Raw genomic sequence first — 72089 nt, 5'->3', positions numbered from 1 at the left:
AATTGACTCCATTAATTATTGCACGACCAGTTGTGGTAGGATCTGCAAAGGGTGGAGGAGAAGGAACACCCAACAGATTCGCTGCAAAAACAATTTGTTAAAAAATGATTAAGCTCTTACTTTCTGACTCTACTAACATTCTAATTTTAATTATTACCAAGGAAGTCAATTAAGGATCTGCCATTAGAGAAACGTCCAGTGGGACCCTTGGAATAGTCAATGCCGTAGGGATAGAAATTAGCCCTTAAAAGAGTCCTGAGGAAGTTATTGTTGCCAACTTCAACCAACGAATCTCCAAAAATAAACAGAGCTGGAATCCTTTGTGACTTCACTTGTGCCACTCCATGCCACCATAACAGCACCACAACTGCCACTGCGGCAGAACTTCTTACACTAGCACCACTGTATTTCCAACTACCACCTCTCACTTCCCTCATTATTGACATATACGAGACCCAGAATAGAGGTGGTTCAGTTATATATATGATTTAAGGTTGATGAAATCATATGCATTGGCTCACATTTTTCTTGGTCCATCTCATAAAAACTAAAGCAATAATACAAGGCGGCAAGTAGTATGCTTTACCCCGCTTTTAGTTGTCTTTATTTATTTATTTATTTTTGACGCTTTCTTCTTCTTATCACGGCAGCATTTGAGTTTTGGTGTATACTTGTAAGTTCCTTAATTTTCATGCATGTTGCCTAACCCCTTGCCAAAAGTTTTGATCTAACGTAAGTAACTGAAGCTATGTGTGAAAGGGCAGAAAGTAAGATCCAGATTAGAGTATCTGCACTAAATTACAAAACACATGTAAGAGTACGTTTTTTTTTGTGATGGAAAAAGAGGTGCAACACATGTAAGAGTACGTTTGATGCAAACTAAGCGTGTTTGTGTTTGGAAGTTTAATGCAATGAATTTGGGAAAAGTTTAGGGACAACAATTTTATCAGCATGTAACCAGTAGAGAAAGGTGAGCTTTGGATGAAATCTCACACCAATCTCACACCATCAAATCATGCTAGTTGATTGCTAACAATCACAAAAATTGCTGGCCCCTAACATTGCTATTGAATTTGGGATATGCCACTATTATTTTTTTTCTTTTTTTTTTGGTTTTTGGTTAAACGTGAAACTAGCATTTCTATTAATTTATCATTTTAATTTTTACATATGTTTAACAATAATAAACATTAAATTAGTTAGGATGATAAATATTTTATATTCTAATTAAAAAATCTTTAAATTTTTAGATTTTTCATTTAATTTAATTTTATTTTCTTCTTTTAGATACATAATAGTTTTAAATGTTAGTTGAAATTCAATTTTATTGAAAAAAAATTCTTTTTACTAATTAATTTAGATATTTTTAAATTTATTAACATCAATTATTATGTATTAATTTTTCAACTGGGCATTAGATTGGACCACAATGTCCTCTTTATGGGCTCACAATGCACAACCATATTTATATGAGATCAACATGAAATTTGATGAGATATTATCCAAAATTTCTCCATCAAACATTATAAATAAAAGGTTGCATATCACATTTTGCTATCTATCTTTTAGACTATTATCAATTTATTAAGTTTCAGAATTTCTATTTACTATAGTCACCAAAAAAAATTTCTATCTACTATAAATATTATAGCATTGTGGAGATGTACACTAACCTAGAATAGTTGTGTCCTGATTTTACATATCTATGTTTTAAGATTATGAGAAATAATTCTAATCTTTCTTTCCTAACATTAATAACTACATATTCTTTGATAAAAAAATTTAAATTTAAAATTTTTTAATGTATATCTAATAGAACAAAGTAATACATGATTAGTCAGACACAAAAAAAAAAGTAATACATGATTTGATTTGTAGACTAAATTTAGACTTGTGAATGTGATGTCATGGAATATATTAAATTTTGGATAGTAACAAGAGAAAGATAGAAAAGATAAAATTTGTGTAATTTTTTTTTAATTTATTCTACTGTGCTGTAATATATACACGCTATTATCTTCTATTAGTTTATTATATCTATAATCATATCTAGCCAATTTTTTTTATCTGTGAAATATTTTAATAGAATGTTAACAGAATAAAATATATATGTTAATTCACATTCTAAAAAAAACAGAAATAAACATGTGATATAATAAAAAATTATAGTTATTGATCATTTTATTTAGATTTGTTTATCTGTGGAGTACTTTTGAGAATACTTTTACATCAAATACTATTTAGATATTTTTACTGTTAATTTAAATAAAAATGCTAAGTCAATTATTCATGTTTTTCACCAAATTTAATCATGTATTTTTATGTGTGTTTTTTTATTTATATTATTCATGTGCTTCATTATAATTTCAGTATTTTTTTAGTTTTTAATTTGATTAAATTTAATTAATAAAAATATTTGTAGATGCGATATCACTGCAGTTTAAATATATATCTTATCGTTTTATATATATATATATATATATATATATATATATTTATCATGATCACTGGTGTACATAACTCTACATCCAAAATATAATAACCATTGTTTAAGGGCAAAAAGACCACGAAAATCACCAATGCAAATTCACTTAATTAAGTTATCAATATCCATGTGGTAATCTTCTGCCATACATGGTGAGTTGACCAAGGTATGTCAGTATATGTGCAGCACGCACACAAGTTTAGCTTAATTAGTATTTTTATTTGTAATAATATAAGAATATAAATTTTTTAAAATTATAATTTATTTTGTTCTGAGAATATAAATTATGCATAGTATAAAAGATTTATAAAATTAAATTATTTTTATAAAATAAGTTGTAAGTTGATAAAAGTCTATGACTAAAAAAATCAAGGTATTTGTAAATAAAAAATCAAATAATAAGATTTTTAGTTATTATTTTTAAATAAAAAATTTAATTTTTATTAATAATTAATTTTAACATTCGTTATCTAAAATGTAAAAGAATTTAACATGTATATTTTTACATTTAATTAGCTGTTAATTGTTAAGTTTATTGCACAAACAAAAATAATTAATTTTTATACTTGCTATTTAAAAATAATATTTTTTCTCTCTATGTATATAAAAATATAATTAGATATTAGCATAAAAAAATTATACTGATAGTTATAAAATTAACTCCAAATTAATTTTTTTAAAAAAATTAAATATTGATTCTAACTTTTAATTATAACATTAGTATTATCTCCAAATTATATGTAATAAATATTTGAAAGAAGATAAATGAAAATATAGATTAGAAAGATAAACGGTAAAAATTTAAAACTAAATAAAAACTAAAAAATTATGTATATAAAATAATAATAATAATATTTTTTATTTAAATTCTATTATTTTGTTAATTTTATTTTCTGTAGAAGAGAAAGATAGAAAAAATAGAGAATGAGAGAAAAGAGAGAGAAAGATAAAGATGAAGAATGAGAGTGAGAGTGAGACTTTGTTAATTTTGGAAGAAAATTTTTTATTTTAATTGTAAAAAAATATCGGATGACATATTTTGATTTGTCAAATTACTAATATAAAATATAAATTATATATAGAGTAAAAATAGTAGAGAGAAATAGAAAAATGAAGAGAGGTAGATGAGAGAATTTAGGAAGAAAATTTATTAATTTTGAAAAAAAAAACATTTTCTCTTAATTTTAATAAGAGAGTGTCATGTGACACATTTAATTATTAAATTAGATAGTAATATATAATACATAATATAGGTATTTTTCAATTTCAATTTTAATATTTCAATTTTAATTTTAATACAATTAAAGAATATCATGTATATTTTGATTGTCAAATTAGTAATTAGTCATTGATATTGATAATGATACATAAAATAGATAGAGTGGTTGAAACTTGAAAGAATGAGAGAAATAGAGAAAGGAAGAGGGAGGAGGGGAGAACTCTTTAATTTTGGAAGAAAAGATTTTATTTCAATTGCAATGAGAAAGTGACATGTGGCACATTTTAGTTGTAAAATTAATAAGGAAGAGGGAAGAACTTTTTAATTTTGGAGGAAAAAAATTAATTTCAATTACAATGAAAGAGTAACATGTAGCACATTTTTATTGTAAAATTAGTAAGGGGAGAGGAGAATTCCTTAATTTTGGAGGAAAAATTTGATTCCAATTACAATGAGAAAGTGACATGTGGCACATTTTGGTTGTAAAATTAGAGATATATAATAGATTATGAATAATTTCAGCATACAAGCGATTAACACTTACAAGTGTTACAAGTCCTTTATCCTCAAACGCGCCTCTTATGGCATGTGTGTTTCACACGCCTCCTTAACATACTTTTAAATCAATTAACACACGAATATATAACTTCCTTTTTTCAAAGGATTTCATTTCCTTTTTCGAATTTCTTGCCTTCTTTGTTCGATCTCGTTCGTGCGTTTCTCTTTGCCTTTTCATTCATCGTTTACGTGTGTTTCTCACTGGTTTCTCCTTCGTCATTTACATGCGTTTCTCTTTCTTTGTCATTTACGTGCATTTCTCTCTCTATTTTCTTGCTTTGTTTTTCTCTATTTTCATGATTTCTGAAATCAAGTTTTGAAATCGTTTTGAAGATAATGGATTATTCAACTTCAGATTGTCAGCTGAACCAGAGTGAAGTAGATTTTGAATTTGAATCGAATGAAGTTCTTGAGGTATAATTTAGTTTCAGTTAATTATTGAATCTGAATTTGATGCAGTTAGTCGTTTATCATTGTCTAGCTGAATAATGCATGAGCATTGATTGTGAAATTAATGCGTGAATATTGACTGTGAATTGAATCTAATGTACTACTTTTGATTAATTTTGTGTATTTTATACTAGACATTCGGGTGTAAATCAGAACTATTTGGGTGTATTTTAGGGAGGTTTGGGTGTATTTACAATTTATGACTTTTCTTATTATTTTAGTTGAATTATTGTCGTTCGGGTGTAGATCAGGAATATTTGGGTGTATTTTTATGATGTGCAGAAACTCTATAGTATATCATTATTTTTAACATGGTGTATTTTTTGGTGTATTTTGCAGCCCCTCTATGTTGTTGATGACCAGTTTGTTCCCAAGGTTAGAATGACTTTTAATACCCTTGAAGATGCTGCAAAATTTTATAAGGACTATGCGAAAACGAAATTAAGAATCAATTGATTACATGTAGCAGAGAGGGAAAATGAAAATCTAAAATATCTCCGACTGAAAAAATGAATTCCACCGCTGGTTTAAATTATCCTGCAAGAATTTATATACACACGTTGAAGGATGTTGGTGGTTGGATCATTTCGAAGGTCGTGTTGCATAATTCACATCCTTGCTGTCCAACTCAAGCAAAGATTCTCAAACAGCACAGGGAACTAAGCATGTCCGTCTGTCGTACAATATAGAATAACGAAAAAGCCGGTATCAGACCAAGAAAACTTACCAATCATTTGTTGCGGCAACTGGGGGTCATCGCGAGTTAAATTTTATCGAAAAAGACGTGAGAAATTACTTCATGAGAAAAGTGCGGAATGTTTCGGAATAAGAAGATGCAAAAGAATTCGGAAAATACTTATTAAGAATGAAAGAGAAGAATCAAAATTTCTTTTTTGAGTTCGAACTCGAGGACGATTAGTCGATTAAGCTTGCTTTTTGGGCCGACGCAAGGAGCAGGGCTACCTTTGAGTATTTCGGAGATGTTATTTCCTGCACACCACCTACAATACAAACAGGTAATATGTTGTTCTTGTTTATGATGCTAAATTAATATTGTTTTATGAATCTACTGCAGAGGTATATATTGAATATTTTTGGGTGTATAAAATTATTATTTGGGTGTATTTAATGATTTGAATTCTGATTTGTGTGTTGTTTTATGAATCTGCTGCAGAGGTGTATATTGGATATTTTTGGGTGTATTAAATCATTATTTGGGTGTATTTAATGATTTGAATTCTGTTTTGTGTGTTGTTTTATGAATCTGTTGTAGAGGTGTATATTGGATGTTTTTGGGTGTATAAAATTATTATTTGGGTGTATGTAATATTTTAATTCTGTTTTCTCGTAATTTGTTTTAGGTATAATTTGGTTTGTGGTTCTTTTGTCGGGGTGAATCACCACGGTCAGTCAACACCTCTTGGATGCAGTTTGATGAAAAATGAAGATATTGAATCATTCAAATGATTATTTTAATATTGGCTTCGTTGCATGGGAGAAAATGCTCCGAAAGGGATTCTCACCTATCAATGCGTGTCAACGAAAAGGACTATAGAGGCTTGTGTGCCTACAATAATTCACCGTTGGTGTATTTGGCACATCACAAAGAAGATTCCAAGCAAATTAAATGGCTACAAGGGACACATAGAAATCGAACAAAAAATGAGCCATGTTGTTTGGAACTCTCATACCAAAGAATCTTTTGATAGGAATTGGAATGATTTTCTACTAAAGTATGGTCTTGTGGACAATAAGTGGCTTTCAGGTAATGATATTTAAAATCTGCAGCAAAGGTGTAAATTGCATGTTTTGGGTGTAATATAGTCTGATTTGGGTGTATTTTGCAGATCTTTACGAAGACTGTCATATATGGGTTTTAATTTATCTGGATCACCACTTCTGCGTCGGGATGAGAAGCACACAAAAGAGCGAGAGCATGTATTCATTTTTTAACAAGTTCATTACCCAGAACAACTCACTTATCCAATTTGTCAAACAATGCAATAATTGCCTCGGAAACATGGAGCAAAGAGAGAGAGAATCCGATGCTGCAGATTTTCACACCATCATACCGTATGCAATAAAATCCTCCATAGAAGCTCAGTTTCAACATTTGTACACTCACCAAAAGTTTAGGAAAGTCCAAGCACAATTCAGAGGGAATGCGAATTGCATCACAAGATTAACGAACTCCTCTCTAGGCTATTCAGTATACGAAGTTGGAGAACAAGTTTCCAGCTCAATATTCAACAAGTTTGCGGTTACTTACAACTCAGTAGCAACCCAAGTGAAATGCCAGTGCTTATTATTCGAGTCAAGCGGGATATTGTGTCGTCACGCCCTAAGCGTGTTAAGCTTTGAACGAGTAACCCAAGTGTCACCGAGATATATATTGGAACAATGGAGCAAGAAGATAAAGAGGCGATACACACACATCAAGAGCAGCCACAACAAGCCACTGTTGGAGCCAAAAAGCAAGAGGTTTGATGAATTGGTGTTTCATTCACAAAATATATGCGAATTTGCATCAGAATCCGTGGAGCTGACTACCATTCTGCACCGTACCTACGATAACGTCATGGTTGAGATGAAAGAACTGAAAGCCAAAAGGAAGGGGACATGTTCGTTATCTCACGAAGATGCCAACTTAGAATCCGTTAACGAGCTTCAAAAGCCCTCCAAGGGTTCGAATAAGAGGACGTCCAAAGAATAGGCTAGGTTCAAAGTTGGATAAACAGATTGCAAATGCCTCAAACAAGAAGAAAACAAAAGTTCTAAGTGAGGCAAAAGTGGTGTTCTTTAAATAGGTGGTGATTGAGTTTAATTTTCTTGTTAATAGTTTTGCTAATATGTGAGTTTATTATTTCCAGTTAAACCTTTTTGATGCTGTATAAATGGTGCAACCAAATTCCAGCCAATATCATGGACATGTTATAAATTATCAGTTCAAGAAACCAACAGCAAGGGATAGTTTTTTGGGTGTATAGTTACAGGATATTGGTGTAACGCTCAATTTTTTGGGTATATTTCTAAATTTTCTTGTGTTTGACATTTTACTTTTATATTTTTCAGATGTTGCTTGATAAACCTATATTTTAATACTGGTGCACGAAATTGCAATCACACTTTTGCAACCCCGCACAACTAACCAGCAAGTGCACTGGGTCGTCCAAGTAATACCTTACGTGAGTAAGGGTCGATCCCACGGAGATTGTCGGCTTGAAGAAAGCTATGATTATCTTGTAAATCTTAGTCAGGATATCAATAATTATCAGGGTTGATTGTGAAAAGTAAAAGAACATGAAATAAGTACTTGTTTTGCAGTAATGGGGAACAGGTTGAGGTTTTGGAGATGCTCCATCTTCTGAATCTTTGCTTTCCTACTGTCTTCTTCTTCAAGCATGCAAGGCTCCTTCCATGGCAAGCTGTATGCAAGGGTTTCACCGTTGTCAGTGGCTACCTCCCATCCTCTCAGTGGAAATGTTCAACGCACCCTGTCACGGCACGGCTATCCATCTGTCAGTTCTCAATCAGGCCGGAATAGAATCCAATGATTCTTTTGCGTCTGTCACTAACGCCCCACCCTCAGGAGTTTGAAGCTCGTCACAGTCATTCAATCATTGAATCCTACTCAGAATACCATAGACAAGGTTTAGACCTTCCGGATTCTCTTGAATGCCGCCATCAGTTCTAGCTTATACCACGAAGATTCTGGTTAAGGAATCCAAGAGATATCTACTCAATCTAAGATAGAACAGAGGTGGTTGTCAGGCACGCGTTCATAGTTGAGAATATGATGAGTGTCACGAATCATCACATTCATCCGGGTTAAGAACAAGTGATATCTTAGAACGGAAGCAAGCATGATTGAATAAGAAACAGTAGTAATTGCATTAATCCATCAAGACACAGCAGAGCTCCTCACCCCCAATCATGGGGTTTAGAGACTCATGCCGTGGAAGGTACACAAAGAAACGTGTAAAGTGTCATGAGGTACCGATACAATGTCAAAAGATCCTATTAATAGTGAACTAGTAAACTAGGGTATACAGAAATGAGTAAATGACGTAAAAATCCACTTCTGGGTCCACTTGGTGTGTGCTTGGGCTGAGCATTGAAGCATTTTCGTGTAGAGACTTTTTCTGGAGTTAAACGCCAGCTTTCATGCCAGTTTGGGCGTTTAACTCCAATTTTTATGCCAGTTCCAGCGTTAAACGTTGGAAATTCTGAGGCTGATTTACAACGCCGGTTTGGGCCAACAAATCTCGGGCAACGTATGGACTATTATACATTGCTAGAAAGCCCAGGATGTCTACTTTCCAACGCCATTGAGAGCGCGCCAATTGGGCTTCTGTAGCTCCAGAAAATCCACTTCGAGTGCAGGGAGGTCAGAATCCAACAGCATCTGCAGTCCTTTTCAGCCTCTGACTCAGATTTTTGCTCAGGACCCTCAATTTCAGCCAGAAAATACCTGAAATCGCAGAAAAACACACAAACTCATAGCAAAGTCCAGAAAAGTGAATTTTAGCTAAAAACTAATAAAAGTATACTAAAAACTAACTAAAATATACTAAAAACATACTGAAAACAATGCCAAAAAGCGTATAAATTATCCGCTCATCACAACACCAAACTTAAATTGTTGCTTGTCCCCAAGCAACTGAAAATCAAAGTAGAATAAAAAGAAGAGAATATACTATAGACTCCAAAATATCAAAGAAACTTAGCTCCAATTAGATGAGCGGGACTAGTAGCTTTTTGCTTCTGGATAGTTTTGGCATCTCACTTTATCCTTTGAAGTTTTAGAATGATTGGCATCCATAGGAACTCAGAACTCAGATAGTGTTATTGATTCCCCTAGTTAAGAATTATGATTCTTGAACATAGCCACTTTATGAGTCTTGGCTGTGGCCCAAAGCACTATGTCTTCCAGTATTACCACCGGATACATACATGCCACAGACACATAATTGGGTGAACCTTTTCAGATTGTGACTCAGCTTTGCTAGAGTCCCCAATTAGAGGTGTCCAGGGTTCTTAAGCACACTCTTTTTGCCTTGGATCACAACTTTATTTCTTTATTTTTCTTTTTCTCTTTCTTTTCTTCTTTTTTTTTTGATTCACTACTTTTTCTTGCTTCAAGAATCAATTTGATGATTTTTCAGATCCTCAATAACAGTTCTCCTTTTCCATCATTCTTTCAAGAGCCAACAATTTTAACATTCTTAAAACAACAAATAGACATATGCACTGTTCAAGCATTCATTCAGAAAACAAAAAGTATTGTCACCACATCAAACTAATTCAACTAGTTTCAAAGATGAATTCAAAATCCTGTACTTCTTGTTCTTTTGTGATTAAAGCATTTTTCATTTAAGAGAGGTGATGGATTCATAGGACATTCATAGCTTTAAGGCATAGACACTAAGATACTAATGATCATGTAATAAGACACAAACATAGATAAACATAAGCATAAAAATTCTAAAACTAGAAAATAAAGAACAAGGAGATTAAAGAACGGGTCCACCTTAGTGATGGCGGCTTGTTCTTCCTCTTGAAGATCTTATGGAATGCTTGAGCTCCTCAATGTCTCTTCCTTGCCTTTGTTGCTCCTCTCCCATGATTCTATGTTCTTCTTTTAATTTCATGGAGGAGGATGGAATGTTCTTGGTGCTCCACCCTTAGTTGTCCCATGTTGGAACTCAATTCTCCTAGGGAGGTATTGATTTGCTCCCAATAGCTTTGTGGAGAAAAGTGCATCCCTTGAGATGAATCTCTCCATCTCCCATGGCTCGGAGGTGGAAGCTTTTGCCTTCCTTTCCTTTTTCTAGAGGTTTCTCCGGTCTTAGGTGCCATAAATGGTTATGGAGAAACAAAAAGCAACGCTTTTACCACACCAAACTTAGAATGCTCGTCCTCGAGCAAAAGAATAAAGAAGAGAGAGAGTGGTGGGATAGGTGGGGATCCTGTGGGGTCCACAGCTCCTGAGGTGTCAAGGATAATTCATCCCTGCACCAAGTGGCGAGCAAAAATGCTCCTTATGCCAATTCTGGCGTTAAACGCCGGGCTGGTGCCCATTTCTGGCGTTTAACGCCAGCTTAGTGCCCATTCCTGGCGTTTAACGCCAGTCTGGTGCCCCTTTCTGGCGTTAAACGCCCAGAATGGTGCCAGACTGGGCGTTAAACGCCCATCTGCTAGCCTCACTGGCGTTTAAACGCCAGCAAGTTCTCCACCAGGGTGTGCTGTTTTTCTTTCTATTTTTCTTTCTGTTTTTGCTTTTTCAATTGATTTTTGTGACTTCTCATGATCATCAACCTATAGAAAACATAAAATAACAAAGGAAAATAGATAAAATATAACATTGGGTTGCCTCCCAACAAGCGCTTCTTTAATGTCAGTAGCTTGACAGTGGGCCCTCATGGAGCCTCACGGATGCTCAGAGCGATGTTGGAACCTCCCAACACCAAACTTAGAGTTTGGTTGTGACCTCCCAACACCAAACTTAGAGTTTGACTGTGGGGGCTCTGTTTGACTCTGTTTTGAGAGAAGCTCTTCATGTTTCCTCTCCATGGTTACAGAAGGAGAACCTTGAGTCTTATAGTTTGCACTGTCTGCAAGCCACGGAGCTTCCTGAATAGCAAACAACTGCTCATCCGGGAAGGTTTCAGAGATCTCAATAGGAGGGAGGGATGCTCCTGCTACTGGTTCTATCCGGGACAGGTGATCAGCTACTTGATTCTCTATCCCTTTTTTGTCTCTTATTTCTATATCAAACTCTTGTAGAAGCAACACCCATCTTATGAGCCTGGGTTTTAAATCCTGCTTTGTGAGTAGATATTTAAGAGCAGCATGGTCAGTGTACACAATCACTTTTGATCCTACTAAATAAGATCTGAAATTGTCAATGGCATAAACCACTGCAAGTAGCTCCTTTTCTGTGGTTGTGTAGTTCTTCTGTGCATCATTTAGAATACGGCTGCCATAATAAATGACGTGCAGAAGCTTCCCATGCCTTTGTCCCAGTACTGCACCAATGGCATGGTCACTGGCATCACACATTAGTTCAAATGGTAATGTCCAGTCTGGTGCAGAGATGACTGGTGCTGTGACCAGCTTAGCTTTCAGGGTCTCAAACGCCTGCAGACACTCATTATCAAAAATAAATGGAGTGTCAGCAGCTAGCAGATTACTCAGAGGTTTGGCAATTTTTGAAAAATCCTTTATAAACCTTCTGTAGAATCCTGCATGCCCCAGAAAGCTTCTGATTGCCTTAACATTGGTAGGTGGTGGTAATTTTTCAATTACTTCAACTTTAGCTTGATCCACCTCTATTCCTTTGTTTGAAATTTTATGCCCAAGGACAATTCCTTCAGTCACCATAAAGTGACATTTTTCCCAGTTTAAAACTAGGTTGGTCTCTTGGCATCTTTTCAGAACAAGTGCTAGATGGTTAAGGCAGGAGCTGAATGAGTCTCCAAATACCGAAAAGTCATCCATGAAGACTTCCAGAAATTTCTCTACCATATCTGAGAAGATAGAGAGCATGCACCTCTGAAAGGTTGCAGGTGCATTGCACAGACCAAAAGGCATCCTTCTGTAGGCAAATACTCCAGAAGGACATGTAAATGCTGTTTTCTCTTGGTCCTGAGGATCTACTGTAATTTGGTTGTAACCTGAGTAGCCGTCCAAAAAGCAGTAGTATTCATGACCTGCTAGTCTCTCTAGCATCTGGTCTATGAATGGTAAAGGAAAATGATCCTTTCTGGTGACTGTATTGAGCCTTCTGTAGTCAATACACATGCGCCACCCTGTAACTGTTCTTGTAGGAACAAGTTCATTCTTTTCATTATGAACCACTGTCATGCCTCCCTTCTTAGGGACAACGTGGACAGGGCTCACCCAGGGGCTATCAGAAATAGGATAAATAATCCCAGCCTCTAGTAACTTAGTGACCTCTTTCTGCACTACCTCCTTCATGGCTGGATTTAGCCGCCTTTGTGGTTGAACCACTGGCTTAGCATCATCCTCCAATAGGATCTTATGCATGCATCTTGCTGGGCTAATGCCCTTAAGATCACTTATGGACCACCCAAGAGCTGTCTTGTGTGTCCTTAGCACTTGAATTAGTGCTTCCTCTTCCTGTGGATTTAAAGCAGAGCTTATAATCACTGGAAAAGTGTCACTCTCTCCCAGAAATGCATACTTCAGGGATGGTGGTAGTGGTTTGAGCTCGGGTTTAGGAGGCTTATCTTCTTCTTGAGAAATTTTCAGAATTTCTTTTATTTCCTTTAGTTCCTCCAGATTAGGCTGAACATCTTTAAAGATGTCATCCAGCTCTGATTCAAGACTTTCAGTCATATTGACCTCCTCCACCAAAGAGTCAATAATATCAGTGCTCATGCAGTCATTTGATGTGTCTGGATGCTGCATAGCTTTGACAACATTCAACTTGAACTCATCCTCATTGACTCTCAGGGTTAATTCCCCTTTTTGGACGTCAATGAGGGTCCGTCCAGTTGCTAGGAAAGGTCTTCCTAGAATGAGAGTTGCACTCTTGTGCTCCTCCATTTCCAGCACTACAAAGTCAGTGGGAAAGACAAATGGCCCAACCTTGACAATCATGTCTTCAATTATGCCTGATGGGTATTTAATGGAGCCATCAGCAAGTTGGAGACATATCCGGGTTGGTTTGACTTCTTCAGTCAACCCAAGCTTTCTGATAGTGGATGCAGGTATTAGATTGATACTTGCTCCAATATCACACAGGGCTGTCTTGGTGCAAGCTCCTTCTAATGTGCATGGTATCATAAAGCTTTCTGGATCTTGAAGCTTTTCTGGTAAACTTTTTAGAATGACTGCACTGTATTCTTCAGTGAGAAATACTTTTTCAGTTTCTCTCCAATCTTTCTTATGAATTAAGATCTCTTTCATGAACTTAGCATAAGAAGGTATTTGCTCAAGTGCCTCTGCAAACGGAATCTTTATTTCAAGAGTCCTTAGATAGTCTGCAAAGCGAGCAAATTGCTTATCCTGTTCCGCTTGGCGGAGTTTCTGAGGATAAGGCATCTTGGCTTTATATTCTTCAACCTTAGTTGCTGCAGGTTTATTCCTTACAGAAGTGGTTGAAGAAGCCTTTTTAGAGGGATTACTGTCAGCACTCTCATGTGTCTGATCCTCCCTTAGCGTCTGAACGCCAGGATTGGGTGAAGATTGGGCGTTTAACGCCAACTTCTCTCCCTTCTCTGGCGTTTGAACGCCAGAACTGGGCAGGGAATGGGCGTTTAACGCCAGCTTTCCTCCCCTTTCTGGCGTTTGAACGCCAAAAGTAATCCTCTCTGGGCTCTTACTGTCCTCAGAGGGATTTTGGACAGTGGTTTGGTTATCCTCTGTCAATTGTTCCTTATTTGGATTTTTGCTACTTTGAGCAGTGTTATTCAATGTCTTCCCACTCCTCAGTTGAACTGCTTGACATTCTTCTGTTATCTGTTTAGATATCTGTTGTTTTGCTTGATTCAACTGCAGTTCTATGTTCTTGTTAGCAACTTTAGTTTCATGGAGCATCTCTTTAAATTTTGCTAACTGTTTTGTCATCAGGAGCAATTGTTGATTAAGCTCAATCATCTGTTTTTGAGGATTAGGATCAGTGGCTACTGCCATGACTTCCTCTTTTGGGGAGAACTCATTGCTAGAGTACAAATATTGATTTCTAGCAACAGTGTCTATAAGCTCTTGAGCCTCTTCAATTGTCTTCCTCATGTGTATAGATCCACCAGCTGAGTGGTCTAAAGACATCTGAGCTTTTTCTGTAAGCCCATAGTAGAAGATGTCTAACTGTACCCACTCTGAAAACATTTCAGAGGGGCATTTTCTTAGCATACCTCTATACCTCTCCCAAGCATTATAAAGGGATTCATTATCCTCTTGTTTAAAGCCTTGGATGTCCAGCCTTAGCTGTGTCATCCTCTTTGGAGGGTAAAAGTGATTCAGGAATTTGTCTGATAACTGTTTTCATGTCTTTATGCTTGCTGTAGGTTGGTTATTCAACCACCTCTTAGCTTGATCTTTTACAGCAAATGGAAACAGTAATAGTTTGTAGACATCCTGATCCACCTCTTTATCACGTACTGTGTCAGCAATTTGTAAGAACTGTGCCAGAAACTCAGTAGGCTCTTCCTGAGGAAGACCGGAATACTGGCAATTTTGCTGCACTATGATAATGAGTTGAGGATTTAGCTCAAAGCTGCTTGCTTTGATGGGAGGTGTACAGATGCTACTCCCATATGCAGCTGTAATGGGGTTAGCATATGACCCCAGAGTCCTTCTGGACTGTTTAATCCCACTTAGGTCCATGATGGATAAAGGGAAATGATATGGATTGCAAGTAGATAAATTTTGTTTTTTTTTGAATTAACCGAAAAAAATAAAATAAAACAAAAGGAAAATAAAATAAAAATTCGAAAATTAAAAGAAAAATAAGATCAAAGCAAATTGAAAACTGAATCAATTAGTTAATTAAAAAGATTTTGAGATTAGCAATTAAAAAGATATGATTGAAAAATTTTATGAAAAAGATTTGATTTTTTGAAATGAGGAAAGAGAAAAACAACAAAATGACACCAAACTTAAAATTTTTAGAAAATCAAACACTAATTTTCAAAAATTTTAAGGGAAAAACACAAAGAGGACACCAAACTTAGAATTTTTACGGATCAAAAGGGACTAAAGACATGCAAATTCGAAAATTAAGAGAAAAACAAAAGCATGCAATTGACACCAAACTTAAAATATGAAGCTAGACTATAAACCAACAAAAATAAAACAGTCCTAATCTAAGCAACAAGATAAGCCGTCAGTTGTCCAAACTCGAACAATCCCCGGCAACGGCGCCAAAAACTTGGTGCACGAAATTGCAATCACACTTTTTCAACCCCGCACAACTAACCAGCAAGTGCACTGGGTCGTCCAAGTAATACCTTACGTGAGTAAGGGTCGATCCCACGGAGATTGTCGGCTTGAAGCAAGCTATGGTTATCTTGTAAATCTTAGTCAGGATATCAATAATTATCAGGGTTGATTGTGAAAAGTAAAAGAACATGAAATAAGTACTTGTTTTGCAGTAATGGGGAACAGGTTGAGGTTTTGGAGATGCTCCATCTTCTGAATCTCTGCTTTCCTACTGTCTTCTTCTTCAAGCATGCAAGGCTCCTTCCATGGCAAGCTGTATGCAAGGGTTTCACCGTTGTCAGTGGCTACCTCCCATCCTCTCAGTGGAAATGTTCAACGCCCCGCCCTCAGGAGTTTGAAGCTCGTCACAGTCATTCAATCATTGAATCCTACTCAGAATACCATAGACAAGGTTTAGACCTTCCGGATTCTCTTGAATGCCGCCATCAGTTCTAGCTTATACCACGAAGATTCTGGTTAAGGAATCCAAGAGATATCTACTCAATCTAAAATAGAACGGAGGTGGTTGTTAGGCACGCGTTCATAGTTGAGAATATGATGAGTGTCACAGATCATCACATTCATCCGGGTTAAGAACAAGTGATATCTTAGAACGGAAGCAAGCATGATTGAATAAGAAACAGTAGTAATTGCATTAATCCATCAAGACACAGCAGAGCTCCTCACCCCCAACCATGAGGTTTAGAGACTCATGCCGTGGAAGGTACACAAAGAAACGTGTAAAGTGTCATGAGGTACCGATACAATGTCAAAAGATCCTATTAATAGTGAACTAGTAACCTAGGGTATACAGAAATGAGTAAATGACGTAAAAATCCACTTCTGGGTCCACTTGGTGTGTGCTTGGGCTGAGCATTGAAGCATTTTCGTGTAGAGACTTTTTCTGGAGTTAAACGCCAGCTTTCATGCCAGTTTGGGCGTTTAACTCCAATTTTTATGCCAGTTCCAGCGTTAAACGCTGGAAATTCTGAGGCTGATTTACAACGCCGGTTTGGGCCATCAAATCTCAGGCAAAGTATGGACTATTATACATTGCTGGAAAGCCCAGAATGTCTACTTTCCAACGCCGTTGAGAGCGCGCCAATTGGGCTTCTGTAGCTCCAGAAAATCTACTTCGAGTGCAGGGAGGTCAGAATCCAACAGCATCTGCAGTCCTTTTCAGCCTCTGACTCAGATTTTTGCTCAGGACCCTCAATTTCAGCCAGAAAATACCTGAAATCGCAGAAAAACACACAAACTCATAGCAAAGTCCAGAAAAGTGAATTTTAGCTAAAAACTAATAAAAGTATACTAAAAACTAACTAAAATATACTAAAAACATACTGAAAACAATGCCAAAAAGCGTATAAATTATCCGCTCATCAAATACCCTTTTACTTAACTCATTTTTCTCATTCTAATTCTCCTTTGCCACTTTGTGTTTCTTTTGACTATTTACCTATTTGTTTTCCTATTTTTATTATATCCTGGTTTTCTGTTTTTCAGGATGTCAGATTCCCAGAGAAAGGGAAAAGGAAAGGCTACCACTGGCAAACGTAAGAGAGGAGATTCTTCTATGTCTGTCATAGATCTTCTGCATGATGCCTTCTTACGGGAAAAACACTTTACCGCCCAGGAGAAGGCTGACCAGCTGCTCCCTGCTACTGATCCCATAAAGTTTGCAAACCGATACTGTGAGCTGAAGTATCCGGTGTTTGCAACCTCCAGGAACCTATACCTGGAGAGAACTCTGAAGATCTCAGGAGAACTCCAGCAATATACCTCTGATCATATCAAAGAAAGAGGCTGGTTCTTCCTGGAGAGAAACTTGGCAGAGGTTAATGCATCTTGGGTAAGGGAATTTTATTGCAATTACTTCATCACTTCCCTGGATGTAGTGAACCTAAGAGGAAAGTAGATACTGGTCACTGAAGAGGCCATTGAGAACATTCTGCAGCTCCCACCCAAGTCTGATCAGCCTGATGGGTACAAACAGGCTGAGGAGGACATGCGTTTCATGAAGTTTGATTGGGATGCTGTCAAGGCCAGGATAGCCCTTGACCTGACTGTTCCGTGGAAAATGGGTCAGGACACCACCATGCCTAAGTGAATCAAGCGGGCTTACTTAAATGATGAGGCTTGGCTATGGCATCAGATCTTGAGCAACTATGTTAGTCCGAGTACCCATGAGACAGAGATACCAGCCGCTATGGTCACCCTCCTTTGGTGTGTGATGGAGGGTAAGGACCTATACCTGCCACGCTTTATTCGGTCCTACATGGCCAGGGTCCACGTCCGAGGCACTCTTCCCATCCCTATTTGGTTACACAGCTGGGCCGTCAAACTGACGTGCCTTGGGAGGATGCTGATGAGAGGCCACCTGCTGCTGAGTGCAGGAAGATTATTCCTCACAGTAGGAACTTTCTGGCTTTGGGCTACAGACCCCCACCCTTCACTGCTACTGATGAGACAGCCACACCTTCCGCTGGTCCTTCTTCCTCCACAGCTACCCCTGCTACCACTACTGCACCTCCACCTGCCTCAGAGCCAGTTTATCACCTCGTGCACCGCTTGTTTCAGCAGCTAGACAGGATGGAGCGCCGCAACCGGCGCCGGTATGAGAGATCTGAGCGTCGCAGCCGGTGACGCTATGAGCACCTGAAGCTGTTCCCCTCCGAGCCTGACACACCATCAGACCCATCTGAGGAGGAGGCGGATGCGCACGAGGAGGAGACCCATCCACCGAGAGAGGCTGCACAAGCAGGCACGGAGCAGGCTGCCCCACAGCAGGAGGTCTCACATCAGATCCTGGCTACAGATCCCGAGATTCCCATTCAGTCAGCACCTCCTCTACAGCAGACAGATCCTCAGACCACCACTACAGAGACTCCAGCTATCCACCCTATCAGTGATGACACCCCTTCACACCCAGCTTGAGTGAGCATCGAGGACGGTGCTTTATTTTAAGTGTGGGGAGGTCGCCATCTCTGGCATACTATGTTGGTGAACCACTACAGACCCTTCTTTTTTTTATTTTGGCTATTTTTCTGTATTTTTCTCTTTATTTTTATTTTTATTTTCTGAGTACTTATACATTGCTACTTTCATGTATTTTTACTCTATTTCTGCATTTTACACTTTAGTTCATATTTTAGCCATTTAGTTTAGTTTGCAGTTCTAACTTATTAGCTATAGAGTAGGTGGATTAATTAGTATAGTTTACCCTGTTGGCATATAATAGTTTAATTTGATCAAAATAAAAGGAGTAGACTAGGAAATTTAAACAAGATCAAAACAATCCATACACTTTGTATATAAAGTATTACATCATGTAGTTAAGTTAACAACATTTCATCAAGGAGGAACACTAAAACTTTAGCCATCCAATATATTTCACATTGAGAATAATGGGAATTTTTAACTAAACCTCCATGACATACATGATTGATATATGATTTTTGAGTTTGAGAACATACAGCCTGTGAGTTTTGAGCTTAATTGTATGGTTACATTTAAACCATAATATTTTATTCCTGTGTGTTCCATCCTTCTTTTTTATTCTGGTGTTCTTTACTTTGTTTTAATCTATATGTCCAATTATAGAATAGAAATACATAGCAAGAGAGTGATTGAGGCCATGGTTTGATTCTAACCCACTTATCCCAAAATTAGCATACTTTTTACATCACCCTTGTTAGCCCCCTTGAGCCTTTAAATCCCTTTTTATTCTAACAGCCACATTACTAGCCTTAAGTAGAAAAATAAAATAAAAAATCCCAAGTTGAATCCTTGGTTAGCTTAAGATAGAAATTGTGTAGTGTTTGAGTGTGGGGAAACCTGTTGGGAACATGGATGATAAAAACAAAAAGGTAGAAAAGTTGAAAAAAATAAAATAACTCAAATAAAAATTTTGGAAAGCATGCTCATGTGAAATCAAAATAATTGAGCTACCATGTGCATTATATATATATATATATATATATATATATATATATATATATATATATATATATATATATATATATATATATTATTTTTCAATAGTTGAATAAAGGGGACACAAAAGAATTCCCCAATTGTGAAATAAAGCAATGCACATGGGATAAAAATAAACATTGAAACATGAGCATGTAACATCAAAAGTGGGAACATATAAGAAAATAGGTAAAGAAGCTTTGCTTTGTAAGGTATGTATGTTAGGTGAGATCTTAAACTAATTAAGGATTCACTTATTAGCTCACTTAGCCTTATACATATACTCTCACCTTTACCTTGGCCCCATTACAACCTTAATTAAAGACCTCATGATTTTTGGTATGTCTATATTTTATAATTGTTGATTGATTAGATGAAGAACAAAGTTATAGAAAGTAAGGATAAAAAGAAGAATAGAGTGATTAACCCAATATACACTGAGTGATTAGAGAGTAAACACAAAATCCAGTGAGGGTTCAATAACTCATCAACATGTATCTATGCTTAATTTGTTAATTGTCTTGCAAGTTTATAAAATATTTTTCTTCCCATCTCAAGTGTAAAAGTGCTTTAACATTATCTAAGGTTGGCTATATATATATATATATATATATATATATATATATATATATATATATATATATATATATATATATATATATATATATGATTCCTTGAGAATGTGAATTGATTTAACTACATGTAAGCTTTATATATGAGTGAATACAATTAGAATTGCATCATGCATTTAGTTAGTTGCATTTAGATTAGAATTGCATTGCATGTCATTCAACCACTTCAACCTTACTTTTTACCTTGGATATAGCATGAGGACATGCTATTGTTTAAGTGTGGGGAGGTTGATAAACCCATATTTTATGATATATTTTGTGCTTAATCTGAGTGATTTATTCAATCCTTCACCCACTTATTCATGTTAATTACATGGTTTTACTTTTCCTTCCTTATTATGTGATGTATATGAAAAACATGTTTCCTATGCTTTAGAATTAATTATTTTAATTACCTTTATTTCCATTCGATGCCATGATTAGTGTGTTGAGTAGTTTCAGATCTTCTAAGGCAGGAATGACTTGAAGGATGGAAAAGGGAGCATACAAAAATGGAAGGAAAGCGTAAAAAGGAGTTTTGAAGAAACTGGCATCCACGCGATCGCATGGACGACGCGACCGCGTGCCAAGAGCGAAGAAGCAGCGACGCGCCCGCATGACTGACGCGACCACGCGCCTAAAGAAGAACACCTATGACGCGGCCGCATGACTGACGCGACCGCGTGACAAAGAAAACCCCAATCGATGCGACCGCGTGACCCACGCGGACGCGTGACAGAGGCCACGCACCAGAAATTGCAGAAAATGCTCATAGCAGATTCTGAAGCCCTTTTTGGCCCAAATTCAACTCCAGAAGGCATAGACCAGAGGTTATGAAGTGAGGAAATGCATCTATTCAAGGAGTCTTGGTATTTTTTTGGTTACTTTCCATGATTTAGGTTAGTTGGAGAGAGATTCTCTCCTCTCTCTTTAGGATTAGGATTTAGGATTCAGGACTTCTCTTAGTTTTAGGAGTGACTCTCAATCCCAGGTTCAAGGTTCTTTTACTTTACATTTATTTCTTATTTTCAGATACTTGAATGCTTATATTAGTTATGTTGCCTATTTAGCTTATGCCACATTCATGATGATTTCCCTATTTAATGATATTTGAGGTATTTTAGTTTAATATTGCTTTCTTTTGTTTATGCTATTGATTATTCCCAATCTGAAGATATTTTATTCCAATAGATTTAATTTCTTTTCTTTTTGGTCTTGGTTAAGAAATCAGTAACTCAGGAGTTATCTTAGCTCAATATAATTGATAACTGTTATCTTGCTAATTGAACTGAACTTCAATAATCCCAACCTTTTCTTAGGAAATAAATAGGATTCGAAGGTCTAACTAATTAGTCCCTTGACTTTCCTTTGCTTTAGCAAAGGTTAACTAAGTGGAATTAAGATTCAACTTTCATTATTAGTGATAAGAATAACTAAGTCTGGACTTCCAATTTCTCATACCTTGCCAAAAGTTTGCTTTACAGTTGTTTATTTATTTTAATTGTCATTTAAATTACTTGTCATACTTCTTCCTTAATTCCAAAATCTCCGATTTTACCTTTTTCATAACCAATAATAAGAACATACTTCCCTGCAATTTCTTGAGAAGATGACCCGAGGTTTAAATACTCGGTTATCAATTTTAAAGGGGTTTGTTACTTGTGACAATCAAAACATTTGCACGAAGGGATTTCTGTTGGTTTAGAATCTATATTTACAACGCGACTATTTTTATAAAATTCTTTACTAGCAAAAATCCTAACGGCATTGCTGTTTATGTTAGAAATTAGTATTTTGTTTAGTTTTTATGGTTTAAGATTTAGGGTTTAAGGTTTAGAGTTTAAGGGTTTAGGGTTTAGGGTTTAGGGTTTAGTGGCTAGAGGTTTATGGGTTTAGGGTTTTGGGGGTTAGAGGTTTAGGAGTTTAGGGATTTAGGAAGCCAACAGCAGGGGATAGAATTTTGGGTGTATAGTGAAAATATTTGGGTGTAAGATTTAATTTTTTTTATATTTTTCAGATGCTGCTGTTTATGTTAGAAATTAGTGTTTTGTTTAGAGTTTATAGTTTAGGGTTTAGGATTTAGGGTTTAGTGGTTAGGAGTTTAAGGGTTTAGTGGTTAGGGGTTTAGGGTTTAGGGTTTTAGGGTTTAGAATTTAGGATTTTAGGGTTTAGGGTGTAGGGGTTTAGTGGTTAGAGGTTTATAATTTAGGGTTTAGAGTTTAGGGGTTTTGGGTTTTGGGGATCCAGTAGCACGGGATAGAATTTTGAGTGTATAGTGAAAATATTTAGGTGTAAAATTTAATTTTTTTATATTTTTCAGATGCTAGTGTTTATGTTAGAAATTAGTGTTTTGTTTAGTTTTTATAGTTCAAGGTTTAGGATTTAGGGTTTAGGGTTTAGAGTTTAGGGTTTAGTGGTTAGGGTGTAAGGGTTTAGGGGTTTAGTGGTTAGGGATTCAGGGTTTAAGGTTTTAGGGTTTAGGATGTAGGGGTTTAGTGGTTAGAGGTTTAGGGTTTAGGGGTTTAGGGTTTTAGGAATCCAGCAGCAGGGGATAGTATTTTGGGTGTATGGTGAAAAATATTTGGGTGTAAAATTCAACTTTTTTTATATTTTTCAAATGCTGCTGTTTATGTTAGAAATTAGTATTTTGTTTATATTTGTTTGTTTTATATTTAGTATACATATACAATCAAATCCTAAAGAGGTTAACAATTCAAATTTCTGAATTCACATACATCTTTGTTGGTTTTTCAATTGAAATATACGAGGACCCATTTTGGGTGTATACCAGTTATATTTGGGTGTATTATTACAGTAATTGGGCATATTAGTAGGTTTGGTATTGTTTTCCTTAATTTTTTTAAAACATGTAATTCAGAGCTTTTGAATATAGTAGAGACAGTTTAGTTATGGAAAAAATTTTATAATAAAGCTGGGTTATATTCACAAAATTTTACAAGAAGTGTTCAAAATATTCCAAGAATACATAACACTTAGATTAATCACTTTCAATATCATATGAATCTATCTGACAATATGGACTCAACAACAGTGAGGATGGCTTTGACAATCTTACTGTTTCATTTTCTCTAATGGCTTCATTTCTGTCTTGATTCATTTCATGAAATAGAATCCAGGAAGCAAATTCTACTTTAAAGTGGTCGACCTCCTCCTACAGTTTAAAAGAATATTCTTTTTAATCAACTATGTTAATTTAGTAAAGTAATAGAACTGAGTTATATAGTGTTAAACACAATTACTTGAGTCCAATTATCTCATTCATACTTTTTCCTTTTAATATTTTCAGGCTGAATTATTTCAAGTCATTTGATTACATAAATAGCACAATCATAACTGAAAAATAAAAAATAAATTAGCAATTTAAAATAGGAAAGATTGATTTTCAGAGTAAAAGATTTATACCTTGTTTTTTGGCCTGAGATGCTAATGTATGGTGGTTCGATTTCACGATCCTTTTTCCTGAGAAATGACCCCCCAGCATATACCCTCATTCTCGAAATCACATATCCCTAAAAACAAAAAATAAATCAAAATATAAGAATAAATTTTATAAAGGAATACACCCAAAGGATCATAAACTACACCATATTTTGAATAGAAATACATCTAAATATTAAAACACAAAACACATAAACAACTTACAACAAATGTATTTAGCTTTATTCTGGCTTTGGAGGGACACTCCTTGTGATACGGGTCAAGTATATAAAATTTTTTCTTTCTTACGTCAGCCACCCATATCCACCAATACTCTGAATAGCAAACAGGTGCAAAAATCTAAAGCATGTTCACATTGAACAGTGTTTTAGTTTAATTGGCACATAACCAAAAAATTGTGATAAGAAGTTTTAGAAATGAAAACTTATATATCGATGTGATGCTAATTTTTTGAGGTCCAAAAAGGGTATAAATATTGGGTAGTCTTCGACCTTAAATAGCATTTTGGATTTAGGCTATAAGAATTCCCCATCTGGATGATTTCCAATGGCCATGTTCTGCAACATTTGTGAAACACCAAATGAAATATTTAATACACTCAAAAGATTACAGAAATACACCCAAATTTCATTGAAGTACACCTTACCACAATATCAGGAGGGAGACAGTATATTTCTTCTTAAAATCTTTTAATGTTTTGTTGCTTCAGGATCGGGCATATGGCAGTGACAATCTAGAAAAAAAATCCAAATCAATTTACATCAATCAACATTGCAGTTACATTTCATGATAAAATCATTAATCTTATTCTAATATTACCTCAGCTTCTATATGTGTAGCAGCTTTCAGAGATACAAAGTGGACTTTTGTCAAAATGAATCGATCTTGTGCTTTGAGGGTGCACACCAGGTCATACTCATTAGTGCTTCCATCTCTGTATGTCTTCACACGTGTGGCCCAGACGTAGCATTTCTCTTTTTTTTCAGCCGACATCTCCTTGCTTTTCACAAGAGTTTCAAAATTTTCAAAAAAAATTTCGGCACACTACTTTTCAATCGGCAAACTTTTACCCTCTGCATAATCCAATGCTGTCTTCACCCCATTATTTGCATTTTTTTCACTACTTCCTCTAATTGTTCGATTAGCGCTTGTGTTTCATGACTTTTTGCCTTCTGAGCTCCTAGTTGCCCCTACCTCTCTTGCGTCAATGCTTCTTCTTGGCTTGAATCAGTCAAGCCAAGGCTGAATGATGGCATCAGAACTTCTTTAGGTATGTAGGATGCTGTCTGGGCCATCATCATCAGTGCAGTAGCGTCTTCTGGGGCTGGATTACTGCGTGTTGACATATAACGTACTATAAGAATAAGAATAGATGAATGATATCGAAAACCAAGTTATATTGGGCTGAACTTACATTTTAGATGGAGCTGGCGGAACCGTGGGTGTGCTTTCATCAGGTTTCGGGGGTTGTAGAGTGCTGTAAGGTTAGATAAAACGAATCATATTATAAAAAAATCAGTTACAGATCAATTCTGAAGATATACACCCAAATAAAGAAAATATACACCCAAATAATAATCAAATACACCCAAATAAAAAAAATATACACCCAAATAAGGACAATGTACACCCAAATAATAACCGAATACACCCGAATATTATTCCTTACTTTTTTGTTCTTTCTTCACTAATTTTCTCTCTCGGAGACTTTGTGGGGGATGGTTCAATTGCTGGCAGAGGGGTTGTTTCTGTTTTATGGGATAGAGGGACTTAAACTTGAATCGGAAGTCTAAACAAGACAAAAATAAAAAGTTAAGAAAGCCCGTTAAAATTCATGATTTTATGGTTGAAATTTAGTTGTAAAACTCACATTGAAAGCAGTTCAGGTTGTGAATGTGTCTCCATCCGCACAACCATCATGTTCTGTTGATCTGGGTCATTGGTTGTTTCTTCTACCAGACTCAACCTGAAATACACCCAAATAAAGTCAAAATACACCTAAAGCATTGAAAAGAAACACAGGCTTTGTTTTTTGAGAACTTATGTAGTTATAGTTTTTGCTTTTTTTTTCCTGACTTTTTTTTTTCTTGAATAAAACATTAAAGGGCTTTTTTTCAAATATATATATACAGAATTAGAAGCAGAAGGTAAAAAAAGATAAAAGCAACTGGTATTAGAAACAGAAATTACATGCTATCCGCCGGTTTGTTTATGCTGCTTTGATCTGTTTGTCCTTGAGACAAAGGATCATTCTCACTTCCTAAGGTCACCTCTGGCATTCTATGCATAGAATAAACATCATTCAGTTAAAATACTATACAGTTAAATCAGGATAACAAGATTTTATCAAATAAAGATTCTTATGTTTTGAATGAGTTATAGTGACCTTTTGTCGATTGCAGCCCAGCTCCCTCCTTCTTAGGAAACCAAAAATAATTATCAGCAACCAAAACACCTTAAAATTGGTAATATACACCCAAATATAACAAACCCCTGTGCAGCAGCTTTTTCATTGGTTTTCTTCTTTTTTGATTCCCTTAAGAATTCATGTAATACTTCAGTTCCAAGTTCATATCTGACAGTACATGCATAAAAACATGTTAACAAATGTAATTTTGATGATAAACGGTAATATAGCTTCACAAAGTATCTTACCCATCATAGGATTGAGTTTATTCAGGAGACGAATCCTCAACAACGTGCTTTCTCTTTTTGAATTGCGCCCTGGAAATAAAAAAAGTATGAATCAGAAAAATAAAATAAAATTGATGATAAAATACTATCCAAAGCAGTGCTTACTTTTTGGTTGTAGTCTGAATTTTTTTCTTTGTTTTTTATTTTTTTATTGGTGATGATTCTTCACTTCTGAAAGTTAATGAGAAACACTCTGTTAATACATCAAATGTTGAAAATAAACAGAAAAGAAAGCGATGATAATTTTAGAATCTTACTTATCATTCTATTCAGTTTTTGAATTGGAATCCTCTAGAATCTGCTTCCTTTTTCTGGATTCTATTCTGGAAGGCAAACAATCATTAGTAAAAAATACCCTAAAAGTGATAAAAATACACCCAAAAATTACTTACTTTTTGGCCGTTCTGGTGGGTTGTTTCCTTTTTGGTTCCTCTGAGTCTTCTTCAGCCTCAGACTCAGAGGAAGAATCAACTTCAGATTCAGATGTATCACTCTCAGATGATGAACTTACCTTATTTTTTTGCTTTTTTCTTTTCTTTTTCCTTTATTTATTTCAATTTCTTTTTGTTTCTGCCTTCTTTATAATGTTCTGAAACAGTAGAAATGTTAGTTTACAGTATCTACATAAATAAAATACACCCAAATTAGAGAAGATATTCTGTTCACTTACCATATGTCCATCTATTTCTGCTCTCATCCTTACAACCAACTCCTCTCTATTCCAGTTGCTAACTCAGGGCAGTCCAGGGTTTTCTTCTCCTTTTTTGTCTTTGTTTTTTGCCAGATGAAAATAGATTATCATCAAGGCAAAGAGACAACCATCAATTGATTTTTTCTTTTTCAGACGGTAATTAGTTATGCCTTTGATAATGAAATTCAGCACATGGACTCCCCAGTTGCCCTCCGTTATTTTGTCCATCTTAAAAATTGGAGCTAGGTACACAGGAGAGATTTTATTTATTGTTGTTGGCAACAAGAACGCCATCTGAATATAGAGGATGAAAATCCTCTTGAACATTAGGCGATCATGTTTGTTTCAACACCAATACTCATCATGTTATCGGTCAGACTCTTTAGAGTCTTCCTCTGGAACTTTCTAAAAATTAGTTTGTTGTCTTTAGAAAGTTTCTTATAACTCACTTTATCAGGAAATAGATCTCCTATAAAAAAGAAAAGAATTTACACTCCAAATCACTTGAAACACACCCAAATATCACTCATATACATCTAAATTTATTTCTTGATTACATGATATCAGAATAAGATATTACGAAGAATGGAAGTATAGAGGTTTTCTATAATCAGTTACCTGATGCATTGAGGCCAAGGGCAGCCCCTATTGTGCTAGGTTTAACTTTAAAGAAACCATAGCTTGTTTCGTGTGTGTTTTTGCCCAATCTAAAGGAGTTGGCTAACTCCTTTAATAGTTTGTGAGGCACTCTCATTGGTGGGATGTGCTTGAGTCCACCAAAACCTAATTTCCGAGCAATCGCTTTCTTTGCCTCGCTCATATTTTCAAATTTTTCACTCAATAGTCTAGTCGCACACTTCAAGTCTTTGGTTTGCTGTAAAAAAAGGTAAAATTAGATTCATTTAAATAACCTATATTTGTATTAAGAAAAATTGACTTGTTCTGCTTACATTATATTTTTTCCACCTTGGTTCTTGGTTGCCATTTTACTATAATAAAAAAGAGATACTATTAATAGATAAAAAATACACCAAAATATTAGAGAGATACACTCAAATCCACTCCTATACACATTTTATTTTTTCAATTAAACGAAATTAAATGAGTTCAAAATCATATTCAACTTAACCAAACATGCATAAAATGATACTACAAGGTCAAGCACAATTAGAACAATACCAGTTAAACTTCAATACTCCTAATATATATATATATATATATATATATATATATATATATATTATATATATATATATATATATATATATATATATATATATATATATCAGTCCTGTACACCTCTACATTTTTTGGGATTACATAACATTATATGAGTTCAGAAAGATATTTAAGTTTAAAATGCCACTAGAAGCAACAGTTGCATTCCAAGTCTGACATATACATTATACACCCAACAATTATTTAACCTGAAATTCAATACAGAGTTTATATGTATACAAACCTACTTAAAAAATATGTAAACATGCACAAAACATGTACCAAAACAGATCAAAATACACGTTAAAACATTTACTAGAAGTACGTAAAATAGCATAAACAAAGAACAGTTTCATCAGAACAGTAATATGAGATTTAATCCAAGAACAATGAAACAGAGAGAGAAATACGGACGATATAGTGCTTCGATTTCGAAATTAGAAACAGAAATGTGAAAAACCTAGAAGAACAATAAAACAGTACCTTGAATAATGTTTGTTCGTTCTTTTTAGTGGTTTTTGAAGGAGATTTGTATGTTTTCTTCTTGATTTCTTCTACTTTTTGCAAGAAGTTAGATGGTTTCTTCAGAATTGCAGTTGGTTTCGAATGTGGCTTGAATCTCGACGGTTTGGGTATTGATTGAGGAAGAAGAGGAAGAGTCTTTCATAATGAGCGCACTTTGGAAAAACGAAACGGTTGAGTAAGGCACATATGTTTATGCTCGATTATAGAAGAGTGTAGTGCATGTGCTTTTTGTTGGGTTTGGGCCAACTTGTAGAACTTATAAGCCAAAAAGGCTTGTATGTGTAGCAGACCTGAATTATTAATAAGCAAATTATTCAATGAGGTTTCAAAAAGAGATCTCATTGATGAGGTTGACAATTTATTTGCTCATATATCCATATTCTATTTTGCCAAATTTCATGCCAAATTTCAATGAGGTTGACAATTTAGGTCTCATGACATTTTATTATTGCTCATGTATTCTCGTAATGTAATATCCTAATATTCAAATTCTTATACTCGAGTCCTAAGTCAATAATAATAAATTAGTACAACTTTCAAGGTGAATTATAATACATATATATCTATATAATTAAAAAGAGTTATTTAACAAAAAATCAGAAAAAGAGAAAAATAAAATCACGATCGGAATACTCTCGTATCGAAAAAAAGAAAATAAAACGTATTCAGATAGCGAATCAAGATAAGGTATAACAATAAGGAAGAATAGAATAAAGATGAGGTACATATATGTATATAGATATGAGTATAATAGCCACTAGTCCCGACCTGCGAAGTTTTGGCTGATTAGGGTACAAAAATAAAATCAATTGACAATAATAATTTTCTTATCTCTCCCAAAATATACATCAATATCTCTATAGGCAAGTTTTCAAAAGGAAATAAATACATAATAAAAGGTTTTTAAAATGAGTTCGAAGAGATCTAAACAAAAGTAAAACAAAGTTCAATGATCTTCGCCATTTTTTAAAAAAACACAGCTCACTGCTGAACACCTGGACCTGCATCTAAAAAACAGAGAATGTATACGGAATGGCAACCCCCAACTCATGGGTTCTCAGTACGATAAAAATACTAAATAAATACAATGCACTATAATAAGAACTCACTAAGCATCCTAATCTTCCTTTCATCAATTGTCCACCCTAAATTTTCACTAATAATCCATAACTTAGGCAACTGTCTTAGGGAATACTAAATCTAATTTAATTTATCATCTTTTTCAACTTTTAAACTTTCTAACTTCCAATTTATTGTAGAACTATGACTAGAACCAGCACAAGTTAATTCAACTCAGTGATCATATATTGATACTTCACATTTTCACCTGAAACAAGTGAAATCACTTCATTGCATTTATTCAAAAAACTCAAATAATTTCTTTCAATATTCATCATTGTTAATCAGGTATCTTATCATTTCATTTCAATAAAAACAGTTCTTAGCGTCAATTAACACCAGCATGAAGGGCCTCTTAACTGATTTCATTTCGTATAGTCAATTAACATTATGCATTATATTTCAAATTGTGATCTCATACTAAACGGTGTTAGAAAGATAAAAAAGAATAACAGAAAAAAGATTTAAGAAAATAACAAAAAAAAAAGATTTTTGTATATATTGTATAAAGAATATTTATAAGTATTGAAAAAATGAAAATAATAAAAATATATAATATTTTATAACAAATATCTAAATATGTTAAATAATTCTAATAATATTAATTGGTTCTAATATATTTTAACAAACAGTAAATAACAAAGACATAAAAAATGATTTTTATAATATTTTGTAAATAAATTATGAATTAATTCTAACAAATAATAAATAACAAAAAGTTATTATTTTTTCTCTCCTTAAATTATCAATACGTAAGTTAAACAATTAATATATTGATAATTTAAGTAACAGAGATAGAGGATAATTTTTTTTAGTATGAAAGAGTGTTAAATTTCTTTAGAAAGAGCAGAATAAGAAGATAATATTATATGTAAAGTTATTATGTTAAAATTGTTGTTACATGATACAAAAATCATCATATTTATAGGGATATTACCAGCTAATCTCATAAATATCCATTTATTAAGTATTAGTCATTTTAATTTAACTCTCAATTACTAACAACTCTAATAATATTTTAATATGTTTTCACAAGGTGGTGAATGAAAGATATTAATAATCTCCGACTTGGATAAGTTTCGATAAGATGGTTGAAGAAGAGGCGTGCAGCGCAGTAGACGTGTAGCGCGAGACACAGAAGAAGAAAAAGAAGGAAGACGCGTGTTGCGGACCGGCGATTCTAGTCATGACGAAAAGGAGGAACAAAGTTACTATTGCTCTAGTTCTGTGTTTGATAGTGAGATAGCCTAGCTAGAAGGAGTAGGAAGAAAAAGAAAAGAGAAAAAAGGGGACATCGAGTACACCGCGACAGTGCAGAATGGCCGGCAGCGGGATGAATAGATAGATAAAGAGAGGAAAAAATGTGCGGATAAGAGTTGTTTCTTGACCGAGGAAGAAGAAAAAAGAGACAAAGAAGAAGAGATGAGAAAAGAAGAAGAAGAGAAAAAGAAGAAAAAACAACAATGACAACAAACTTTGAGAAACGCATGAAGGCTCGTTTCAACTGTCAACAACCATAATTTTAGGTAATAGAGAGGAGAGAGGGAATAAAATAGCTAAGAAAACACCAGGTTATTGCAACGCTCTCGTATTGAAAATAGAGGATCATCTGTTTAGAAGAGAAAGAATAGAGCTAGTGAGAAAGTCATATTTATTTTTTGAGATGATGACAATAAAGAAGGATCGATACTAAGGTGATAGTTAATGCCAGTAAAGATATGAGTGATAAGGACATAGTTTAAATTTTTATTAGAATGAATATAGAAAGGATTAGTAGGATTAAAAGATAATTTTTGCCATTAGAAAGGAAGAAGACAAGAGAGACTGATTATTCGGGTTTAAAGAAGAAATATGGTGATTTTTCACCGAAAAACTAATGATTTATTTTCTTCTAGTAGGATATCATAGTTTTGATACTTTGTTAAATTTTTTGAAAAATAGCAGAATAAGAAGATAATATTATATATGAAATTGTTGTGTTGAAGTTGTTGTTACATGATACAAAAATTATCATATTTACAGGGATATTACCAACTAATCTCATTTCGGGGAATGCTAAGTAAACAATGACCATCTTTAACAACATGAACAATTACCAATCAAATAAAAATGCACTACACTTCTAAATTATTTACCTAAATTTTAATATTAAAATAACCATTAGTACACTTAGTGAAATGAACATCCGATATATTTATTATTCACATTATTTAGTATTTTTATTTTCTACCTATACTTTTTCATTTTATAAATATCCATCTACGTACTAACTATTAGTCATTAATAATTTAACTCTTAACTACTAATGACTCTAATAATATTTTCATAAAAAGCTTTAGTTGAATGATAGAATACAGTGCCACAGTATCGAAGATGGCACTGCACAATGAGATGCGAAGGTGAAAATATCAATACCATTGAAGAAGTTGTGAAGAGCCTCTGGCACTGAGAGAAGTTGATTGCTACCGTGCTTTACAAATGGTGCCTAATTTTTTAAAATAGATAATTAGTTAATATTTAATAAATTTTAAAATTTTAATTTTTTATTTTAAAAATTAATTTATACAATTTAAGTACTATAATAAAAAAAATACTGTAGAATTGACCTTTGAAAAAAATAGGAGAAGAGAACGTCGTTTGGAAAGAAAAGAATTAGCTTTTTAATTATAATTTAGATTTGAATCATCAAAAGGTTAATTATCAATCGTACCAAATAACCGGCTACCTCATTGCAATTTGGCAAAAAAAAGTAGGGAGCATTTAAGCAATTAAATTGTCAATCTCATCAATGAGACCCTTGTTGAAAACCTCATCAAATACTTTGCCTAGTAAGTATATATGTATACTTAAAATAGAGGCTGCATATACACTGATTGAAACAACAATAACGAGAAGTAGTGAGCCAAAAATAACCTAACTACTCAAATATGAATAATGAATTCAATTTTGAAAGAAAAGAAGCAAGATGGAGGGAGGGAGAAAGTAGTAACTAGCAAGTAGAAACTAGAAAGAGTGTGTATTATTGCACCAGCTGTAACACGGTTGTTGCATTGTATCTTGCAAGAGCAAGAATGAATAAGACAAGACCCTGAGGAAGTGAAGGACAATAATAAGTACTATAGGGTACAGCACGGTCTTCACATATATAATTAAACACGCGTTGAAGTCAACACGGTGCATGCCTATATTCATGCACTGCACAGACATGCATCTATTCATTGATTTCATTCATTATCATAAATTGGTAATGTAATCTTCGTTTGGTGGCTCAAACAATGCTTTGCCATTTTTAACCCCTTCACTATTTCACTTCACAGTCACACCCAGCTGGCTACACGCGTTTTTCATCCATATATGATGATGACGTGTTTTCTTATTACTCACTCGTCCTCTTTCCACCGCTTTGATCAATGATGATAATCAATGATATGCTTCTTCGTCTCTTATCCGATCCTCTGCTCTGATCTCTATAGTACTGCAATGCAATCTTCTAATGACTACTCATAAATTTATTAACTGACGAATCTACTAATTCGAAACTTTTCTAACAACAGAAAATAAATTCATCTCATACTAATTATTATGTCATGCTGATGCATCAATGACCACCAAATGTTGAATTGTTCATGTTTGGCAACTTCCACCTTTTAGTTTTTACTTTGGGGTTTATTTAAGATTATAATAAAATTAAGAAAAATTTATTAAAAATATTTAAAATTTTTTACTAATAATAAATTTATCATGTGTCCTTCTTTAAAATACATATTAGCTAAATTTTTTACTTTAAAGACTTGTATGGACTCTCATTTTTTAATATCAATAATTAAAATCTTTAAAAATAAATTTATTTCTTTATCTTGTAATTACAATAATATTTAAAATGATTTGTTATATTTATCAATATATAAAATAACTAATCAACTTTCAGTTCAAAAATCGTTAAATTCTTCTAAAATATATATAATCGATTTACTTTCTAACTGTGTTTTCGATTCTTAACTAGTGTATGCATGCTATGATTAGTTGCATGATTGTATTGTGTTCCAAAAATGAGACTAGGAGTATCTCTTTTAGTAGTAGAACATAAATTTGTAGGATCGGATACGAGACTGCGACGAATTTCTTTGAGTTCGTATCTCCAAAAAGATAAAGGTACCTATAAAAAGTCTTTAATACTCAAATTAAGAGTCTTTAAGATGAAAAATGGGTAATATAATGTGCTGGGTCTGAATACCATAGTTGTGAGAGCTAATAACTGTCTCTTAGAAAATATGATAAATTTGATCAACCGTTTTCCATGTTTTTAGAAAAGTTTCAATAAAATAAAGAACTTTGTTAAATAGATAATGATTTTTATAAACAATATAAAAACATATTATATTTTAAATTATCTACCTAAATCTTAATATTAGAATAACCATCTTCACATTTAGTAAATTGAACATCCGATATATTCATTATTTACATTATTTAGTATTTTCATTGTCTATCTATATTTTTTCTGAAAGAAAATATAATTCTATATATATGATTTGAATTATAAAAAGCATTATTCAATGTGTCTAAAACCGTGTTTGATTTTGGCCATGATTAAATGATTTATTGGATTTAAGAGGAGTGTCCAAAACACATTACTTTACTTTAAATGAGAAAATCAGGGGCGGAGTTAAAAATTTTTTTGGGAGAAGCTAATATAAAAAATATAAGTTAAGAAGAGAGAAAAATTAAAAATTAAAAGGAAACTAAACTGAAAAATTAGAGGTTTGGGAGGGGCATTGCCCCCTTTCCCACAAACGTGGCACTGCCACTGTCTAAAACTTTTTTATTAATAATTATTTTTTAAAATATAAAAAATTATTGTTAATGAAAAAAAATTAAAATCCGAATCTTTTGTATCACTAGTATCCTCAAATTTTATTTTAAAAAATTTGACAAATCTAATTTATTTATTTTTAATTGAAGTCATATATAAAAAGAGTAGAAGTCTCTCAAAAAAAAAAAAACGTTTATTGAATTTGATCTTGTAATTAAACTACTTATTAATAGTTCAAGATGCTTCCTACCTAAACTAGTGATATGTTTAATTCCACTTAATATATTAAAGAAGCTATGTAATGAGTATTTATAATTGATCCATGTGATGATATCAAGTGAATCTCTACTGGGCTTAGAAGTGTTTGTCGTATATGTTTAGCATTGCGTGGTAAGTGCTAGATACAATATAAGTACATTTTCGACTATACATCATCTTATCAAAAAACTTTTGTTATTAGCATAAAATTAAATAATATATATATGTTGCTATTAATTTGTTCAAAACCTAATCAATTTAACCTTTCTCGGTAAAGTTAGACATATAACAGTAAGTTGTTAGAGTTATACATTGTCAAAGTAGTTGCTAAGAAAAGGCTGAAAGCCCATACGGACAAATATTTAACAGCAATTATAATGTATCAGTTAGTGAAGTTGCCAAATCAACATGATATAATTCAATTAACTCGATGATAAAGGATGGCTCGTAGCACCTTCTATGCTGCAAATTACAATTAATAAAGAAAAGTAAGTTGATGGCTATGGGGAAGAAAATCCTATTAATTAGCCTAGTTGATAAGCACGTATACACCTTCAAGGTTGGCAAGACCCTATATCGACCTAGATTGAGTGATCAATTAGGACACGCCAATTGATGCCATATAACATTGTTCAAGCTTAAAAACAAACTTGATAGATTAACTTCTCAAGTAGTACAATTAAATATTATATGAAATTATGATCGTTGATCTACACATAGCAACATGATTAAAAAACACCATCATTATTTTTTTCACTACAAGACGCAAGTCAAAAATGATATATTATTGAAGTAATTAATAGGCTGTCATTTGGTAATTAATGAATAATCTAGTTGCTAATTATGTATGTTTGCCTGTTAAGACTTATCCAATTCGCATTCAGCGATTATTTACTATCGACTTTCAATTATTAGAGAGCAAAAAAACAAAAACAATAATAATATATGTTAAAGGCAAAAATATAGTATACTAAAATTAGTTGTTATATATATATAGAAAGAGAAAAATAAATACATATGTTATATTATTTAAATTATTTTTAATATATTTTATATTTTAGTATATTTTATACTATTAATTAATTTTTAACTACATCTAGCATCATTGATATTTAAAAGATGGGTGAATTCCGATCAGATATGCATGGTTTTACTTACCTAAATCCGGACACGGATCCTTTTACAATTTTGTGCTTATTTCCACATATAATTTTAAAGAGAAGAGTCTGTGCAGTGTTATATGATGCTTTTTCTTTTTTGTGTGTGAGAGAGAACCGTGTATCTCAGGATAATGTGAGAAGAGAAGTGTTTGATATTATTATGGGAACAATAAATTGATGTCTTTGATTTGTTTTATTTTTTAAACAAACAATCACAAATCAGACCGTTCGATTTGTAATTTCGAAAAAAAAATTTAATGCTAAAATCGGACTATCTGATTTTTCTTTTAAAAAATAAAAAATATTAAATATAAATCGGACCCTACGATTTATAATTTATTTTTTTCAAATAGATTAGATCCTCCGATTTGTAGTTTATTTTTTTCTTCAAATAAATCAGACCGTCCAATTTGTATAAAACACCATATAAAAAATACCTAATCTTCCAATAACAATATATTACACATATATTTAATCAATATAAAAAAATTAACCGTCATATGAATCATTATTATCTACTTAGCTTCATATATATATATATATATATATATATATATATATATATATATATATAGAGAGAGAGAGAGAGAGAGAGAGAAACAGAAAGTTTTGGGAACAAATTTTTGTTTTAAAATGTTTTTTGTCATATATATTTATAAAAAAATATTGTATTTTTGTGATTTCTAAAATTTAAAAAATATTGTATTTTTGTGATTTCTAAAATTTGAATTTAATTATAGTATAAAGAATTATTATCACCTTGTTTATTTTTACTTCTATTTTTTTTTGAGAGAATTTTTTACTTTTATTATGTTTATACAGATATAATAAATAATAAAAGAGTAAATTGGTAATGTCTATATCAATACACTAGTATAATAATAATGGAGACGGAAAAGAATGTTTATTTGAAGTACGAATTTTTGTTCCTAAAATATAATTTTCCATACTCAAACTCATGATCTTTTTGTTAGAGTGCAAAGTACTTACATTAATTAATCTTATATTTGTTACAACTATAAAATAATGATAATATGTGAGAGAAGTTTGGTGTACTATTTTTTCTCTAAAATAACATTTATTATATATAATTTATCAAAAATGTTATTTATAAGAGTTAATTAAATTGAGAAATTAAAATATGATATACGTTTCATTTTGACTAATTTCACATTTATTATTATTATTATACACATTTAATTTATAAAGGTTATTACATATTAATGCATTAGTATATACTAAAAATATTCAAACTTAATAATTTTTAATTGAATTTTTAAAAAGATTATCATTTGATTAAGTATTACTTTTGTTAGTCACAAAAAAATATTACTTTTGTTAATATTATACACTAGTAGAATTAAAAAGAATTTAAAAAAAATCATGCTAAAAAAAGTTACTACCATAAAGAGAACTATATAACCCTGTTAATATATATATGAGTAAAATTTTAAAGTGGTTCTGAAATTCATTGTTTGTATCGAAAAGATTTTTGAGATTTAAACTGCATCATAAACATTTTTGAAATTGAGCACCACGTTAATTTACATTCTCTTTCCGTCAAGTTATTAGTTATATTCTAAGTGACTTAATACATATTCTTTTATATTAGACTAGATAAAATAACTTTGTTTTAATTTTGATGTTAAAATACATGATGAAATAACGTTATTTAACCTTAATAAATTACAAAACGTCTTATCCCAAAAATATATATGATTATTAAAGTTAAATATTATTGTTTTATCAAATATTTTGCTCTGATCCGTCTAATCCAACGTTAAACGAATATGTGAAGTCACTCACAGTGTAAAAAATAATTCGACCAAAAAAAAAGGTAAAGATCAAAATAGTGTAATTTTTTCAAATTTGATCATTTTTATAGTACAATTAAAATTTTAGAAACTTTTTCATTGCACCTTCACTCTAAATTAGACTAATGAATATGCTTCCTCTTATATGTATTGAAAATAAACACCTGTCTTGCTTTTTTAAGTTAAGTTGGTAATTAAAATAAGTTGTTTGTACGATATAATTTTGAAGGCCGAAGAGGAAAAAGAAAATAAAAATTTAATAATAATAAAAAATGAAGAGCAGTGAAGCACAGGAAATGCCAGCTAGCTAATACAATTCTTTCGCTCGACAGTACACTTGAAAATCCAGTGGCTACAAATTAAAACCCCCCACCCAAAATCTGACTACCAAGAAGCCCGCAAAACATCATTACTCAACACTCATAACTCAGAATCGAAAGAATAAATCACAAATATGTCCATAACCGAGGAAAGTGACAGACCCGACCCGTCCGCTAAACGGGGCACCCAGAAACGTTCCCGCCAGCGCGATACCGCTTTCCGCGGGGTTCGAAAACGCAGCTGGGGACGCTACGTCTCCGAGATCAGAATGCCCGGTCAGAAAACCCGTGTATGGCTCGGCTCATTCGGCTCGCCTGAGATGGCGGCTCGTGCATACGACTCCGCCGCTTTCTTCCTCAAAGGAAACTCCGCCACCCTCAATTTCCCCGACCTTGTTCACTCGCTGCCTCGCCCTCTCTCGTCGTCCAGGCGTGACATACAGTCGGCGGCGGCCAAAGCGGCCGTGGAGGTGGCGGATGCACTGAGCGGGCATGACCCGACCCGGTCGCCCGGGAAGGCGGATTCCGTGGAGTGGTGGGAAGGTTTGTTGGGAGAAGAGGAAGAGTCAGAGTCGGTTTGGAGAACGACATGGTTTGAGGATGTGAAGGAATGTGGTCCTATGAATCTCAGTCCTGCAGGTTCCGTTGGAGAATTGACATGGAACGAAGTCTTCAATTTCAACGACGACGTTCTGTTATTCTCCTAAATATCAAATCTTAATTCTACTACCATCTTCGTTTTGTTTTATTAACGTAAGGGTAGCTCCGCAGTTAGTCCTACAAACACTGTAAGTAAATTTTAAAATGTAGTTTCTTGCACTTACTTCTTAGGCACCTAGTGTATGTAAAGTGTGTTGTTGTTGTTTTTTTTTTTTTTTGGAAAGGAGACAATCATGATGGTAAATCTAAAGTTTCACGTCAGTTGAAAAAGGAACGAAACGTGTTATAAGGATACCTCTTCTGTGCACACGTTTTGATCGTGAGCCTTAATAGTTAATAGGAATGAAATGTAAAGGCTCATAGTCATATCCACTAGTAATTTTTATCCCTAATTGTAAGTTGCAAATGTGTTTATTTTTATTTCTCTGATAAATACCTAATTTGGTCCTGTCCATTTCCATTGTGGAGAGCGTCTAATCATAAAAAATGGTTTGTCAATTTCTACAAATAAGTATGCCGCATCTTATGGTTTTATGCCAGACGGTTAGTCCCTCCCTTAAATGATTCGTTCCCCTTAACAAACAGGCTCATGTAGTCGCTTGGAGAGAATGGATTTATTAGTATACACACCTATTTTTTTTAATGTTAAAAAACTCGTTCGTAAACAGCCTAGCATTTCAAGTTAAAAGTTAAAACAGTATGGACAACTACCTAAAATTTGGCACTAAAACTTAGTAATGTACAATGAGTGTCCCATTTAATCAATTCTGATAGGAGCTCCGATCCTAATGATATATTGATATGTATATAGAATAACTTTTTTATTTCTTATAAAGAGTATAGTTAAGAATATAATTTAGAGAAGTTTTCTAATTTCAGAAAATTTTAGGGTCAACATTTTTTATTAATTTTTGTCAGCACAAACTATCTTTAATATTGATTCATGTGTGCAAATTATGACAAATACAGATATAAGTTATGTTGAGTCATATCTATAAATTTTGATAAATATAAATATAAATTATATATTTTATATGTGTAAAATTCTATAAATGTGAGTATAATAAATTATTATTCGCTAAGTATTAGCTTAAAATAATAATGTTTGGAAGTTCTGTAACCTTACTGTTTTAATTTTTCTTTTTAACATTATTTACCTTTTCGTTATTTAATGAAGTTTTAGTCTTCACGTTATTTTATTTATTCATCTCTTCACGCTTAAATTTAAAGTATATCTTAAAAAACACACTTTTTTGGTATACAAACTGCATTATTCTACAACTTATTAATTATAAATTTCTGTCTGAATCGGTAATTCTATTCAGAGTATACTACATTAACAATCCTCCTTTTAAATAAAAAAAAATATTAAAAGAATAAAGAAAAGGTAAAGGACGAAAGATAGGCTTGAGGTAGTTTTGATTTGGGTAGGTCGTAACTGAATGAATCAACTACGTGAAATTTTATCTCTTTTATGGGCCAAAACAAAACTTCTTTAAGAAGACCCAGAAACAAAATTCGTCCAAAAAAGAGACCAAATATAAAAAGAAAAGTATATGGAACCAAAAGAAGCAGTCAAAGAATAAACAAAATCAAATTAATTTTAATTAATTTAATTTTATTTAATTTTTAAAATTTGTTATTAATTGCCGTACTAAATAAAAGAGTAGTGTTAAGAAGTTAATGGCTTAAACGTACAATGTGTACAATAGGCTAAATCTTTGGTTTATGAATAAAATGAACATCACCCATACTATCCAGAATAACCATTTGAATACCAGGGATAATAAACATCTCATGTCATAAAATCACTCATCCCAAAAACTTAAAGCTGATTTTGAGGTTCACCAAGGATTGAACTCTTGACCTTTCAGATCTAGAACTCTAATACCATGTCATGAACTCACTCATCCCAAAAGCGTAACCTGATAGGACAATGTAACATTAATGGTCATATCTCTAATACTTCCTAAACCTCTATTGTGCACATTGTACGTTTAAGCCATTGGCTCCCTATACTTTCTCTAAATGAAATCACCCCTTAACTAATATGTTTCAAAAACCCAAAAACCACTCCTGTGATCACGGAGCACAAAATCAACGAATATTCAAACTTCCTCTTCCCTTTGGTCAAGCCCGACTCAAACTTCCTCTTTCATTTGGTGGTGCAATACATGGTTCTCTCTAGATATTATTGACGACGCCGACCTTCTCCGTCGGACCATTCAGCGACACCAATCTCATTCGGTCAAACAATCAAAGACAAGGCTATGTTGCAACACTTTCGGAAGAGAGCAACTTCCATGGCGTTTTCACCCCCTGAAGGAGGATCGATTAGTACATTGATCAATCCAACACAAGGCGATAAACAATTCAGTGTGGGTGAATTAGACATTCAAGAGCAAGAAGGGTGGAAGGTATGTTGCATAAGCTTCTCCTTGGTTGTTAGAAATTTTGTAACAATATGGTATTTGAAGCATTGTTATTCATGCTAATTAGATGTTTTAAATTCGCCGTAAAATAGACCAAGAGAATTTTAAAAAAAAGGAACAAAACGCATTGATATCTAAATGAAGTGCACGCAGTCGCTAATGCGTTACACATGAAACAAAGAAATCATATACAAAACCATCCATTTTACAATGAGAAGAAACATCCAAGTCCATACCAAAGACACCATCCACTTAAAATCCTACCTACTGTAGCCTGATCACAACCGAGTCCGTACAATGCGTTAATTTCCAGCAACGTCACAATTCCAGCATTAGAAAACAATAATAAAAAAATAAAGAACACCTCCATTTAGTTAACACACGCGAGTTAATGGACAGAAGTGCCACTTAAGCATAGACATGACCAAAAGGGTTATATACACCTCAATATTATCAATATGCAATGAATTGCTTAATCAACCACTGACATCACTAACTTGGAAAAAAATTGTTTGAGAATCCTGAAATAACTAATATATGAAACTTGCTGATGAGTATCTAATAAAATATGAGCCAGTCACTCATCAATGAAGTACTAACAAGTTCAAATGCTTTAAACATGCCAAAACATAAAACAGATCCAGAATCATCCAATTTACAAAGTAAGAGAAACATCCTAATTCCTAGCTCAATTAAGCACCATCCACTCAGAGGTTTACGATTGATTGTCACCATCAACTTGAGAAAATCAGCAACATGAGTTGATAAACCCGTAAGCAAAAACACGAGTTATCAGGCTCACACGAAACTAGTTTAAGCCGGAAAATACCATATTAAGCTATATAACTCTACCACAAGAAAAACATAGTAGTAACGCAGGTATCTATATTGATGTTTTTCTACCTAGTCAAAAATTTTACTTCCGTTGTCTTTCCCCCTTTCTTAGCTTTCTAGTGGGTAACCCCGCACGCTGCAGTATGCTCTTCGTGCTCGGTGTTGTGAAAGGTGATCTCATAGCCATAGACTTTTTTCTAGGCTGGTTTCGGCGCACATGATTGCTGTTCAATACCTGCAGTGCCTTGCCAATTTCTGAATTATGAGGACCCATCACTATGTCTAATATGATCTCCTTCTTAAACTCCTGTACAACGTCCTGCATGGCAATTACGTGTTGGAGGGTAATTTTAAAAATGAGAAAGAAATTGACTACAAAAGGGTTCAACTTAATTGTTATAACATATTTAAATTTACCTGGTCCCAATGCTGCAATGGTTTATCTAAGAGGAAAAAAAAAAAGAAAACAGTAGTGCCAATTTCAAAACCCAATCCATCTGCAACCCCTAATCAAAGCATAAACATATAGAGATACTGAGAAAGGAACTCTTTTTTCCATCCCTTTGATAATCGAAACATGATGCAACATAACATCACCATCTTATGACAAATCAAAAGAAAACATAATAAAATTTTCATACTTTCAAGAACTTGTCAACATCTGAATTAAAGAAGAAACATTCTATTTATAATAAAATTGATCTTATCTCATTAATTATCTCTAATGTAAAATCAAATTTAAGATCATTTTATTCTATTTTAACAACCAACCCCACATTTAAATTCACACTATATTTTCAGCATGCAAACCTTTTAAATCAATATTCCATTTGCAACAAGGAAGTCGCATTGTAGTGACTTATTTCTGTTCACGCGTAGAGATGGATGGCATATACATAATGAATCCGCTGGAAGCTTCTTTTTATTTTTCCCCCAAAGAAGACTTAGGTCAAATTATGACACCGTAAAAGGATGAGAACCAGGAAATTACATTGCATAGATAGTTTGTGAAAAGTCAAAAAGATCAAATTAATGTTATTTCTTCCTCTTTATTTTTTCTTTCTTCCAAAGAAGCAGTGTATTCTTTTAGTAAAAAATCATTCACACAAATATCCAAAATTATACACTCAAATAAACATTAACAAATCATACATTCAAATATCTAAAATTATTCAACAAAAACGTCCCCTAATTTAGCAATATCAAAGAACATCTCATATGAACACCATTCCTAGTCTCTAAACCATAGAGCAGAACAGAAACATCTAGCCTCTAACAACTACAATTACAATATTCAACCCAGATAAAAGCAACATCCAATCTGTACCAATTGCAACATCCATGACCCTTGTCTCTTTACTTTTGTATTTTCCTATCTTCTCTTTTTGAGAGATTAACTAGAATCCACCCAAATTCAATTAGGAATCAATAAACATATTTACTTGTGATCAAGATTTTGCAACACTCAAAAAACATGAAAAACATGCAGCTGCTATATTTGCCAAGGACCAGTGATGCCCCAAAATTGTGTAACCTGAGCTGTACAATCTGAAAAAGAACATCCATCGAATTAGAACTCACACGAACCACTACAACAAAACACTGTCCAATTCTCCTTTCAAAACATGCAAAGAAAGTCAGAGGGAACATCTACCATACTTACCAATTAGTAAGAAGAACAGGGAGTTTCCAAGATGGAGAAGTGGAGGTCCACCGGCGGGTGGCGCAGCTGCAACACGTAGCTTCGGCGGCACCGGAAAAACCCACATGCAACAGCAGAGCGGCGTCGCTCTTGTTCCGATTTTAGAGGCGTGATGGTCGGGGATGCTAGGCGCAGCGTCAAAGCGTCTGGAGAAGTTAGGGAAGAGGGTTGCGCTCAGGCAGCTTCATTGGAGTCGCGAAGGCCAGAACCGCTAGGAGCGCCGTCGCGGTGTCCGGAGAAGAGAGGGAAGAGAGTTGCGCGATGGTTCCAGAGGCGTGATGCGGGTGTAGATGTTTTTTAAATCCTGTGTGGTAAAACGTAAAAGAAGGTAGGATTTTTGGGGAGGGTGAATATGGTTTACTTTGAATCATTTTTGGATGGTGCTGATGTGCATTAAATTATTAGGTCCCAATCTTGACACATTTAGTTAGATTTTGGCTCATGTACTTTTGGTTCTCTAGCAATACTCAATATAAAAAAAAAAGAGTAATTACCAAAAATAAAAGTCAAGAATTTATGTGGTTACAGAAGTAAAGAGAAAGATAAGTGGTACAAGTTAAGGCTATCATAATAGGAAGTATTACCACACTAAGACTATTATAAGAAGGAAAAAGAATAGAATCTTAAAATTGTGGAATAGGAATGGTGGCTGGATGGAAAAAGAGAAAACTATTACCCAACACACCATTGACCTTTTTAATTAAGGTGCTGTATAAGGAGAAAAAAAAAAAACAACACTCAAGCTTAGTTAGTTATCAACAAGGTGCTGTTTGTTATACATAGCTCTTGCTATTTATGATATATGCAATACATTTGTCTCCAATTCATAAGTCTTGGGTCAAGCTGGATCCATGGCCTCTTTGTTATTGTCGCTGTCTTCCCAATGCAACCGTCATGATTCATCAGCCTTCCCATGCCTACAGTGATATTGCAATTTATTCAAGTAGAGTACATGCATGGTACAAGTGAAGCATATATATAGTGTTAAGTAGTATTTTAGTTGTCTTTGTTTTTTTCTGTTTTATTTTTATTTATTTTAGCTCTTGATCGCTCTATCTTATTATATTGAGTTATTTAAAAAATAAAAATAAAAATATAGAATAATCTTGTTCAACTAATATTAATAAGTTTATTTTATAATTATCATTTTTTCTTTTCTACTTTCTTTCTCTTCCTTATCTTTTATTATTATCTGAACAAACATTGTGTTTGAATTTTTCGTTAATTAAAAAATAATTAGTTAAATTGATGTTAATTTTTAATTATTTTATGTTTACTTCAATTTTATTGGTTGATAAATATTTTTTTGACAGATTATTTATAACTATTTCTATCATTTATGAAAACAACCACTTTTTTTGCATAATATAAAGAGTTTATGTAAGACAAATGTGTAAAAAATGGATTTTATTTAGCCATTCAATAGTATATTTGATATGACCAGTAAACATCGGTTACGAGTTATAGCTCGAAAACCCATAATCTTCAATTATAACCGACCTTTTTGAAGGACAGTATTAATCTCTAATTGATAACGTCGGATATGCAATCAATCCTCTCCTCAGGCGTTACAACCTCGTCCACACGGGTATAAAGGGACGAGGAAACAACCAAAGGTAAGATCATCTTTTTATGAAAGAAAAATATTCATACACCTATATCACTCTGCTAACTTAAGCATCGGAGTACCTTTGCAGGTACTCAACCTCCCCGCTCCAGTCAACCGACGTATACCACACTTTTCTGGGAAGGATCACCGACCTTCGTCAAGAGCCGAGTTATACCTCCGTTCGCTCAGGCAAGAACAGATTGGCGCTAGAAGAAGGGCCTCGTGTGAAATTTCCTTTCACGAGCTCTTGAAACCCTAACATTTGACGATGGCCGATGCCCCTCCCCCCACCCCGTCCAAGCTTCTCCGGATGGTAACTGAGCTCCAACAGGCGAATCAACGTATGGCTGAAGCAAACCAGCGCATGACAGAAGAAAACCAAAGAATGCAACAACAGATTCAACAATTGGCTAATGCTCGACTGGAACATAACAATGATCGTCGTGAGCGGCAGGAAAATGATGACCAACGGTCCGAACCGACTCATGTCTCGGAGACACCTCAAGACGATGACGCTGATCATCAGAACGAGGAGGCAATACCCGAGGACGAGAATGACCAGCCCGACAACTCGGCATGACCTTTTACGGCTGACATTATGAATTTTCAACTGCCCAGACAATTCACGCTGCCGACAACGCTAACTCCCTACGATGGGCTAGGGGATCCTAAGCAGCACATTAAAAAATTCCGATCAATTATGATTGTCAATGGGGCATCCGACCCCATTTTATGTCGTTGTTTTCCTTCCTTTTTAGATGGACCCGCACTTGACTGGTTTTGCTCTTTGCCTGCAGATTCTATTTCCCGCTTCCAGGAGCTAGCAAAGCAGTTTGAAGACCATTTTGCAGCATCAGCAATTTATCTGCACGATTCTGACTATCTGAATACAATCAAGCAGGGTCCCCAAGAGAGTCTGAAGGATTATATTACCCGTTTCACAAAAATCGCCATGCAAATTCCTGATTTACATCCAGAGGTCCACTTGCATGCAATTAAAAGCGGCCTCCGACCTGGAAAATTTCAGGAAACTATTGCAGTAGCCAAGCCAAAGACTCTGGCCAAGTTTAGGGAGAAAGCCAAGGGGCAAATAGACATCGAAGAGCTTCGACAAGCGCGACGAGCAGAAAAGTCAGGGTTCATGAAAGACGATGACAAACCTCGGGAGAGCAAGAAAAATTTCAAGCCTGTGCCACGTTACGAGTCTTACACTCAGTTCAACACAAAAAGGGACGACATTATCAAGGAAATATTAAACTCCAAGCTCATCGCCACCCCGTAAGGCCGGCAGCTACCCGGAGCCAAAGAACGTAGATAAATCGAAATACTGCACCTTTCACCAAAAGCATGGTCATACCACAGATGAGTGCGTGATTGCCAAGGATCTCCTAGAGCGCTTAGCATGGCAAGGACACCTTGATAAATTCATTGCAGGACACATGCAGAAACGTCAAATTCCAAGCTCCGACCAACCTGCAACAACTTCATCATCCAAAGAAAAGGACAAAGCCCCGGCTCAGCCCAGAGGGGTGATTAACTGTATTTCAGGGGGATATGCCGGTGGAGGAGAAACAAACTCGGCAAGAAAACGCACATACAGGGCTATGTTGGCGGTTGAACACTCTTCTAGCCATTCTCAACCAACCCCAGACGTTCCTGAGATGACTTTTGGCTGTTCTGATTTTAAATCCAACCACATGAACTATGACGATCCCGTGGTGATCTCGATTCAGTTGGGAGACCTTATTGTTCGGAAAGTGCTGCTTGATCCTGGGAGTAGCGCCGACGTACTATTCTTCGCCACATTCCAGAAAATGAAGCTCAGCACTCATATCCTGCAAGCTTACTCGGGAGATCTAATCGGATTTTCAGGAGAACGAGTCCCTGTGCTGGGATCTGTGTGGTTACAAACCACACTCGGTGAGCAACCCCTAACTAAGACACAGGATATACAATATCTCGTGGTCGATTGCTTTAGTCCTTATAATCTCATATTAGGAAGACCTTTTTTAAATAGATTTGCTGCTATTGTTTCCACTTTTCATCTTTGTATCAAGTTTCCTGTGCATGATAACATAGTTGCAACTGTACATGGTGACCTACATGAAGCACGGCAATGCTACAATACCAGCCTCAAGCCGATTAAAAAAAGCACTCAGGCACGTGTCAATTCCATACAATCTGGACGACCATTGCTAAACGAGCTCGACCCAAGGGCTGACTTTGAAGATCGCCCTACACCAAACGAAGATCTGGAAAAGGTCATCCTCAAGGAGGATCCAACCAAGTTTGCATTCATCGGAACATCTATTACCAAAGAGGAAAAGCAAAAGCTGATCAACTGCTTACGCCAGAACGCTGACCTATTTGCTTGGACTTCAGGAGATATGCCGGGGATAGACCCAGCAGTGATCACACATAAATTACAAATCAATCCAATAGCTCGGCCGATCTCCCAAAAGAAAAGGAACCTCGGGACCGAGAAACGATTAGCGTCCGTGGCCGAGGTCAAGAAGCTCATTGACACCGAGTTTATTAGAGAACTCCGCTTCACAACATGGTTGGCCAACATCGTCATGGTAAAAAAGCATAACGGTAAATGGCGCATGTGCGTCGACTTTACTGATTTAAATAAGGCCTGCCCCAAGGATGCTTATCCTTTGCCAAGTATTGACACCCTGATTGACAATTCCTGTGGCTATGGTACCTTGAGTTTCATGGATGCATACTCTGGTTACAACCAGATCCTTATGCATCCATCCGACCAAGAAAAAACAGCATTTATAACTGAATATGGTAACTATTGTTATAATGTTATGCCTTTTGGATTAAAGAATGCAGGTGCAACTTACCCAACGACTCATGAACAAGGTCTTTGAGGAACAAATCGGCCGAAACATCGAGGTATATGTCGATGACATGGTCGTCAAAACAAAGATCGGCCACCCTCACATACAAGACCTTGAGGAGATATTTGCACAAATCAGAAAATATAACATGAGGCTGAACCCCGAGAAGTGTGCTTTCGGCGTCCAAGGCGGCAAATTCCTTGGATTTATCCTGACAAGCCGAGGTATTGAAGCAAACCCAGAAAAGTGTCAAGCAATACTTAACATGCAAAGTCCGACAACTATAAAAGAAGTGCAACGTTTAACAGGCAGATTAGCAGCTTTATCCAAATTCCTCCCATGCTTGGCATCTAAGTCACACAGCTTTTTTCAATGCCTGAAAAAAGACAAAAAATTCTTTACTTGGACTGAAGAGTGCGAAAAAGCGTTCACCGATTTAAAACAACTCCTTTCAAAACCAACAATTTTACAGAAGCCCAAGCTCGGAAAACCACTATATTTGTATTTATCTATCACTGACGTGGCGATTAGTTCTGTTCTCACTGCAGAAGAAGATAAGCAACAGCGACCAGTCTATTTTGTGAGCAAGTCATTACAGAATGTGGAACTTCGTTATCCAAGACTCGAGAAGCTCGCCTTGGCCCTGGTCTTCTCCGCAAGATGACTCCGACCTTATTTTCAAAGCCACACAATCATCGTCAGAACCGATCACCCACTTCGTCAAATACTCAGTAAGCCTGAATTAGCAGGCCGACTAATTAAGTGGTCTATCGAACTTTCCAAGTTTGACATCTTATACCAGCCACGAGGTGCTGTCAAACCACAATGGTTAGCCGATTTTGTTGCAGAATTGACAAGCTCACACCCAGAACAGGTAAACCAGACGTGGACCTTGTTTGTTGATGGTGCCTCAAACCCTCAAGGGTCTGGAGCCGGCATACTACTGGAAAGCTCAGACGGCATAGTTCTGGAGCACTCTCTCTGTTTCTCCTTCAAAGCCAGCAATAACAAAGCAGAATACGAGGCCCTCATAGCCGGGCTCAGGTTAGCAGCCGATTTAAATATTACAAATTTAACAATACTTTGTGACTCTTTATTAGTTATTCAACAAGTAAACAGAAGTTTCCAAGCAAAAGATCAGATTTTACTAAAATATTTAGATGTTGTTCAACAACTATTAGCAAACTTTCTGGACGTTAAAATATACCACATACCTAGAGAACAAAATCATAGAGCAGATGTTTTGTCAAAATTAGCAACAACACAAGCACACACTGCCAAACTGTTGCAATCAACTCTAGATAAACCAAGCATTGATACAATAAGGATTCTGACCACCCTGAATAAGGACAGTTGGCAAAATTCTTATATCCAGTACCTCCGCCATGGTTTTATTCCTGATGAAATTCAAGATAAGAAAAAGTTTAAGAGACAAGCATCTTTCTTTACATTGTTAAATAACATTTTATATAGGCGAGGTTACTCTCGACCTCTCTTAAAATGTTTGGACAGGGCTGAAGCCGACCTTATTTTATCCGAAGCCCACGAAGGCATATGTGGAATACACACCGGAGCTAGAAGCTTAGCACAAAAGGTTTTACGAGCCGGATTTTATTGGCCCACATTGTGGGAAGACAGCGGCAAAAAAGTCAAGACCTGTGACAAGTGCCAGAAGCACGCACCGATCATTAACCTACCTGCCGAGGAACTTCATCATTCCGTGGTAAGCTGGCCTTTCAACAGATGGGGCATCGATATCCTCGGCCCTTTCCCCACGGCCTCGTGACAGGTAAAATATCTGGTAGTTGCCATCGATTACTTTTCTAAGTGGATCGAGGCACAGCCTTTAGCAAAAATAACATCGTCACAAATGGTTAATTTCGTGTGGAAGTATATTATCTGTAGATTCGGCATACCATAGCATATTATTACTGACAATGGTCGACAATTTACCGACCATAATTTCAAAGAATTTTTGCAGAATTTAAGAATCAGGCAACACTTCTCATCTGTAGAACACCCACAATCAAACAGGTTGGCGGAGGCAGCGAACAAGGTCCTCTTACAAGCCTTAAGGAAAAAGCTCGATAACGCGAAAGGGGCGTGGGCCGAGCTTATTCCTGAGGTGCTATGGGCATATAACACTACAACACACTCAACAACTAAGGAAACTCCGTTTCGTCTAGTATACGGCTCGGAGGCGATGATCCCCATCAAAGTCTCACAAAGCTCGCTGAGAACGCAAGCTATAAATCATGACCAAGCTCGGTTGGCCGAGCTTGACCTAGTCGAAGAAATCCGAGATATAGCAGCTGTTCGGCACCGAGCATTACAACAGCAACTTGCCCGACGATATTCAAAGAAAGTAATTCCCAGAGGATTCCACATCGGCGACTTAGTACTAAGAAAAACAGAACAGGCTCGCCGACCTTCCACCCACGGAAAGCTCGCAGCAACTTGGGACGGTCCATACCGAGTATGTGAAGTTTTAGGAAAAGGCGCCTACAAGTTAGAACATTTAGATGGAGACAAAATCTCCAGCACATGGAATGTACACTCCTTAAAGCGATACTACAGTTAAGGACAACAGCATGCTAGTACTCTTTTTCCTACCTTGAGATTTTTCCCAAAAGAGGTTTTGCTCAAGAAGGTTTTAACGAGGCTAGCTTACCGACATATAACATGTCAAGGTACTATTCATAATAAAACTCAACATTTTGTAGCATATTTTCATGCATTTTTTCAGTTAAAACTGTTACCAAACTATCAGACTTCGACGACCTTTCACGAAAAGGTTACCAAACCAAGTCGCATTATTCAGTAACGAATGCGCAACATTTAAGCAAATACTAAACGCTTAAATAACAACACAGTCAAAATATCTTCATAAGGATAAGTCAGAATCTTAACAAGCATTCAGAAAAGACAAAACAAAGTTTTCAGCACATACATAAATAACAGATCCTATTCCAAAAAGTAAGAGGCAAGGTTCCATAAAAATACAGCCCAAAATGCTAATAAAAGCCCTAATCAGCTAAGTTATCATCGCCTTCCTCGGCAGCTTCCTCGTCATCAACAAGCTCGCCTTCACGAATTATTTTCCCAGGGTCCATAGCAGAGAAGTCTGCCTCAGGTACAAGAAATTTTGCCTGGGTCACAGCTCGCTCAAACCCCTCTGCAAATGCATCCAGAATGTCACCCTCTTTGGCACTCTCCATTTCTTTCATTTTAGAGGTCAATTCAATAACTTGGTTGCCTAGACTGATGAGATCCTCTTCCTTCTTCGCCAATAACTTCACTGTCTTTTCCCGACCTTCCTTCTCACCCTTTAATTCACTTTCAACTTCAGCAAATTTTTCTTTCAGATCAGATAAGGACTTGTCTTTCAACAGAAGCTCCTCTTTTAAAGCAACAGCTGCAGAAGCATCATTTGACAATTTTTTGTGTTTCTTCTCTTGACTGCGACCAATACTAGCAAGACGAAACCCCAGAACCTGCCATTCAAAACGACAATAAGTAAGTAACTATATTATTTTCTGTATAAGTCAGCAAGACTGGAAAAGAAAACTAACCTGCAGAAATTGGTCGACTCCTATGTCCCCGACCTCCTCCACCAAAGAAACGTCGGTAGATGATTGAACAACCTCATCAGCAACAACATTAAACGAAAACTTCGGACACCAAACAGAAGAACTCTCCCCTTCATTATCAAAAGTGTGCAATTTTTCTTGTTTCAAGGTAAAACTCGACAAATCTTCCAATGATAACATCTCTTGCTTACTTCCTCCACCATCCAACTCCACCAAATCTGTTTTCCTTTTCTTAAACACAATTCCCTTTTTCTTCGGAGGTTGGTTAACCTCGGCCCCACCATCAACCTTTTCCAGGTTTGAAGAGGAACCTTCAAAATTTTTTGCCTTAAACCGAGACCTTAGGCTTGAGGCCGATACTCCAGGATACTTCCCCACTAAAAAAAAATTATAAGAATATCAGAACAAATATATCTCACATAAAAAAGCCTTCATCCACAAAATTCCTCACCTAGATAATCCAAAACGGCCGATCTGTCATCCTCCCAGGGGAGCAACTCTGACACAGACACTAAACCACCCTTATCAACCATTTCAATCAGAAAAGACAATATGCATTCATTCCGATCACTAATAAGCTCGGGGCCTAGTATATGATTTGGTTGGCAACACCAATACATGGGAAATTTCTCTCCCAAGTGCTCATCAAGATAAAACGGGAACTCCTCATCTACAGATTTTACCTTTAGAAACATTTCTTTAAAATCTTTGAAAGATGATTTATAAAGTTTGAAAACAGAAAAACCTGGGGTGCTATTCAGATTTATCCACAACCCCTTCCAAACACCCTTGACTTGAAATAGTGAAAAGAATAACTCTAAATCTGTTTCAACTTCAAGAAACTCCATCAAAATTTCAAAACATTTGATAAATGCCCAACCGTTAGGATGGATTTGAGAGGGGGCACAATTCATCTGTGTCATAACATCACACTCAAAGCTGGAGAACGGAAGCTTAACATGCAACTCCTCCAACACAGGGCTATACATATAAAAACTCTCAAAATCTTTCCTCCTATGATAGACTCGATCAGACCGACTGCATGGCAACAATTCCAGACGAAACCCTGGTTTCACTATCCTGGACAAAACCACTCTACCAACACTATCTACGTCTGAAAAAAGCGAAGCCCGTATCTGAACATCACTATCTACCCAGTCATAAGTCTCACTGTCTTCAACCTTGGGTAATGTCTTTTTCTTTCTCTCACTCATTTTTGTAAACGAAATAAAGAAAAGTACTTCTGAGAATAAGAAATGAAGGAAATTTCACTAACCTCTAGTACTCATTCTCCTTAAAAGCCTCTGAAGATTTCTTGTACTGCAACGAAAGAAAAACACCAAGTCCCCTTCCCTTTCATTTAGCAAAACTTTTCAGTTCCGTAAGATGATATCAGCCGTTCGAGTCCACCCACTCTCAACGGTAGATGCAACGCATTGGAAATAGCACAACTATTATTAACACAATAAATAAAGTGTGCTACGAAAAACCACAAGAATTAATTTCCACTACCCTTCTATCTCCCAAACCCTTTCAAAACAAAACGGTTTTACTTAAATGAACCACGTTAAGCTGGGAGCTCCATATGTCGAGCTATAACTCGCTAATGAACATTTAAAAGCTTAACCTGTCTCTTTTAAGTCAGGACAAACTTGGGGGCTGTGATATGACCAGTAAACATCGGTTACGAGTTATAGCTCGGAAACGCATAATCTTCAATTATAACCGACCTTTTTGAAGGACAGCATTAATCTCTAATTGATAACGTCGGATATGCAATCAATCCTCTCCTCAGGCGTTACAACCTCGTCCACACGGGTATAAAGGGACGAGGAAACAACCAAAGGTAAGATCATCTTTTTATGAAAGAAGAATATTCATACACCTATATCACTCTGCTAACTTAAGCATTGGAGTACCTTTGCAGGTACTCAACCTCCCCCCTCCAGTCAACCGACGTATACCACACTTTTCTGGGAAGGATCACTTACCTTCGTCAAGAGCCGAGTTATACCTCCGTTCGCTCAGGCAAGAACAATATTATTGTCATTAGAAAAAATATCACTAATTTAAAAAATCATTTAAATATATACCTATATATATACATGAATCAATGTAAAACTAAGAGTACAACAAAATGGAACTCATTTCCAGAATTCCAGTCACTCTTAGCGTGTGAGCTATCAACTTGTTACCTTATACCAACCAATAATTAGTTACTAATTCATTCATTTTGGATTAATTAATTGTAGTTAATTGCTTGCTTCCTTCTCTAGCACTTATTAATAACTTAATATATACGAGCAATATGCTATCACATCTTATAGGGGGAAGGCTACAGTTTTTTTTTTTTCCCTTAAAATAGTATGTTGGGCATGATTTAGGTTAGGAATTTTTTTAACCTAGGAATTTAAACATGAAAAGTCAACTCAAGATTCTAAGCATTGTGAATTATATTCTGGTTAGAATGTTGCCATCAAACCCTAAAATACCTTTAATATTGATGATGAATGGTAGAATTACATATAGTGGCATATATAGTCTTCACTTTCAAACGCAACGGTTAGAGCCTAGTGGACACGTAATAGGTGCAAGCAAGAGAGATTGCCCACACAAAATCACAAACTAAAGAGGAATGAATGAAGCTCTTTTCTTGTTAATAGCTGTTTTTTGTTGCATCATGGAAACCACATGATCAAACTGCCACTATCCTACATATCAAAACACGCCATATAACACTAAAAAGGTTACTACCTACATTGGTAGAAATTAATTTCTTAATTTGCTAATTATTATTATTATTATTATTATTGTATCTTAAGAACTTTCAGTCAAAATAATTAACATCTTTCAGTCATCAAAACCGCAACATCTATTCAGGTAATTGGATATCCTATCTAGTCTAACCATTTTCAAATATTTGTTATTTATTTCATTCATATGCTTTCTATATTTTTGACATAATTGAATCCTCTACATGTAAATTGTTGAATGTATATTCATAAAACTGACCGACTCAAAGCTCAGAAGTGATTCATTTTCAATCTATTGAAGCATTTACCAGCAATAATTAATTAAGAAATCAACTATTTTATTTGAAACTGTACTTTAATTTTGTAGATGTGGCTGTCCATAGCTTTCCCTTAATACCTTCTGATTCATAGCATTAAAATTATCACCCTTTATTTTTGTCGAACTGTTATAAAGCAAGATAAGCCATACATTCTACCTCACGCACACTTTACCTTTTCACTTTTCTAATATGAACATCCCACACAATATCACATGATATGTTCAAACCCCTCTATTATTTGGTGATAGCCAGAAAATTTACCTATGTCAAACAAGTAATACATCTACACACGAAATATTAAAAAAGATCATAAAATTTTTGCTTATAATATATGTGTATGGTAAATCACATCGTTTATAGATCTTATTCATTTACTTTATTCCTGCGACCTAACATACAGTAACAAGTATTTGCCCATGCTTAACTGTTTGAGACCTACAGTAGTATCATCATCTTTATTTATTATTTAATTCACTTATATATAGAGTCATTTAATTTTATTTATGTACTAATAATAACTGTTTTTTTTTTTTACCTATGAAAATGGTTCCCACATTACTGCAAAAGTTCATAGAAGTGTTGTTGTGGGCAAGGCAAGTTGTTAGTAGAAAGATGAGGGGGAAACCAGCTTCAGGAAAGGCCATATTTGTTTTATGCATTGCATGCTTCCTTGCTGGAACACTCTTCACAGGTCAAATGTGGACTCGCCCCTCTAACACTGACAATAATAGTAATAATAATAATAATAATAATTTGGTGCCTCTACCCAAACCTCGTGACTGTGACCATAAACGAGTAAGTGTATCACCTCAATAACTTGCCCTATTTTAAAAATCCATGTTTATCGAAGGTTATTAAGTGTTTTAGAAATATTGATGTTTCAATCATTTTAGTAAGTAATCTTTATTATAAAATTACTGAAATGTATGACAATAATTCTTTTACATCCAATTTTCGAGCAGAAGTTGATTGAAGGCAGAGCTGGTGATGTAATGGAGGAAGTGTCAAAGACCCATCAAGCTATCAAGTGAGTAAAACATATGCATATAAATCATGAGTTATCATAAACATGTACATTATATTTTTTTTCTCGAGTTTTAAGGTAATATTAGAGGGATAATAATTTAAAATTAATTTATTTAAATTAATATTTATAATTAACAAAAATATGAGGAGCTAATGAAATATTTGTACAATTGGTATAATAGAGGTTTATGGAGTATTAGAAATATAACTATTAGTGTTATCTTTTTCCATCAGTTGAAACTTTTGGAATAAGTGGTATTATGACATGGTATTAGAACACTAAATCTAAAAGGTCAAGAATTCGATTTTTGGTGAACTCAAAAATCAGTTTAAGCGGAATCCTTATAATTATACATTATTACATTTAATATTAATCATTTATTTTTATAATAATTCTGTTAATATAATATAATAACAGAAAATTATTATAAAAATAATATACGTATATTAAAATCAGTGATTATATATTTATATATAAATATATATATATTATTTAATTGGCACGAAGAATCTTGTTTTAATTAATAATGGAAGGAATAATTTTGGTGCGTGTAAAGGTCGCTGGACAAAGCAGTTTCAACGTTGGAAATGGAGCTGACAGCAGCTCGGAGAAGTGAAAATAGTGGGGAGCAGTTGAAGAGGCAAGAGGGTGGTTTACAGAAAGCATTTGTGGTGATTGGAATCAACACAGCGTTCAGCAGCAAAAAGAGAAGAGAGTCGATACGGGAAACATGGTTACCGAAAGGAAGCGAGCTTAAGGAACTGGAGAAAGAGAAGGGGATTGTTGTGAGGTTCATGATAGGCCACAGCACCACTGCAGGTGGCATTCTCGATAAAGCAATTGACGCAGAAGAGGCTCAACACAATGATTTCTTGAGGCTCGACCATGTTGAGGGCTACCATGAGCTTTCTACCAAGACTCGCCTCTTTTTCTCCACTGTTGTTTCTTTGTGGGATGCTGATTTCTATGTCAAGGTTGATGATGACATCCATTTAAATCTTGGTACGTTTCCATGCATCTTAATTAATTAGGATTAACTCTATTATTATTGTCATCATTCAACTCTCAAATTTGTTAATGCAGGCATGCTAGTGAGTACCCTTGCTAAGTACAGATCAAGACCTAGGGTTTATATTGGCTGCATGAAATCCGGTCCAGTTCTATATCAAAAGTAAGGTTATTAATATGTTAATAGTCAAAATAATCCTAAATATCAAGGGTCAATTATTCCTTCAAATGTCTTTAGATCATGATTCATGACACGTGACATAACCATTTTATGACACATTATTGTTTAATTAAATCAATTAGATTTATTATTGTATTTTGAAACATTTGATTTCTTTTAGGGTCAAATTGATAACCACTTGATCTTTTAGAAACCATTTTTATTATTAATCCTATTATTATACATTATATTATATTATTATTAATGTGAAATAATTAATTAAGATGGTTTAAATGAAACATGGTGTGGGTGCAGAGGGGTAAAGTATCATGAGGCTGAGCACTGGAAGTTTGGAGAAGAAGGGAACAAGTATTTCAGGCATGCCACTGGCCAAATATATGCCATCTCCAAGGATCTTGCTACATATATCTCCATCAACTGGTGATTACTTCTTTGTCCTTTCCCAAACTTCACCCATTTAATTCATTAAGGAACTACCTATTAGCCTTAAATAATTCAAGTCCTAAATAATAATGCTACATAGCTAGCCAATATTATTATTTTTTTGTCAGTATTTGATAATAATAATTTATCCCTATATTTACAGCACATAAAAAATATTTAATTTATATTTATATTTATTAAAGTTTTATACACATAAATAAATACAATTTGTACTTATATTTTTTTAGAGTTTACACATATTAATTAATAAAATTTATTTATTAAAAATAATTTAGTATTTATATTAATTAAATAATGACAAAAATAATAAAAAATACTGGCTCCAAAAATTTCTGATCCCTAGATATAGATTAATTGATATTGAGGGAGCTATATCTCTTGTGAAATCTTTAGTGTTCAAACAATACCATGTTTGAAGAAACAGGTGACTTCCCCCCCCCCCCCCCCCCCCCTTTTTTTTTACATATATTTCACCCATTTAAGAATTTTATTTAATGGCAAATGGTTTTTCTGTTTTTTTTTTTTTTGGACTAGATAGCAAACGTTTAACTATTGGAGATTTTGACCTTTTGTTTGGTTATGAAATTAGGATATGTTTTTTTTTATAATTATGAAATTAGGATATTTAATGCAAATAAATTTACAGGCCCATATTACACAGATATGCAAATGAGGACGTCTCTTTAGGGTCATGGTTATTGGGCCTAGAAGTTGAACATATCGATGAACGCTCTATGTGTTGTGGGACACCTCCTGGTAAATATTTTGAATCCCCATAATTATTATATGCACAATGCACTATTTCTTTTTTTTCTTACATTTTATACGTATATTTTTTACTCTTTGATGTATCACTATATTTTGTAACTTTACTTCCAAATATGACAATTTATTTTTTCTTTTGAGTATGGCACAGATTGTGATTGGAAGGCAAGGACAGGAAACGTGTGCGTGGCATCTTTTGATTGGTCTTGCAGTGGAATATGTAAATCGGTGGAGAGAATGAAAGATATACACAAAGCTTGTGGGGAAGGAGATGGAGCTGTTTGGAACGTTGACCTCTAATTCATAAATTCGTTTTCAGAAACACCTTATACTTTACTGCTTTTGCATCAAGAGGAATTCAATACATTTTCCTTTCTTTCTTTCTTTTTTTTCTTTTTTAATTTTTGAAAAAATTGTTTCCAAATTTCCTAGTGACAATATCTATAATAACATCCCCACTTGACAGGGGTTTTCAATCTTCGCTGGGATTTCTCCCTTCGACAACTTTTTTTTTTTTCTTTAGAGAGCTTTTAAATGTAGTTGGGTTGAATAGCCATAAAAAGTTTCTTGTTCGGGTATATTTTAATAAAAAAGAAAAATGGTAATGTTTTATAATGTCTAGATTAGTGATATGATAAGTCATTGTTTATAAAGGTTTCATTATTGTGTTGGACCTTATAGTTTTGCGAAATTTTTAATTAAGTTTTTATATTTTTTGTAATTGGTTTTTGCACTAATTTTTTTTCTTTTAATTAGATTTTTTTTACAGTAATTGGTTTAATTGTATAGGTATCCAATTAAAAAAATTGGTACAGGAACCCAAATAAAATATAAAAAAATAAAAGAATCCAATTAAAAAAATATTTAATACAAAGACTCAATTAAAAAAATATAAAAAATTTAATTAAAATTTTTGTAAAATTATAGAACCAATAGAGTAATTAAACCGTTTATAAACTCATTTATAACTCATCATTTCATTATTATTAAACAAAGTACAAATATAGCAATAATAAAGTGATAATTTGCTATACAAACAATTGATTAAATCAAATGTGAATGGGACACCAAAATTGAGGAGATGTAAGTAACTAAAGAAGCGATTTATTATAAGAGTTAGATTTTCATAATTATATTTATATAAATGTAAACCAAAACTTGCATAAATACTTATAATTAAAATTAATAGAACCCTACCTGATTATTTAAAAAGAAAAAAGTTATTGTTCTGAACCATAAACAAATTGTAAGAGTATGAGAAATTCTAAAAAATGATTTAATAAAAACGTTTTTTTGAATGTCAAAAAAGACGTTATAAAGAGAAGAATAATTTTGTATCACTCATTTTAATAATACCTAGCTAAATTTAATTGCTCTATTATTTTATTATAAAAAAACTATTATAATATTGATTATATAAATTTAAAATCATACATAAAATATGATCAAACATCTCAAATATTCTACTCTCACTTACTAAATTAAACTAAATTTAATCATATACATTAATTCAAATACGTGTACTTAAAACTAAACAATTATGATAACTTTGTATTTTCAATTTATTTTTTATAATTTTGTTCAAATAACTCTTTAATTCAAAAGACTTAAATTACTTTTGAACAGTTATCTATAATAATATATAAAGAGAATAAAAGAGTTTGTTGTCTCATATTCGCTTTTTCATCTTAATCATATTAATAAATAGTGTTTAATACAATTATCTTCTTAAAATTTGATCCAAACTGTAATTATTAGTTAATTTTTTTATTCTTTGTGCAGTTATCTTTTTATTCTACCCATAACTTTTATCCATGTTATCTTTTTCTTTATTCTATGAAGTACATGTAGTACTTTCTTTTATCTTTATTTCAATTTATTAAAAAAATTAATGATAAATATGTGTATAAAAAATAGCAAAAAATAATGAAAATAAAAATTAAAATTTTTTTAAAAATAATGGAACAAAAGATGATTTAAGATATTGAATATAAAATTAAAAGAAAAAATTTTTAGCAACTAAAATTATGCGAGAAAAAGAGTTCTTTAAATTTAAATTTTTATATCTACTTCAAATTAAATAAGATTGAAAAAATAAATAAATTTATAAATTTTTATAAATTTTTATCTTGATTGTTACATATAATAACAAAGTAACAATTTTAGTATTATACTTAAATTAATTTAAATTTTATTATTCTATACATTAAAAAATAATAAATAACTTATAAAATTTTTATTTTTATTTTTATTTATTAATAATTTATTATTTATTAAAATTTTTATTTTTTATCTCAAATTTATAATTTAAAAAACAAAAAAATTAATTTTCTAAAAATATTAGAAAAAAATAACAATATAAAAATTACAATTTTGTTTTGAAATTAAATAAAACTAAAATCTTAAAAATTTTGTTAGTTAGAGACATAAGAGTTGACATATTAGATACAGAGAAAGATTAAGAATTATCACAAATAAGTGTTAAGAGTACGAGAGATATTCAACAATGTAATATTTTTATATTCAATTGTATATGTTAATAGTAGTTAAAATAGTAGTGTCCATATAATATTACTCTTTTAAGAAGATATAATATATTTGATATTATTTTTTAATAATTATTGACAAATTTCATAATTTGATTAACAAAAAATCTGAATACTTAATATTTTAAATTTTGTCTGAAAGCAATAAAATATGATTTTAACAAGTAAGTCTAAAAAATAATAAAGATCTGATAAATTGTGATTGGGATGAATAGAAGAAGAATAGTGTATAATATGATGAGATAATATAATTAAAATAAAAATTAATAATCTTAAAAAATAATAAAATTAAAGATAATTAAAGAAATTTAAGATAAGATTGAAGAAATATATTTTTTTATCTATTAGAATTACGGATGAAGATAAAGAATGTTTTGGATATAAATTTTTAAATTTGTTTCTACTTAAATAGGATTGAAAAAATAAATAAATTTAATAATATTTATAAATAACTAATCTTCAAATAATATTAGTAAATTTTTATATTAATTTTGTTACACATAATAATAAATTAATATTTTTTAATCTTATTTTTTAATTTAAATTTATTTATTTTAACATTTTATATGTTAAATAATTTAAGATATTTTATCTTTTTATAATTTATTTGTAATTATTATTAAATTTATAATTTTAAAATAAAAATATAAAATTAATTTTTTAAATTTAATAGAAAAGCGACTCAATAGGCATGATAGTGTTATATAAAAAAATGGATCTATTTAGAGGCGGTTTCATTTAAAGTTTAGAAAAACGTTAATAGTATATAATAATATTATTTTTTATCTTCATTAGTCTATTTATAAGATTAACCCCAGCTACTATGTTTCATTAATATAAAATATATTTTATTAGATGTTACCATTATAATATATAAAACTATTGTGTTAAATTAAGCTCACCAAAATAAACGTGTTATTTTGTTAATTTTAATTACTTTGATAGTATCATTTTCAAATTTCTATACTCTATGAAATAATGGATAGAAAATTTAAGAGTTCAATAATTATTTCACATAGTTAAATGTTGAGTTATTTCATTATCTAACTTGTTAAATATAAGACATTTATTTTAGTATATTCATAAGGAGAAGTTAATCTAATTAGTTTAATTTTATGTATGGAATTTTTTTTCCACTTAATTTTTTTGTAGCTAATAGTTAACTTAAGAACTTATTAATTGTGCAATTTAAAAATCAATAATCAAATTTAAATGGGATTTGTATTTATTTTTATAAATTATTTGAGACTCAAAATAATATTATTTATCTATTATTCTCAAAAAAACTTTAAATATTATATTTTGATTTGAAATTTTATAAACATAGTTAGAAAAAAAAAAATTGCACCTTTCAAACTTAATGATTTTATACAAAGTGATTTTTGGATTGTTTTTTTTGTAAATGGCAAAAAAGTATTTAAAAAGTAATAAATAAAAGTATTTAGTCTATTACAAATAAAAGTTCAGTCTAACGTAAATATTAATAATTTCTAATATCTAAAAAGTAAGTAACAATATTAAAAAATCTGAAAAATATATTATTATTAATATTTTTTAATTAAATAAAATTTTGCAAATCTCATAAAGTGATTTTTTTTGTGACAGTCTTTTTCATTTATTTGGTATTAATTTTTTCTCTTTTAACTACTACAACTGAAAAATCTTTTTTAACTATGAATATTATAAAAAATGACTCAACCAAAATGAAAGATAAATTTTTTGGTAATTGTCTTTTAATTATATTTAAAAAATTATTAAAAAATTTGACATAAATTCTATTATCGATAAATTTTATGATACGAAAAATCAATCACTTCGTTGGTAAAAATTATACACATATTTTTTATACTTTAAAATATATTTTCTATTAATATATTTTTATAATATATTTTATATTATATAATTTTTTATATAATTTTTAATATTATATATATTATTACCTCTCATAATAATACTTTTGGATCGGTCCAAAATTTTATATAGTGTAAACCGTAAAATGTAAACATTATGGTATGAACGAAAATGTTCTAAGTACGAAAATAAAAATTCAAAAATTAGTTGAGAGGCGCTCATCGAAAACAGAAGAAAAAGTCGCGGAGAACCGCCTTTTGCTAACTAAAATCTTAATTTGATCGTTATCCCCCACCATGGTCTTCGAATGAGAATTATGTAGTCTTTATTTTATTCTCAGCAAACGGACCCACTGTCCATAACGTCGTACACAAATTAATTGTTTGATGAAAATAATATTTATATTATTTAATTTAATTATTAATTATTTTTTTTGTCGCTTGGAGCTTGGAGCCTACTGGACCTTCCTTTCTTTAACCAATTCAATAAATTGCGCCATATTCCGAGAAAGTTACTGTTGGATGGTGACAATACACTATTGTTCTCTCCCACGTCTCACATTTTCTTTGTCCGACGAGTAGGATTCTAATTTTTAAGGGTGTATTTGGCTTCACATTTGAAGTATTAAACATATATTTAATTTTTTTTAAAGTTTTATTTTTTGGTTTGGTAATTTTTTTTTTAAATATAAACATGATTCTGTTTTTTAATTTAAGTTTAATCAAAGCTAAAAATAATAATTTTTGTGTAATAAAAATTTATTTTTTTTACCAATTTTGTTTTCTATTATTTATAGAATTAATTTTGTTGCTTTTTTAATAATATTTTTTTGTACTACTCTTTCATAAATATTATTATTCTTTATAAAATTTTTATTATTTTTTGTTTATATAATTTTTTACCTGTTATTTTTTTTATGGAATAATAATAGTAAAATTATAGCGTATTAAAAAAGAGTACTAAAAATACTAAAAATATTTTTATAAAAACATCATAAAAAATGTTTAAATTTATTTTCATCACTATTAAGATAAATATTTAATTTTATTATTTTTAGTACTCTCTTTTATAATTGTAATTCTCGTGTACTATATTTTAGTATAATTTTTTATAATATAAATTATGATCTTTTTAAAAAAGACAAACTAAATAAAATAATTAATCATAGGTAATAATAAAGTAATTAAGATTATAATAGTTGGATTCTAAAATAATATTAAGAATAAGATTATTAGAGTACTAAAGTAAGAGTACAATGTAAAAGAATGCTAAATTAACATTTTGATGTTAATACTTAAAATTTAAGAAAAATATAACATATATATATATATATATCTAAAATTTATATTTTTTATTTTAATTAAAAATATATTTTACTAGTTTTGATATGTTATTTTTATTTTAGTAAATAAATATTAATTCTATTATATAATTAATTAATAAAATCTATTCAAATATCTAAATTAAAATGATAGAATAATATAAAAAAATTATTTAAGTCGATGTCTATTTTAGTAATTTTTTATTTAGAAGTGATTTTGAGTAGTGTAATTCAAACAACATTTATTTTACTATAATCCATTTTGATATAAAGATTGCTAAACATAAATCACTTTAACACAAACTTACTTTTCATCAATTAAGTTTGCAAAATTAATTTTATACAAATTCTCATTGAAAACTGTAATTCAAACACACACTAAGTTCTAAGTACTAACTATAGTGTATGGTTAATGGCAAGTATTTCAATCAGGACTTTGTTAGGGCTTTGTTAGGTAAACAATGATTTTTGTGAACAATATGAACAATAAATTTTAAAATTAGTTCAATAAAATAAAAACACACTATATTCCAAATTATCTACCTAAATCTTAATACTAAGATAACTATCCGCATATATCCATTGTTCACATATTTTTATTGCTTACCTATACTTTTTGCTTTCAACAAAGATGTCAAAAATATTTTTTATGATGATTTTTGTTTAAAAAATGTTATTTATTTAACTACACTTTAAATAAAAATAACATTTTTATAATATATAAAAATCAAGCCCTATAACTTGTCATCTAATGATCAAAATAAAATATCTTCACATAATGACAATCATAAAATCTTCATTAGAATAATCACCTTTACTAATTGTTATTTGACTCTCGTTGTACTGACTTACCATTATGTTACCATGTTAAATGATGCAATGACTAATTTAGTTGGCAATATTATAATTTGGATCTAATTTGATCTAATGTTTTTTATTTAATTCTAATTTTTTAAATTTTTGAAAAGTAATTTTCTTTTTCTTCTTCTTAATGATAGATAATATTAACTCTATAATTAAAAGTTCTATCCACTCATTATCTAGTGGATGCTGGACAAAAACGTAAAATAAAAGTAAGAATTCACAAGTGTTGAAATGATGCAGTTGTGGTTGCAGTTTGATTCTCAAATGGTCTGGAACATATTTAAATTTAAACAAACTATTTTTCTGTGGATGAACTTTTGAGGTATATCTCGTCTTACGCTGTTGTAATACGCCTTTTCTTTAATAGAATGAGAATAACTTGAACGTCAAAGAACACAGTGGGTGGATACATGCAAAATACATTATGACGCTCAACTCAGTAAGTATTTAAGAGGTATATAATAATTCTATGAATATAGAATGTTATACATGAAATAGAACTTATCATGTCCGTGTGTATTTTGCGAGATATAGAAATTGGTGTCTTTACAGACATAGGGTTGATGAAAATAAAGTTGATGTGTTGGTCATTAAATCAAAATAATAGTTATTAAGATTGTCCGTTACAAACTTAGAATCAAGGCAAATAAAGTCGAGTTATGACTCATAATGCACAATAAAGACCGAGCTATATGGTGACGGATCACAGCCCCCAAGTTTTGTCTGCCGATCATATGATCCAGGCTAAGCTTAGAAAATAAAATGAGTTATAGCTCGCTTAAAAGATAAGTGAATAATAATATGGTGAGCTCCAAGCTTAGTCGGGTTATTATGTCAGCACTTATTCAAAAAAAAAAAATTTGAGTGATAAGAGTCATTCAATCAAGATGGTTGTATAGGGGATACTTTTTTGCTTAAGAACAATTTTAGCATTTGATTATATGTGAACTGAAAAGTTCAGAAATAGATATCCGTTGACGCAATCGATTGTATGATCCGAGGATATCATGGTTAATTGTCTTGAAAATTTTTTCGGCCCACAACAGCTTATTGATGAATTTCTCGCTCAAAGCAATTAGTTATTGAATATTTACAATTTATATTGAAAGTCATATGACATTAATAAGATAAATTGAGAAAATAAATATGTATAAAATCACAACATATATTGAATAATATATATTGTAAAAGTAAAGGAGTTCAAAGTAAAAAAAATATACCTTGAAATTTGATAATTGTAGAGAAGAAGACAACATATGAATGTCATACATACCAAATATGAATTACTTAATTTTATTTGCTAATATTATAACTTTGTTTCGTAGAATCTGCATTAACTTGTTAATAAAACAATAAAATAATTAGTCATCTAATAATAAAATAAATCTTGTTTAGCTATGACTTTGTGCAAAAATAGCAAATTTGCATATTTGTAACTTTTTTTTACTTAACTTTCCACATTAAACAAATAGTAACATAAAATTTAATAGCATAAAGTGAATAGTATAACAGTTATATACAATTGATATACAATTGATTTTTGATGGAATCGAATTTTAAGATTTAAACTCATCATTACCTTCATTTAATTATATAAATAAAATCATTAAGCAATAAGAATATAGCACATAATGAAATAAAAATTTAATTGACATGGTTGTTATATGTCATTATTGTATAGAACATATATTGAGGTTTGAATATAACTAATAAATCAGTAAATATTAGTTACACAAAATATAAATGCAAAAATATGTGTGAATAAAATATATTTACTTATGTAACTATAGAACTTTGAAAAAGTTAGCAAAATTGATAGTAAGTTTGTACTTGGATTGATTGAAAACCGAGTTTTTTTTTTCTCAGATTGGTTAGAAGTCGAGTTTCTTCTCGGATTGATTCATTGATCAATTATGAGATGTGAAATATTACGTTACATAAAAGTGAAGCAATTCGAATGTATAAAGTACATACTTTATAAAAAGTTACGATAGATTAAAATTTGATAAAATGTATTAAATAAAATCTTAAACAAGATTGTTGAGATTGGTTCAAAAACTTTGAATGTAATTCAAGTTTTATGAATCTGAGGGGAGTAGGAATTATTTTACTTGACCCCACGATGGGCGCAAATTGTTCTTGCGTGGATGAACTTCCGAGGTATAGCTCGTCTCTTGTGCTGTTGTAATACACCTTTTTTTAATGGAATGAGAATAACTTGAACGTCAATTGTTCTTGTGTGGATGAATTTCCGAGTATAGCTCAGTCTCTTGTGCTGTTGTAATACATCTTTTATTTAATAAAATGAGAATAACTCGAACATAAAAAAGCACAGTAAGTGGATACCTGCAAAATATACTCCGATGCTCAAGTCAGTAAGTGTTTAAGATGTATATAATAATTCTATAAATATAGAATGTTAGACATGAAATAGAACTTATCATGTTCATGTGTGTTTTGCGAGATATAGAAATTGATGCCTTTATAAACACAGGGTTGATGAATAGAATTGATGTTATGACTGTTGGTCATTAAATTAAAATAATAATTATTAAAATCGTCCGTTATAAATTTAGAATGAAGGTAAATAAAGTCGAGTTATGACTCATAATGCACAATAAAAAGCAAACTATAAGGTGACAGGTCACAAACTATTTTTTATTGTTTCAATTATAATGTGAATTAATATTATTACCTCTGTTGTTATTATTGTTCTTTTTGTCATTGTTCTTTCCTAAAACTTGAGTGAATTTATACATTTGGTTGACAATGGATTGTTATAAGTTATAACTATGGCACAAATATTTTATAAAAATAATAAAACTATGAAACTAACAACCAACCATTTGGGATATATATATATCAACTACTTGCAAGTTATGTATATTGACCTCTCACTTAAAAGGAGTCGGTTGATATTTTTTCTATAACAATGTGAGAATTATGCAGAGAACAAAGGGCCCCAATATGGTTTGTTAGTGAGTTATATATACAGCACAGTTCTAAACTACACAATCAAAATTGGTTCAAGAATTGGTAAATTAGGTTATATCAAAAGAAACAAATTCTGTTTTAGTTGTACTAGTACTATTACTGTCTACAAACAAGGTGAGGTTCACTAGGAATGGAAGTATACTGACGTATTTTTTCTACTAATATAATCTTATTTCTCAAGTTACAAAAATTTTGTATCACCCAAGCTTGTATTATGTTTAAATTAAGATTATATGTAACAGCTAAATCACTAATGCCTTCAATCACAAAATTAGATCGAAAAAAATTACATTTAAATATTTAATCCTTCATTGCCTATGCAATTTAAAATTTCTTTATTCATAATAAATAGAATATTTAAGTCACATATATAGATCTATGACCATCGTTTATCCTATTTCTGTTCCATTTGGTTAAAACAGAGTATCTCCATAAAAACCCAACCTACCTTAAACAGAACCAAACCCTAGAAACTACAAATAATATAAAAAAAACAAACAAGAAAATCCCAACCACATTCACAACTCAAATACAACGAAGAACCATTATTGCATTGAAAAAATAATAACAAAAAATAGTTGCCTTCATTAACAATGAAAATGACAGAACATCGTGCTTGCAGACTTGCAGTGGAGGAGATGAATGACTAATTGAGTCTTGAATTGGATGAGTTCATCTCTCAAATATTTTAACCCTACCAATGGAACTCTACGGCTGCACCATTGATAAAGAGAAGACAAAGAAGTGGGAGGGTGGAAGTGGAGAAGACGAATGAAGTGTTTGAGTTTAATCGAAATTGTTTTACATGCTACATATCATTCAAATGGCGTCGTTTTTTACACAGCTGGACGCAAACCAAAATGCAACGTTTTGGCACCCTCCAGCGTAGCAAAGTGATGTCATGTCAACACTGTGATAGCTAACTCATCGTCTGAAAGATGTCTAGGGACTACTATGATGTCTAGAGCTAAATCTAAAGGAATACAATGGTAAAATTGGGATCTCAAGAACCACATTAGGTAATCACATGAATTTTAGAACCACTATAAAAATTTACTCTATTAGTCAACTTTTGGAAATACCACTTGATCTCAAGTATCTTTGACTTTGTTGATTTTGTTTAGAGCCATTTAATTAAAAATATGTTTGATGAGAGAGTTTGTATTTCTATTGATGGAAATGAATGAGATTTAAAGTGCATTGCAGATGTTTTGGAGAAGGATATAGTTGTGTGACTTTCAAACTCTATTGATTGTAGTCTCTACTTAAATTTTCTAAAGAATGATAAAGTCGAGTTTTACTTTAAAATTTGGAGGCTTGAAGTATCTCAAAAAATTCAGAATTTTTGTTGATTAGTTGCTAAGGAAGCATTGTTGATAAATGAGTTCCATTTTAAAAGACTTATAACTTCAGATCATTTATGTAGTATTTGTAGATCTTCATTTGAGTCTTTACTATGAGTTTTTTATGATTGTAAAGTTTCATAGAGGACGTGAAGTTCATGTAACTTTTCCACCTTATTTCTGGTCCTATAGTTATTGGTAAATTTCTCTTTGGTGTCTCATGTCAAAGGGATTTTGTGGCCTATTTTTTTTGCTAGCTAGCACTATGAATTCACTATAATTTCACTGGAATCTTCATTTTTTGAAAAAGATAAACCCTTTATGAAGATAAGATTTATGAACTAGTTCTTTATTAGGCCAATGATTATCACCTGACCCAATATGAGTTGTCTCAAGTAAGGAAAAGAGTGGATACGTAACTTCATGGAGAAACAAGTGTGTTGACTGCCCTCCAAACCCCAATCATTAAACGTATTTTAGATGGCTTTATGGTGTTGACTGCCCTCCAAACCCCAATCATTAAACGTATTTTAGATGGCTTTATGATGAAGGACAAAAATGTGACATGCAGAAGGACTCATAGGGATTATAAAAAACTATTCTTAGCCGTCTAGAGCACTAACTTGGACACATGTACTATAACGTTTGCCAAGCTTTAGGGCATCTTTTTGGGGTTGGATTTGGCGTTAAGTTTGAGGTTCATTCATGTGGAGATAGGAATTTAGTCAAAAGTGTTGTAACTATGTATCTTCAAGATTCAGTTGATCTTTATTCTTCGGGTCCTTTGGTCTTAGCCATTCGAAACTGTTGCAGCAAATTGAAGAGCCTGGTACAATATGGTTGTTATATATATTTTTCTATGCCTCCTTGTATTTCTCTTAGTTTCTTTGTAGATTCATTTAAAATCATATTTTCCAAAATAGTGGTTGTCAAAATGTCAATTTTTTCTTTGACGTTTTTATTTCATTATTTATAAGTGTTCCTGCCTGGTTGTGGCCGAGCTATATCTCGTTCCTAAGAAGGGGTTGCACAACCTTGTAAGTGAACCACGATGTGTCCCGACCACCAAGTGAAACAAGAGGGGGAGCACTTGCAAAAAGCACTCCGACGCTCAAGTCAGTTAATGAGAATTATAAGGAGAGTTTTTTAGTTTGGAACAATGATCTACCTTTTCAACTCGGCTTGTTCTCTTTTATAACTTGGAGACGATAATCGGCCGTTTTCTCCTGAATTGATTATTTTGTTGTAACCGACCAAAATCATTTAACGCCATAAAATCGGTGACGTTAATACATCGGTTACGAATGGGCCTGCCGAGCTATAACTCATAACGGTTATATCACAGCCCCCAAGCTTAACCTGAGCTTTGAATGAGGCAAGTTGAGCTTTTATTTAGACCGAGTTATAGTTCGGTATGAGGAGCCCCCAGGTCAACTTGACTCATTATTGGAAATAATGTATTGCTTTGTTTTTTATTATATTTTTTTTAAGAGAGTATAAATTATTATTTAATTAGAATTGAAAAAGGTATGATGACAGATATTAATGATGGTAGTGTTTCCCAATATGGGGTGCAAGTTCCTAAGCAAGCACGGAACCGTTTGAAGTGGGTTTCTTAAGGAATGGTTGTGACTTTTAACCTGGAACTTGAAAGGGCTTCGTTAACCAAACATTTATTCTCAAACTACACTTTTGCAAAACGAATACTTGGTGTTTTAATTGTTGCTGCTCTCGAAAAGTTTTTTAGAATGAGCACAAGAGGTTAGTGACAACATCCTTTTACCTCTTTTGCTTTCTATTTTCTAATTTCTGAGAGAAACATAAATGGGTGACAAAAAGGCGAAAGCTTCACCTAAGGTTGAGGATGATGGGTCGTATAGTTGGGTCGACGCTGATGTGAAGATAAGAGCTTCCCTTTTTATTGACAAAGAAAGTGTGGAGGGGGTTAATCTGTCAAGGATAGTGAGGCCTAGTTTTCATATCGAACTGATGCCATGCAGTCGTATGGATCGTGTTTTTCATAGGGAAAAAGATTTTGAAAATTTTTTTATGTATAGCTGTGTTCTTGAAGAATTGTCTGTTAAGTTGCCTTTTACCCAATTTGAATGTGCTGTTTTAAAACAAATGAACTGTGCACCGTCCCAAGTTCATCCTAATGGATGGGCATTTTTGAAGTGTTTTCAAATTCTGATGGAATTTTTGGGGATTTTCTGTTTTCAAGCTTTACAAATCTTCTTTCAAAGATTTTAAGGAAATGTTTCTTAAAGTAAAATCCGCAGAGGAAAAGTTTCCATTTTACCTAGATGAACATCTTGGGAAAAAATTTCCCCTTTACTGGTGCTGTCAGCCTAACCACATACTGGGTCCTGACCTTATAACTCCTCGGAACGAATGTATAATAAGCTTTCTGATGGAAATGGTTAATCAGGGTGGCCTAATATCTGTATCGGACTTGCTTCCGTGGGAGGAAGATAGGACGTCTGTTTTAGATTATTTTGGTGAGGCATAACTATTGTATTTTGTTTGGTGTTGTAGGGTAATATTTATATAACCTTTTTATGTTATATCCTTTCAGCTGGCAAGTTTCCTGGGGTTTCAGCATCAACCCAAAGGGCGCGATTTAGGATGAAGAACTTTGAAGGGTCTTCGTCAAACTTGGACAAAGTAGATGGCGAGGCTG

At 33.0% G+C, this 72089-nt stretch overlaps 6 protein-coding genes across 6 annotated transcripts in view; 4 read left to right on the top strand and 2 right to left on the bottom strand.

Moving 5' to 3' along the window:
- Positions 1 to 470, bottom strand: part of LOC112789483 (GDSL esterase/lipase At1g71250) — a 1578-nt gene extending 1108 nt beyond the window's left edge. Inside the window, exons 1-2 of the mRNA XM_025831403.3 lie at positions 158 to 470; positions 1 to 81 (exon numbers count right to left, since the gene is read on the bottom strand). The exon at positions 1 to 81 is cut by the window's left edge and continues 47 nt beyond it. Coding sequence (XP_025687188.1) covers positions 1 to 81; positions 158 to 446 — 370 coding nt within the window. The 5' untranslated portion in view covers positions 447 to 470. The remainder of the gene's footprint in view (positions 82 to 157) is intronic.
- Positions 471 to 38181: 37711 nt separating this feature from the next.
- LOC112789482 (ethylene-responsive transcription factor ERF023) lies at positions 38182 to 39424 on the top strand. The gene has a single exon (XM_025831402.3). The coding sequence runs from the start codon at positions 38451 to 38453 to the stop codon at positions 39021 to 39023; it is 573 nt and encodes a 190-aa protein (XP_025687187.1). The 5' UTR covers positions 38182 to 38450; the 3' UTR covers positions 39024 to 39424.
- A 7568-nt stretch (positions 39425 to 46992) lies between these two features.
- LOC114927446 (uncharacterized) lies at positions 46993 to 48432 on the top strand. Its single transcript, XM_029297369.1, has one exon. The coding sequence runs from the start codon at positions 46993 to 46995 to the stop codon at positions 48430 to 48432; it is 1440 nt and encodes a 479-aa protein (XP_029153202.1).
- A 40-nt stretch (positions 48433 to 48472) lies between these two features.
- On the top strand, positions 48473 to 50983 carry LOC140183086 (uncharacterized). Its single transcript, XM_072231098.1, has 5 exons — positions 48473 to 48626; positions 48951 to 49048; positions 49205 to 49446; positions 49876 to 50125; positions 50384 to 50983. Exons 1-5 carry the CDS (start codon positions 48473 to 48475, stop codon positions 50981 to 50983), a joined length of 1344 nt encoding a protein of 447 aa, XP_072087199.1.
- A 282-nt stretch (positions 50984 to 51265) lies between these two features.
- On the bottom strand, positions 51266 to 53206 carry LOC140183082 (uncharacterized). Its single transcript, XM_072231094.1, has 3 exons — positions 52444 to 53206; positions 51975 to 52369; positions 51266 to 51896 (listed from the first exon to the last, which is right to left on the bottom strand). The coding sequence occupies exons 1-3, from the start codon at positions 53204 to 53206 to the stop codon at positions 51429 to 51431; spliced, it is 1626 nt and encodes a 541-aa protein (XP_072087195.1). The 3' UTR covers positions 51266 to 51428.
- A 2471-nt stretch (positions 53207 to 55677) lies between these two features.
- On the top strand, positions 55678 to 59299 carry LOC112769557 (probable beta-1,3-galactosyltransferase 8). The gene is made up of 7 exons (XM_025814068.2): positions 55678 to 55860; positions 56028 to 56092; positions 56649 to 57094; positions 57176 to 57263; positions 57576 to 57701; positions 58372 to 58481; positions 58642 to 59299. The coding sequence occupies exons 1-7, from the start codon at positions 55678 to 55680 to the stop codon at positions 58788 to 58790; spliced, it is 1167 nt and encodes a 388-aa protein (XP_025669853.1). The 3' UTR covers positions 58791 to 59299.
- The last annotated feature ends 12790 nt before the right edge of the window (positions 59300 to 72089 follow it).

Source organism: Arachis hypogaea, chromosome 3 (genome assembly GCF_003086295.3).
Source record: "Arachis hypogaea cultivar Tifrunner chromosome 3, arahy.Tifrunner.gnm2.J5K5, whole genome shotgun sequence".
Taxonomy (NCBI): domain Eukaryota; kingdom Viridiplantae; phylum Streptophyta; class Magnoliopsida; order Fabales; family Fabaceae; genus Arachis; species Arachis hypogaea.
The sequence above is the reverse complement of the archived record's forward strand: the minus strand, read 5'-3'. Positions and strand labels throughout refer to the sequence as shown.

What these genes read in the sequence shown, in the direction of transcription:
- LOC112769557 (XM_025814068.2), top strand. Translation starts at nt 55,678, where the DNA reads ATGAGGGGGAAACCAGCTTCAGGAAAGGCCATATTTGTTTTATGCATT. An exon ending in GTGACTGTGACCATAAACGA is followed by an intron (nt 55,861 to 56,027) that starts GTAAGTGTATCA and finishes ATTTTCGAGCAG; the next exon opens with AAGTTGATTGAAGGCAGAGC. An exon ending in TGACATCCATTTAAATCTTG is followed by an intron (nt 57,095 to 57,175) that starts GTACGTTTCCAT and finishes TTGTTAATGCAG; the next exon opens with GCATGCTAGTGAGTACCCTT.
- LOC114927446 (XM_029297369.1), top strand. Translation starts at nt 46,993, where the DNA reads ATGCAGAAACGTCAAATTCCAAGCTCCGACCAACCTGCAACAACTTCA.
- LOC112789482 (XM_025831402.3), top strand. Translation starts at nt 38,451, where the DNA reads ATGTCCATAACCGAGGAAAGTGACAGACCCGACCCGTCCGCTAAACGG.
- LOC140183086 (XM_072231098.1), top strand. Translation starts at nt 48,473, where the DNA reads ATGGTCGTCAAAACAAAGATCGGCCACCCTCACATACAAGACCTTGAG. An exon ending in ATTTATCCTGACAAGCCGAG is followed by an intron (nt 48,627 to 48,950) that starts GTATTGAAGCAA and finishes TTCTCACTGCAG; the next exon opens with AAGAAGATAAGCAACAGCGA. An exon ending in AGGAACTTCATCATTCCGTG is followed by an intron (nt 50,126 to 50,383) that starts GTAAGCTGGCCT and finishes GAATTTTTGCAG; the next exon opens with AATTTAAGAATCAGGCAACA.
- LOC140183082 (XM_072231094.1), bottom strand. Translation starts at nt 53,206, where the DNA reads ATGAGTGAGAGAAAGAAAAAGACATTACCCAAGGTTGAAGACAGTGAG. An exon ending in GGCCGTTTTGGATTATCTAG is followed by an intron (nt 52,370 to 52,443) that starts GTGAGGAATTTT and finishes ATTTTTTTTTAG; the next exon opens with TGGGGAAGTATCCTGGAGTA. An exon ending in GAGTCGACCAATTTCTGCAG is followed by an intron (nt 51,897 to 51,974) that starts GTTAGTTTTCTT and finishes TTTGAATGGCAG; the next exon opens with GTTCTGGGGTTTCGTCTTGC.